General features: G+C 46.1%; 2 protein-coding genes across 2 annotated transcripts; both read right to left on the reverse strand.

Moving 5' to 3' along the window:
• Positions 1–4,208: 4,208 nt before the first annotated feature.
• LOC101551633 (patr class I histocompatibility antigen, A-126 alpha chain-like) lies at positions 4,209–6,961 on the reverse strand. Its single transcript, XM_055124353.1, has 7 exons — positions 6,895–6,961; positions 6,446–6,715; positions 5,994–6,272; positions 5,164–5,439; positions 4,928–5,044; positions 4,458–4,490; positions 4,209–4,324 (listed from the first exon to the last, which is right to left on the reverse strand). Exons 1-7 carry the CDS (start codon positions 6,959–6,961, stop codon positions 4,209–4,211), a joined length of 1,158 nt encoding a protein of 385 aa, XP_054980328.1.
• A 1,518-nt stretch (positions 6,962–8,479) lies between these two features.
• On the reverse strand, positions 8,480–55,184 carry LOC129401628 (patr class I histocompatibility antigen, A-126 alpha chain-like). The gene is made up of 9 exons (XM_055124355.1): positions 55,121–55,184; positions 54,551–54,817; positions 54,098–54,376; positions 53,283–53,558; positions 53,048–53,164; positions 52,585–52,617; positions 52,410–52,457; positions 35,932–36,020; positions 8,480–8,518 (listed from the first exon to the last, which is right to left on the reverse strand). The coding sequence occupies exons 1-9, from the start codon at positions 55,182–55,184 to the stop codon at positions 8,480–8,482; spliced, it is 1,212 nt and encodes a 403-aa protein (XP_054980330.1).
• Between the last annotated feature and the right edge of the window lie 5,764 nt (positions 55,185–60,948).

Below are 60,948 nucleotides of genomic sequence, written 5' to 3' on the forward strand. Positions count from 1 at the left end.
TTTAAAGTAAACTATTCAAAAGACATAAAGAGAGGAGAAAGGCAGTATTTCACTCATACATATAAAATCATAGGTTTCTGAGGAATTTGATCTTACAAGTTAACAGAGTCTGATTAGGGGCAAAAGGTGATAGATACTTTGTACCTATATCTCACAGTGATTCAAATATATATATCACTTCACTTGTATCACTTGTAGTCCCGTTGATCTTCGATTTGCTTGAGCGGGCGCCAGTGACGTCTCCATTTGTCCCTGTCTCGAGCTAGTGCAGCCCAGTGATACCTGCTCGCTCCAGGAACAGGAAGAGCCTCAAATCGTTCATTCAGAGATTTGATGAAGAAATCTGACCATCTAGTTGGTGGGCGGCCACGAGGTCTTCTGACGTCCCGTGGAATCCAGTCGGTAACAGCTCTATTCCAGCGGTCATCTCTCAATCGCATTACATGACCGGCCCACCTGATTTTTGATGCCTTGGCAAATGAGACAGCATCCCTGATTTTTGACCATCGACCGAGGTCAAAACTCCGGATTCCTTCTCTCAATTGAGTGAGACACGATGTTCCCAGCATAGTTCTTTCGATTCCTCTTCGGGATACCCTAATAGCATTCTCATCCTGTTTGTGTAAGGCCCAGGTCTCTGAGGCATATGTTAGTGCAGGAAGAATGGTGGAATCGAAAAGATGTGCCTGGAGTTGGAGGTTCTTTGTTCTCTTAGCCACCTCTTCGATGCTCTTGAAGGCATTCCACGCTGCTCTCTTCCTCCTGTGCAGTTCTGCCACCAAGTCGTTCTTCATGTTGATTTCTCGACCCAGGTACACATAGCTGCTGCATTTGGAGATGTTTGTTCCATTGAGAGCAAATGGAGCTTCAGGGACCAGTTTGTTTTTCATGAACATCGTCTTGTTGAGATTCAGCTGCAATCCGACCTTTCGACACTCGTGGTCAAAGTCGGTCAGCATATATGTATACATATATACATATATATCACTGTATCACTGTCACCATCATCCCATTGCTCCTTGATTTGCTCGAGCGGGCATCAGTAACATCTCCATCATGAGATTTGTTGTTACTGTTTTTTGCATATCGAATATGTCACAGGTAGCTTGCCAGGTTCTGCTGTGAGGGCGAGATACTCTGTAGCTTGCCGGGCTCTCCGAGAGGGACAAAGGAATCGAACCCAGGTCGACCATGTGCAAGGCAAATGCCCTACCCGCTGTGCTATCACTCCAGCCAGATAGATAGATAGATAGATAGATAGATAAAAAGAAAAAATATTTGCCACCCATTTTTTAACTAATAAGAAATTCAGCTAGGAAATGGATTCAACCATTTTACTGATGCTGAGCTCAGAACTGCCTCCTAATTCCAATAACCAGACCCCACAAAGAGAAGCAAATAAGATCTTTCGGCACAGGGGTCTCATGCCTATTTCTTCCCAGAAGAAAATAATTAAACATGCATTTTATGGATCACACCACCCGAGGTACCCTCTAGTGACCGACTCAGTAATTCCCCATCTAGCTGAACCCCAGGACTGCTTTCGGATTTTTGCTTACTAAGACCTCTCCCAAGTCTCTGGCAGCATGTGGGGCCTGGAGCGCAGGTGTCACTTATTTACCAGGGCCCACCTGGGGGCAGGGGAGGTGAGCACAGTCACTGGTGTTCGGGTCTCTGTTCTTCCTCCTATAATGGGTCTGAAACTAGCAACCTCACTTCTAACCATGTTATAAACCCAGACTCTCCTCCAGCCGGACTCTCTGAGATTTAAGAAACCATCTAGTTGACTCCTCAGCTCACTGGCATTTGAGACTCCCTTTTTCTCTGTCACCCACATGGTGTCTTATCTGTGAGGTCTGATCAGATCGCCCAGCTCTGGAGGTTCAGGGTGTGGTCCTAGTCATTTTTCTTCAGTCATCAGTGTTGGAGTGTCCACGTAAGTTCTCCAGCACTTCAAATATCATTTTTGCAGTCAGTTACTTTAGCCCAGACATTTCACCTGAATCCAGACTTTGTCTGTCCAGGTGCCAACATCATCTGCCTTTCTGACAGGTCTCAGTTATCACCCTCCTGACCTGAATCCTCTGGTGTCATTGCCTTAGTGAGCTTCTTCCAGAATCTTGGGCCCAGTGAAAGCACCCATACTTCCACTTGCACATCCTGACATTTGGGGTTTTCCCCGACTCCTGTCTCCTAACCCAGATTCCATACATTAGGAAATGCTGTAAAGTCCAACTTCAAATGCCCGCAGAATCCAGTCGCTTCCATTATTTCACCTGTTCACACTCAACATCTCTACCCTGGAATCTGAACCAGTTCCCCAGTTCCCTGCAGCTCACTGTCCTCTCACCTGTCCATCTGCACAGCAGCCAGACTGATGACCCAAAGACAATCACACCAAACTAAACTTTCATTCAAACCTGCCTGTAACTGCCCCTCTTAGATAGAAGTCAAATATCACAGAGTCATGGCAGCCTCGTGACCTGGGGGCACCAGGACCTCATCTCAGTGACTGCTCAAGCCATACTGCTGCCTCCTCTTCCCTGACACAGATTCATACCTGCCTTGGTGCATTTACACTGACATGTCCTGCCACCAGACACCCACACAGACAGTCCCTCACATCCTCCCATATTTCCTCAAAGAACACCTTCCTATGGAGCCACACTGACCGGGCAAGGAAAACAGTCACTGTCCCTGTCCCCACACACTTATAAGTGGGTTCTATTCCCCCCAGAGATTACTAGTTTCAAACCAGAACACTTGCCTTGGTTATTATATTTTCAGTGTAAGTCTGTCCCCTCATACTAAATCTCGAAGGCTGGTTAGTTTTGCTTGATTTTTGTTCTCTGTTGTTCGATAGACCCCAAAATATCATCCCTATATCTGGCACAGTGGGTAGAGGATCAGTGTAGACCATGATAGAGACACTGTTTTATTCATGCAACTCAACCGACTTGCTGTGCTGGGGCAGCTACAATGTCTACTCCAAGTGACATCGATGTCGCCCCCACTTTTCTCACAAGCGCTTTTCATCCTCACTTTACTTCCTTTCCACACTGGCACCCACAGCACACAGCACTTTCTCTCTTAGGAGAACAGTATCTTGGGTTTGCAGATCCCATTTTCTAACCCCTAAGTTCAGAGGTAACTGAAAGTAGTTTATAAATGCATGAACTCAGATCACAGACAGCGCTAAGATTCCTAGAGCTTCAGGGTTGGCGGGTGGGAGGGCTGAATTCCAACATGGCAAGTCTGAACACTCATCTCTTGATACCACAGAAACTCCTGTGTGCAGGGGCAATGCAGGACCTTGAGGGGACAGTGAGAGGCAAATGTCTCCTGAGGCCCAGAGATGGGGACACACACTGAGAGAATGAGCTGTGAATGTGTGTACAAAACAACAGTCAGCCTCCTGCACAGAAGCAACAAATAAACACCCAGATGGGGCTGAGGAGCAGACCCAGGCCTGAGCCTAGACTGACCAGCACAGAAGCCCTCACTGCTCTCGATCTTGGAACAGGATGAGGCCAGGTGTTACCTGAGTCCCTGTGAGCAAGGGCCTGTGGAATGAGGTGCTACTGAGGGACCAGAACAAGGAGCAGGAGAAGTGACTCAGGCAGATTAATGACCACATCAAAACCCACAAAGACTGAGAAAGAAACATACTGGGCACAGGTCTGTCCTTGACCATCCACTCACAACCTCTCCTGTCACCTCAGGGACAGACTCAAATCCAAACAGAAAACACATGGAAGGTCTTAGGATTTCCATTTTTTCCTTATCAGATTTCAGACATTTCCTTTATTAACTCCTCAATTCCACAAAACAATAATTATAAAAATGTAAATCAGTTGCTTATTTCAGTAAGGGAGAAACATTATTCAGGAAAACAAAAAGCAAACACAGATGGAGACGACTGAGTCCTGTCCTGCTGACACAACACAGAGCATCAGGGAAGATAATGCAGGCCATGTGGGGGAGAACCCTGTGGGCAGGGATGGCCAGTCTCTCCCCTTATGGTATGTGACAGGAAACAGACACACTCAGGTTCCAGGGCAGAAAGAGAATCAGCAGTTCTTGAGTCACAGCATTGGGAAGTGAGGACGCCCAGAGGTGCAGCTGTCTCACATTGTGAGAGAAAAGAATGAAGAACTCAGGTGAGTCACAGAAGTGGTGACATCCTGAAAAAGTTCCCAGCATCCCGCTCACAGAATCCCCAAACCCAGGCTGTCCCTCAACCTAATTCTGCCCACTACAGCCTCCAGAGTCTCACCTCCAGGGTGCAGGAGAGATTCACCAGAGTCCTTGAAACTGGTGCTGTCTGAGGAGGAACCAACAAGCAAAGGTCAGAGCCCCAGGGGTTAGGACTAGAGGAGGAAATAGGGGTGTGGGAGCTCCCCGTGGGCTCTGGTCTCTATCCAGGATTCCAAGGGCCCAGCCCTGCCCACACTTACTTGCATCCTGAGTTTTCTGTCCTCCTTTCTCACCTGCAGGAAGGAAACAGCCCAGGGAAGGTCGGGGAGAGCACTGGGTCCTGAGCCCACAGAGCAGCTCTCTGGGCCCGGAACCCTGGGAAGTGTCAGAACTCTGAATATGGCGGGCTGAACCAGGAAACACACAGGAACGAGATGTTCCTGGACTGACCAGCCTCTCCTGGCGGTCTGTGCTCAGCACGGACAGTCCCTGTGACCTGGGACCCTGGGATCCAGGTTCATTCCTAGCTTACGGAGGTGAAAGTGTTTTTCCTGAGCAAACCTGAGAGTGGCGCACAAAGGGGGAGTGTGAGCAACAGCACAGGGGCGGGTGGTGCTCCCGCTAATGAGGCAGGGGAAGTAATATGGGGGGGCAGGGGTAAGAGACCACCAAAGTGGGACAAGACTCAAGACTTGCCATGTTGGACAGATTCCCCCTGCCCAGATCTTACCTGAGCGCTTCCTCCTGCTGATCACAGCTGCCACCACAGCTCCAGTGAGCACAGCCCCGAAGAGAGCCAGGCCGACAATGATGCCCACAGTGAGGATGGTGGGCTGAGAAGGGGGCTCTGGGAAGGGAGGAAGGAGAGGGTCTGACCCCCAGCCCCAGCCTGACCCTCAACAGTTCCCCAGAGGGGCCAACCTTGACTCCCTGAGAACAGGCTCTGTGCCCCGTCCCCCTCCTCACCCCATCTCAGGGTGACAGGCTCCGGCAGCCCCTGGTGCTGCACATGGCACGTGTATCTCTGCTCCTCTCCAGAAGGCACCACCACCGCTGCCCACTTCTGGAAGGTTCCATCCCCTGAAGGCCTGGTCTCCACCAGCTCTGTGTGCTGGGTCAGGTCCTCCCCATCACGCTGCCAGGTCAGGGTGATCTCGGCAGGGTAGAAGCCCAGGGCCCAGCACCTCAGGGTGGCGTTACGGTCAGAGAAGGGGTGGTGGGTGATGTGTCTTTTGGGGGGTTCTGAGGAGGAAGAATGAGAAAATTCACACTTTGGGTCATTTCAAGGATGAGGATATATAGGATAATTGGTTTGGAAGAGGAGGCAAACATCTAGACACAAGTCTTCTTGTGTCCTAGACACTCAGGAGACTGGGATAAAATCCTATTCTCGGAAAGTTCTAGACTAGAGTGTGGGTAGGAGGTTTCTAAGGAGACACTGACTCTGGTCCTGCCTTGGGTGGAGGGTGAGTGACAGAGAAGAAGGGGTCAGAGCTAAGTTCTGAGTAAACTCACAGATGACTGTGAAGCGACATTGTTGTTTCAGAGAGGGTCTCCCCCCACACCCCCCCCAGGCACACTGGAGTCCTTCACGGTCCATGGACACAGGGTGGGTCTGAGGGAAGAGTGAGTCTCTCTGATACACAACATGGAAACCAGGCGAGTCTGTCCCTCTCTTTACTGAAGGGGCGCTGTTCTGACACTGGACCCCACTATCTTCCCCCTTGTGGGGAGTCGCCACCCCCCCCCCCAATCCAGGGAAGGTCTGGGGTCCTCACCACTCCGGGACTTGGTACCTGCTCTCTGCAGCGTGTCCTTCCCGTCCTCCAGGTATCTGAGGAGCCACTGCACGCACTCCCCCTCCAGGTAGTTTCTGTAATGATCAGCCGCACCCTCCTGCTCCCACTTGCGCTGGGTTCTCCAAGCCTGCGTGCCCGCCGCCGCCGTCCAGGAGCGCAGGTCCTCGTTCAGGGTGAGGTAGTCGGCGCCGTCGTAGGAGTATTGACTGTACCCGCGCAGGAGGCGCCCGTCGGACCCCACGTCGCAGCCGTACATCCTCTGGAGGGTGTGAGAGTCTGACCAGACCCGCACAGATTAACCCCGAACCGGAAAAAGAAACCCGCGGGCGCTTCCCGAGGCTTCTCCAAGTCAATGGTCCGGGGCGGGTCCCTCAGACTCAAAGACATTCGGAACCGCCTCTGGGCGCCCCGACCCGTCCCCACGTTGTCTCGTCCACGGCCGCGCTCACCCGCCTTGCTCTGGTTGTAGTAGCCGCGCAGGTTGTTCAGGAACACTCGGTAATCCTGTGCATCATTCTTGGCTTTCCGCGTCTCCCGCTCCCAGTGCTCGGGTCCCTCCTGCTCCACCCACGGCGCCCGCGGCTCCACCCTCGGACTCGCCGAGTCGCTGTCGAAGCGCACGAACTGCGTGTCGTCCACGTAGCCGACGGCGATGAAGCGGGGCTTCCCGCGGCCCGGCCGAGACACGAGAGTGTGAAAATACCGCAGGGAGTGGGGACCTGGGGGAGGGGAAGGATTGAGACCCGGCCCGACTGGCTGCCCCGCGCAACCTGTATCCAGGGTGGTAGTGTGGAGGGAAACGGGAAAGGCAGGAGGGACCGAGAAGAGAAGGGGAAGACTTAGAGACACATTCCCCACCCTCCTCCCAGCGACGAACTCCCATCCAACCCGCACTCACCCGCCCGGGTCTGGCTCAGGGCCAGATCCCCCAAGAGCAGCAGAAGGAGCACCCTGGGCTCCCACATACCAAAGCAACCATGGAGTCTGACTGCTTGAAAGGTCCCGTCGACGACTTTATTTATACCCAGGAGTCGCGCGCGGACGGATTGGCTGATTGAGTCGCGCTGATTGGCTTCTCTAAGAAACAGTGTCGCCCAATAAGGAGTGAGGGTCAGTAATTGGGCAGGAAGCACTGACACAGAAAGCAAAAACGAAACTCGGGGAGTACAGGAATCCCAGCCTTCAGTTCCCTCCTCCAATACCTCTTTGGGGACCTAGACACTGGGAGCCACACCTGGGATATGGGACTTCGCCCTCTCCCGCTGCTCCTGTACCTGATCTTTGACACACTGTCTCCTCGTGTCCAGGGCTGAGACTAAATTAGTGGTTTTCCAAGGTTTTCATATCCGGATCTAGCTACAGTCTTACAAGTGAGTGAGGACCCCAGAGATGCTCCTGTGCGTGTGGGTTATGCTTGTCAGCGTTGGAGCAGGAATCTGAGTTAGACACTTTATTGTTGGTTTTGTTTTTGGCTTTTAGCACACCAGAAGGTGCTCAGGAGTTATTCCTGGTTCTGTACTCAGGGATCACTCCTGGCAGGTTCATGGGACCATATATGGTGCCAGGGATCAAACCAGAGTTAGACACATGCAAGGCAAGTACTTTCCTTCTCTACTATATCTCTTGCAGAGTTAAAGACTGAAAATTACTCTAACTGGAATAATAACAATGTGAACAGGAAGTATTTTTTGGGGAAAGGGTCACACCCAGTGATGCTCACTGGCTCTGCACTCAGGAATTACTCCTCACAGTGCTCAGGGGAACATTTGGGATGCAGGCAATAGAACCTGCTTCAGGCACATGCAAGGCAAGCACCTTATCTGCTGTACTATCTCTCTAGCCATTAGAGAGTCTTTTTTTTTTTTTGCCTTTTGGGTCACACCTGGCGATGCACAGGGGTTACTCCTGGCTCTGCACTCAGGAATGATTCCTGGCGGTGCTCAGGGGACCATATGGGATGCTGGGAATTGAACCCGGGTCGGCCGCGTGCAAGGCAAACGCCCTACCCGCTGTGCTATTGCTCCAGCCCCTAGAGAGTCTTTTAAAGAAAAAAAACATAGGATTTTTGCAGGGACCAACCTTGGCTAAGCAGGCCTGACTAGTGGCTCCAGGAGGATTAAGAAAAGAGATAGAAATAGGAGAGAAGCATGGTGTCAGGGAGCTAATAACTTAGTGGACTGTCCTCCATGACTAATATTTATTGCTTAGAATCTGTAATCATCATGAGAACAATGTTTTTTATTTATTTATTTATTTATTTTTTGCTTTTTGAGTCACACCCAGCGATGCTCAGGGGTTACTCCTGGCTTTGCACTCAGGAATTACTCCTGGCGATGCTTGGGGACCATATGGGATGCCGGGGATCGAACCCGGGTCGGCCGCGTACAAGGCAAATGCCCTACCCGCTGTGCTATCGCTCTGGCCCCCAGAACAACGTTTTTTAGGCTAATGCCTAACCACCTTAATCTATGCAAGATAGACTTTTACACATCCAGATGCATCTCTGGGGTCTCACTTAGATTCTGAAATAAAAACCACAGAAAATCACTGATTTAGTCTCAGCCCTGGACTCAAGGAGACAGTGTGACAAAAAGCAGATGCAGCAGCATCGGAAAAGAACATAGTCCCAAGTCCCAAGGGTCTTAGTTTATGGGGACAAACAACTTTGTAATGGGCTTTCTCAAGGAAAATTCTTTCAGAAGAGGAAGCAGAGATAGAGCAGATACCTTGTTCCCCCACCACATACACACAGGGGGGATCAGCATTTTGCCTAGCATTCCTAGTTGACATATCCCATAAAAGACCTATGTGGGGTTCTTTTTGTCTGTGAAAATGTTTATTTCTTTATTAAAAATTTTTATTAGTAATTCACCATGAGGTACTGTTACATACTTACAAACCTTTATGTTTGCATTTCAGTCATACAATGATCAGTTACCCATCCCTCCACCAGTGCCCATTCTCCACCACCAATGATCTCGTATCCCTCCCTGCTCCCTCCCTGCCTCTGTGGCAGGGCATTCTCTTTTGTTCCCTCTCTCCTTTTGGGTATTGTAGTTTGCAATAGAGGTATTGAGTGGCCATCGTGTTCAGTCTATAGTCTATTTTTGGCATCTCTCAACCCGATTGGGTCCTCCCAGCACCTTTCACCTGGTGTTCCCTTCTCTGTCTGAGTTGCGTATAAAAGACCTACATTGTCCATCTCCTTTATGTATTTATATAGTTCTAAATACTTTTTTCCATCATAGAATGTCCCAGTTATTCAAGTAATATTGAAAAGAATTTCAAGCTGATAAATCTTCCGTTCAGAAAAGTCAGGGCTGAGCTCTGAGACCTCCTCAGAATGGGGGTGAGGAGATTTCCCAAACACCCCAGTCACCCTCCCCTGCCCAGCAGCCTCCACCCACACCCCAATTTTTTTTCTTTTTGGGTCACACCTGGTGATGCACAGGGGTTACTCCTAGCTCAATCATTCAGGAATTACTCCTGGAGGTGCTCGGGTGGCCATATGGGATGCTGGGAATTGAACACAGGTCAGCCGCATGCAAGGCAAACACTCTACCCACTGTGCTATCACCCCAGCCCCAACGCCCAAAATTTTCAGGCATAGAAATAACCCAGCCCCACAACTGAACTTTACCAAGCTGCCAAGCCACTAAATGGTCCCAGCTCCTGGAGTTACTCCTCCAAACCTCATAGTACTGACAGCCCAGTAGGAACACAGCAGAATTGGTGGGAAAGTTACACAAAAGCCCCCCAAGCTCAATGGAAAAAAACAATATAACGGAAGTCTCAACTAGCACCAAGCAGCTCAGTAAATCCTCAGATGGTGACTTTAGTAACACCATGGTGTGACAGAATAATGATCATAAATTGACTTCTATTGACCAGTTTTCTGATACTTTCTTGCTTTGACAAGCAATATAAAGCAAATTATTTGTTTCCTGCTATGGAGGCAGACTTAGGGAAGTGGAATGCCAGTGTGAACACTGCAGCCCAGTGTGCTAACACCATGGTTAACATGTGCAACCTCAGAGTGCCAGAGCATGTGTGCAACCTCACAGAGCCAGCATGCCTGTACAACTGCCAAGATTCAGCACGTATGTGCCACACCATCCACCTCAGTAAAAACTGTCACTAAAGAGGGAATTATCAAAGCAGGACAAATTTTATGTTTTGTAAGAAGAAATATAAAATGCACTATTTTGTGCTGCTAAGGGGGCATGCTCAAGGGGTAGGTGGGAAACTGGGGACTTTGGTGGAGGGAAGGTTACATTGGTTGTAGAATTCATGTGGAACATTGTATTGAAACAACTGTATGATGAACAACTTTGTAAAACGTGGTGCTTAAATAAATGGTGCTAAATATTTTTAGTTCCAAAAATAAAAAAAATTATTTCAGGGATTAAGTGGTACATGGAACCAGATTCTGTCTGGCATCACATAGTCCTCAGAGCACCTCCAGGTGTGGCACTGGAGACCCTGAAGCTCTCTCAGAGGCCTCCTGAGCACTGTTCAGGAGTCTCTCCCGCAAATTAGAAGGAAAGGGGGAAAAATGATTCCAAAAATAAATGGTGTTGTAAAAGAGTAGATCCTTTTCCTTTTAAATTTTTCAAGTGTTTATCTTCTCTCTCTCATCAGAAGATAGTTGGATTTTTATATATTTTCCTGCCTTTAATCTGTTGTTTTATTTGATGTATATGGAAAAATTAAACTTCATACACATCATAGGAATGATATTTTTAAAAATTGTGACAGATAATTGTGAACAGTCAGCTTGGATAGCAATGAGGGAGTCATGTAAAAGGAAAACACTGGTTGCCTCAGGAAATGGGGTACGTGAATATTAGGGACCTCAAGAATCATAGAAGTATTAGGTTTTTGAATCTACATGTTTTTGTTCATATGATAAAAAGTCAGTTCACAAAACGAGCTATAAATGCAAAACTGCTGGTGTTGAGGAGAATTGAAGGAGAGACATGGTCAGTGGAGATCCAGGCTCCCATGGGTGAACCCTGGGCTCCATCCTGGCACCCAGTATGGGAGACTTGTGACAGTGGATAGAAGATATAGGACTGACATTGGGGTATCTTCGAAGCTTTTATTTAGACTTATTTACTATCGTTTCCAGGTCCCAATTCTGTGTAAGCAGAGGGAGACTTTAGACAGGACCGGGCCATTATTGTCCTGTCCCTCACTGGAGGAAAGAGCATCCAGGTCCTGATGTGGGAAGTAAGCAGATAATGGAGCTGTTCTCTCCTGAGACCCTGTTTATTCTGGACAAAAGTGCTATAGGGGCAAGACCAAAAAAAAATTTCTATAGGGATAGTGGGTAAGGCATACTATTTACCAGGGTTTTATCCCTGGACACTCTGTTTGGTCACCTGAGCTCTGGCTGGACTAATCCTTGAGCACAACCAGGTGAGAACCAAAACCAAAGAAGTAAATACAAAGTAAAATGAACCCGTAATTGAGTATGGGGATAGGGAAGGAGCTTACCGGTTGGCACAGGGAGGAGGAAGCGGGGCAGCGCTCAGGAGGTGAGAGAGTGACTGACTGGGAAATGGCCTGTGGGAGAGCAGGGCTGGACTCTGCTGGGCTCAGAGACCCACATGGGACAGCAGGAGAGGACATGGAACAGACTAGAGGAAAGTATGGCAAAGTAGCCACAGATGTGGGGTGCAATTACTGTGACTAAGGACTCCATCATAGACCTTTGCCCCATATCTCAGGGTGCCTTTATCTGTGAAGCTGATATAGAATCTCTTCCTTTCTTCCTGTTTATACGTTTGTGGGGCGGGTATTTACAGCCTTCTGTGCTCAGGGGCTGCACCAGGCTCTATGCTTGGGGGGATGCTCCCACGGAGGACCTCAGTCTGGGTGAGCCCAGCTTGCTGCACACACAGCCTGCGCCCCAGCCCTTTGTGTTAAGGTAACTCACTGGCCCCTGGACATGGTTCACTATCTTGTAAGGTCTGATGATTTCAAGAAGGTGGTTTCAAAGGTCTTTTATTGGGGATTTATTTCTGAACCTTTCTTTCCTTTGTTGTCACTGCTGTTGGTACCTTTACTGCTGCTCACACAGTTGGTTGAGGTGCTTGCTGAGATCACACAGTTGCTTGCTGCGCTCACATGCTTTTTAGCTGTGGTTGTTGGGAGATAATATAATTTAGTTATGGAGTTACTGCACACTAGGTATTGTGTCAGAGACAGAACCATGGCTTTTTTGTGGGCTGGGATCACACAAGACAGTATCATCAGAATCACACAAGGCATATGGGATGGTGCCAGGGGTCAAACTCCTGCCCTCAAATCTGCAGAGCAGGTTGTCTGCACTAAACAACATTCCCAGGCCCCAAAATGTCTACACTGAGCAATATTTCAGATATTCAATCTAGCCTCCTCTTCTAGACTGCAAAGCTAAGCTAGTTCTGTGAGGTCGGGGACAAGGCTTATCGGTAGAACATGTGCCTTCTGTTTACTGCAGCAGGGTATATCCTGGCAGTGCAAAACAAATATATAAAAGTTTAGTTCAGTAAAAAGATAATGGTCATAAACTGGAATGGAATATCAGAATTTGAGTATGATCTGATAAGTGTTTTCAAGTGTTTGAATATTTAAAGTAATGTTTAAAAACTATCCACATATGAGAGAATTAAAAATATTCTCAAGGGCTGGGCCAGGGAACAGTACAATGACTTGGGTGTTTACCTTGCCTGGGCTGGCCAAGGTTCAATCCCCATCACCATATATGGCTCCATGAGTCCCAGAGGAGTAACCCCTGAGAATGAGTGGATGTATCCTTAAGATAAACAAACGAAATTGAATGTTCCACAAAAACTTACAGAACAGCCCTTAGTGTGGGCTGTACATTGAAAGAACAGCCCTTATTGTGGGCTATAATCAAAGAAACTCTATGGGAAAGATGACAAGGAAAATGTGTACGCTTTTAGAGTTGGTTCGGGAACAGAGAGAACTGACTCAATTAACATAAAAGTACCATAAGTACATGACAAATTGTATTGTTAGAACGAAACTACAACCATTTTTGGCACGAACCAAAGTGCAGCCATTTTAGTTGTTAGAGGCCATCTTGCTACTCTGTATGATCATGTAGCTGACAGCTGAAATGTGCATGAACCCAAGACCATGTCTTGGGAAAGGAAACAGAACGAACAAAATTTACAATGCTTGCAAGTAATGCCAGCCAATCAGTAATCTAGTAGTTAGTCAGGCATGGAAAGAATAGAACAAAGGGGCACTCACAGGTGGCACTAACCAATCAGCTTACATGTCAGCTAGGGAGAAAGAATAATGTGGCTTTAGGATACTTAAACCCTTTCTCACAGTTGGAGGGGGTCATACCATTTCTCTATGGGGTGTGGCCCTGACTGGTCAGTTTGTAGCACTCTCTCTTTCTCTCGCTTTCTTTCTCTCCGTCTCCTCATCCCTTCTCTCTCAGTATTTAACAACTTCTCTCTCCTTCTCTCTCAGTCTGTAACAGCTCTCTTTAATAAAATCTTTGCACTGAGACCCATATATACTAAATTTTATTTGGCACCTTTTTGCCCAATGATAATTTAACTTATAAATTAAATGTGGTAAGATAATAACAAGAAGTAATAGTAAAGCACAATTGTAATAACTGAAATAAAAGTTAAATGAATATGGTCTCTCTCTTTCTCTAAATATCTTATATAGGTTAAAATTTTAGACCTTGGTTGACTGTGTGAAAACTCACACTTGGAAAGTGAGACCTCAGGGGGTTTCTGGCCATGGTGATGCCAAGTACTGACAGGGTGTGGAACAGCAGAAACCCTCCTTCACTGATGTCAGGATGTAAATGGCTCAGATCCAGGGAAGACACCTGCCAGTTTCTTAGAAAGCTACACACAGACTGACCCACAACCTACTGATCACTCTCCTGTAATTTTACCCAACACTCATTAATAATGGATGTTTCAGAGAGTGGAGAGGTATTACAGCAGGTTTGTCTTGCACATAGCAGAGCCTGATGCCATCCCTGACACCACATCTTGTCCCTGGATTAGAGGCTAGAGCGATCCTTTGGAATAGAACCAGAAGTGAGCTTTGAATTGGCCTGGAGTGGCACAAAAACAAATACCCAGCCCCAATGAATAGTAAGTAGTTGGTCAGGCATGGAAAGAATAGAACAAAGGGGCAAAACTTTTCACAAAAACTGCAAAGCAGTTGACAGGTGGACTGTACATGATGATTCTTTCTAATGATATAGTTTGGGGAAGGACAAGGATCATGTGGGGAAATGGGGAGGGAATGGAGAGAAGTGACATAAGTAACCATTGATGTATAGTGACCTCACATATAAGCTCACCAGGAGAGATGCCTGAGCACAAAGGCAAGAGCAAGTCTTGAGCACAGCTGAGTGACCCCCGACCAAAAAGAAAAGAAAAGAAAATGAAATAAACTCATCCCCTGAATGTGGGGAGTGAGGAAGGACTTCATTAGGTGGTACAAGGAGAAGGAGTGGACCTAGCCCTCAGGAGGTGAGAGAGTAAACTGACTGGGAAATGGCGTGTGGGGGAGCAAAGCTGGACCCTACTGGGCTTAGAGACCCACATGGGGCAGGAGGACAGGACATGTAATAGACTAGAGGAAAGTGTGACAAAGTAGCCACCAATGTTGGGGCACAGTCAGTGTTATTAAGGACACACAGTCCTTTCTCCCATATCTCAGGATGATGTTACCCATGAAGTCTCTATAAAATATTTCCCCTTTTGATGTTTGGTCACTTGGGGGTGGGGTACCACACCCTACCGTCTAGCCAAACTGTCAGTGTCATCAAAACAAGGAACATTTGAGAAACTGCCACAGAGAGATTTGACTGGAACTAAAGAGGATCATATATGGCACCCTAAAACCATAAACGTATGCGAGGAAAAGAAATAGAATCAAAATATGGAGTTTTAATATGGACACTCCTTCAAAAACTAGAAATTGAGCTTCCATATGACCCCACAATACCACTTCTTGGAATATATCCTGAGGATGCAAAAAATCACAGTAGAAATGACATCTGTACCTATATATTCATTGTAGCACTGTTCACAATAGCCAAAATCTGGAAACAACCCAAGTGCCCTAAAACAGATGACTGGGTAAAGAAACTTTGGTATGTCTACACAATGGAATACTATGCAGCTGTTAGAAGAGATGAAGTCATGAAATTTGCTTATAAATGGATAGACATGGAGAGTATCATGCTAAGTGAAACGAGTCAGAAAGACAGGGACAGACATAGAAGGACTGCACTCATTTATGGAGTATAGAAGAACATCACATGAGGCTGACACCCAAGGCCAGTAGATACAAGGGCCAGGAGGATTGCCCCATAGCTGGAAGACTGCTTCACGAGTGGAGGGGAGAAGGCAGATGGAATAGAGAAGGGATCACTAAGAAAATGATGGCTGGAGGAACCAGTTGGGATGGGAGATGCATGCCGAAAGTAGATAATGATGACCTCTCAGTGCCTGTGTTGCAAGCCATAATGCCCCAAAGTAGAGAGAGAGTATGGGGAAAATAGTCTGCCATGGAGGCAGGGAGAAGGTGGAAAGGGCGGGTATACCCGGGATATTGGTGGTGGGGAATGTGCGCTGGTGGAGGGATGGGTGTTTGATTATTGTGATATTGTAACCCAAACATGAAAGCTTGTAACTATCTCATGGTGATTCAATAAAATAAAAAAAATATGGAGTTTAGTAAAAGTGCATCACTGTTGTTTCTTTGGCTACAACATTGTTCTGCAATAATGTGAGATGTAAGGTTAGTGGAAATTGTGAGGGGACTCTTTGCCACCTTTACACATTTTCTGTAAGTGTAGCAATACCTGAAAACATTTTTTAATCACTAAAAAAATAATAGCCTCTGGGGGAGATGCTCAAAGTGCTGGAGCACCAGTTTTGCATGTCCAGACCCAGGTGCCCAATTCCCAGAACTGCAAGTTGTTCCAAGTACCACTGGGTGTCGCTCTCCCCCATTCACCAAATCATGAATTTGGGAGGGGGATGTACTGAGGAATGTGTCTCTTTTGGGAGTGAGGGTGACAATTGTTAGTGATGACCAAGTAGGTGGCCCCTGCACTCCCTGATACGCTGTTGAATGACACTATGTGTCTGTGGGCTTCCCACACTTCTATCTTGACCACCACACCCAAACTGAGGGCCTTTTCCAGTACATAGCAGAGCAGCCTCCTTAAAATGCCACGTCATTGAAGACAAGGAGATTCTGAGACCCGACTCAGCTGGCGGCACTTTTGGGAGGCATGACCGGGATTTCATTCAGGGTGCCTGGTCCTGGGATGGGATCCTAGGAGAGAAAAGAAAACAGTAGCATCCAAATATAGTGTGGGGAGATTTGTGAAACTGCCCTGATAGGGATTTATTAGCTGTAAAAATGTGGTGGCGATAAAAGATGAAAGTTCCTAAGAAAAAGAACAGGGAGAGGAAGGAAAGTTCCCTTGTAGTCTCTAGGTTTGGCATCAAGAGGTCCTGGGTCCATGATGGAACCTCAGACATAGCACAAGGCCCCAGAGGTTTCCCTTTTAAACTCTCCGCTCGGCTCTGGATCCAGACCCCAGGACTGCTCTGAAGGCACCTTCATCCCATGGGTGTCCTCCTCCAGGTCAGCATCTCAGCCTGAGTAAGACCACAGCCCCGCCCCTGCAAAGTAGGAGTGAACAGGGCAGCAGCGCTCTCGTGTGGCCATAGCGCAGAAAGACAGCTTAGTCCGAATTGTGTTTCCTAGCAGGAAGCTCCCTAGGGCTCGCAGCAACAGGACAGGCTGTGCAACTAGGGGGCGCCCTACTCGCTTCAGGTGCTGTGTCTGACTAGTACCCTAAACACCTACTCACTTAGAGGGCTCCTCCTCATTTATAACTGTGAGCACTTGCTTTAAGTGTGATTAAGCAACATATACATGACAAATCTTTGTTTAATAGTATTGTAAACCACAAAATCGTAACCTTTAATATAAAATACTATTAACAATTTTTTACATAAAAAATTAACAATAACGACAACAATTTCAGGCAGTAACCCAGAGCCAGAGTGACCCCCACAAACATACTGGAGAGCTCACTGTGCTGAGATGAGAATATTGATCCTCAGTATCTATCACTTATTCCCGCTGCTGCTGATTCCACTGGTATCAATGCTGAAGTTTCCATCCCTAGGATGAAGTGGAGGATAAAAGGGGTTAAAATCCCCAGGGTCCTAAGCTGGGAATATACAGGGAATGTCTCATGGAAAATTGAAGTAGGGAGGAAATAGTGACTCTAGGGGATGGAGGTCAAATAAAGTGGAGAAGGAAGAAGAAGAGGAAAGGGGCAGGGCAGAGCCTGCTAGTGGACACCTGTGGGGAGGGATGGGTTTTGTGTCCATCTGGCACAGGAAGCAATGGGTGAGGGTGAATTTGTTGCCTGGAGGGTAATTATTAGAGCAGGAGTTAGCTCTGTAATTGGCTGGTAAACGACAGTTAACTTTCGGGCATTTCCCCACACTCCAATTCCCCATACTTTGAGTTATATCTTATAACTTAAATACACAGGGAAGAGTAGAGGATAGAGGAAAAGAGAAGAATGGAAGGAAAGAGAAGAGAAGGGAAGTGAATGGAAGGAATGAGGAAGGGAAAGAAAAGAAGGGAAGGGAGTGGAAGGAAAGGGGAGGGGAGGTCTAAGATTCCTTTCTCCACGATCCCTTTCTAAAGGACACAGGAAAAGTCACCTAAGAAAGAGAGGGATAGGAGCCGGAGCGATAGCACAGCAGGTAGGGCGTTTGCCTTGCACGTGGCCTACCCGGGTTTGATCCCCAGCATCCCATATGGTCTCCCAAGCACCGCCAGGAGTAATTCCTGAGTGTAAAGCCAGGAGTAACCCCTGACCATCGCTGGGTGTGACCCAAAAAGCAAAAAAAAAAAAAAAAAAGAAAGAAAGAGAGGGATAGCCAGATGATTATGGGCCTGTTTTAAAATCGAATTTTAAAATTTAGGATTATAGATAAATATATCTTCATTGGTTTTGGTTCCAAAGGAAAGAAGTGTCTTGTTTCCAAAGAAAGAGAATTATAGCTGACACAGGTGAAGAGATTGGTGTTGATATATTAACTATCAGTAACTTTATAAATCATGGTTCTTTAATAAACAGAAAAAAATTTTAAAGGAGAAGCATCAGAGACGGTTAACTGGTTCCTCTTTGCTAGAGTTGTAGCATCTCCGCAAGAACAGCAAGCCCAGTCTAGGATCTCAATTGCAGTTTGGGCCTTATTTTCTCAAATTTCAGATGATGTTGATTTTCTACTTCCTTCCTTCCTTCCTTCCTTCCTTCCTTCCTTCCTTCCTTCCTTCCTTCCTTCCTTCCTTCCTTCCTTCCTTCCTTCCTTCCTTCCTTCCTTCCTTCCTTTTTTCTTTCTTTCTTTCTCTTTCTCTTTCTTTCATTCATTCTTTCTTTCTGTCTCTCCTTCTTCCTTTTTTTTTAGTTTTTGGGCCACACCCAATAGTGCTCAGGCCTGTCTCCTGGCTCTGTATTCAGGGATTCAGGGATCACTCTTGGTGGGCTTGGGGGACCATATGGGGTGCTGAGAATTGAACTTGGATCAGCTGCGTGCAGAGCAAACACCCTACCTGCTGCTCTTAACCCCAAATGATGTTATACAGTCTATTTCATGCTAATATTAAAAATATATGTAATAATATATTAATATAAATACCTAATCATATATATCTTGTGGTTATTAAAACCATATTGACAGGAGGTGGGACATGAACAAAAACTGTTTTTGGTGAAGCATTCAGGAGCCTCTCCTCCGGTGTTAGAAAATGTTCGTGAAGGCAGAGTTGTTGTGAGAGGGGTTTCAGATCTCTGCCCCCGAGATAGGGTTTGGAGACTGAGATTTGGAGGGGAGAGATGCTCGACCAGCCGTTGTCTTGGGCCCCAGGAGACATGCACACCGGGGAGACTGAGTGATGCTGAGTGAGGGAGCCCCCCTCAAACTCTGGGCTGTCTTAAGACACTGGGTTTGCCCAACCAGCTCGCAGTGCTGAACAGGGACCCTCCAAAGTATTGTGCTGCTCAAACCCAGCAAAGGCAGAGCACTGATCACCCCATGCAAATCCCTGTCCTAGTTGACATTGTCAGTGACTTCTGGCTGTTCTCCCCTGGGGGAAAGTTATTCCATGGGACACTGAACAGAATGCAGACCCTAGGGAGTTTATTCGTTTGGTTTGAACCCCTGAACTTGATTCATTCATTCAGTGAACATTTTTCCTACCTTTGTGGGCTTGGATATAAGGGCTACCTATGTGTCCTGGAGTTCCCAGTTCCATATGTTATTCTAATTTTATTTCTAGCTAAGAGGTTTTGAGGAAAGATTATTAGAGTTGTTGCCAATTTATAGCTTAAATTTGGGATCAATCAACTTATATGCACTGTAGATGGAGCCACCTGTGTGAGACCTGTCGCTCCAGTGCCCGAATCTCCATTTGATCTCTGTGTGTCTGTGATGGAAAGTGTCAGGGAGAGACAACACTCCAGCTGCTTTCCCACACTTTCAGCCTCTGTCTATACTCCTGGAATGCAGGACAGTTCACTTGGCTAGGAGACAGAAGTCCTAGGTTTGCAGCCATGTTTTTGCTACTTACGAACCTTAATGACCTTTAAAATGGATTTTCCTTCATCTGCATAATTAGAATGATTTGTAAAATCTTTGCTAGCTCTTGGGATCACACCTGACGATGCACAGGGGTTACTCCTGGCTCTGCACTCAGGAATTACTCCTGACGGGGCTCAGGGGACCATATGGGATGCTGGGAATCGAACCCATGTCGGCCGCGTGCAAGGCAAACACCCTACCCACTGTGCTATCACTCCAGCCCCCCAATTCCAATATTTTTCTGACAGCCGTGACTTTCTGTCCCTTCACTTTCTTTATTTTGCATTAATTTTTCAGGACTGAACAGGGAAGCAAACTGCCAGGAGTGACAGTGAGACTGTAGCAGTTCCTGCCTGAGCACGAAGAAGCACCCAAAGTGGGCAGAGAAGTAGCTGAAGAAATTTTCATCACTTTTACTGAGAGCAGGAAGGAAACGTTCCTCCTCCTAATGTCAGGTGGAAGCTTATTCTCTACAGGTGTCCCAGCTCTCCAGGGACTGTACTGGTGCTTTCTCCTGGTGCTTAAAGCACTTGCAGGTGTCCCTAGTGGTTGAATTGCTCTGACCTCTGGAAGATACTGAGGATCCAGCACTTTGGACTCAGAGTTCACACTGAAGAGGAAAAAGAGATATGAATCTGCCGTGAGAGGCCCTGGCATTAGGTTCCACCTATTTTGAGCAACATCCTGCTCAGTGAGCCCATAAAGTTGACTAAACATTTTTTTGTTGTTTGTTTTGTCTGTAGTTAAGGTAACATCATTACAATAATGCTAATTCTTATGCTTTTGGTATAAAAATTACTGTACTTCCTCCATCATCAGAGTTCCTAAGAACCCACGTGCACTGCACTTGTTATTTTTTTGTCAAGTTATCTTTTATATTTCATGGCTATAATTTTTAATATCAACCAAAACTATCTGTACAGAAGATCTAAGATCATCCAAGTAGCAAAACATAAAATGCACAGATATCTTTTCAAACGAAATTTATTTAATAATGTTTTAGAGGTAAAATTAAGGAAGAAATTAAGGAATCTACCTTCTCCTAGCTAATTTAATATTTTTCAAGTATTGCCAGTGCAGGTGTACAATGTACAACTTAGTGTTGAGGTTAAAGACACACCCTCAGATTGCTTATTTGAAGATATTAAAATAACAATGTCAAACTTGCATTCTGTTGCTTAAAGAGATATCATTTCAATTCAAAAGATTCAAAAAGCATTGTACTGATACTACATGTGTGGCCAGGAAAAATGGTCTCTGAACTTAAAAGATAAAGACAAGACACTTACTCTTCTATATTTCAAAAATCATATGTATATGTACAGTGACATTAAGTGAACGTTTCCCATACACCAAGGGGAAACTATTCTTTTAAACAAAGTTTCTATTACAGAATTTTGTAATAATTATTTTAAAAGCACACATTCCCCACCTGTTTTGCCCAATCTTGCTACAAAAAGACACAAAATAGATAAATCTCTTCAAGACACAGACCATGCCTAATTTAGAAAACCCTTCCCTTTTCTTGAGATTGGAGTGTGAAAGTATTTAATTAATTATACAAGTCTGCTGCTTTTAAAGTAACTATCAAATTATACACAGAGAAAAACATCAACTTTTCATATCAATTCTTTTAGAGACTTGACTAGAACACAATTTTTGTCTTTAGTCCAATTAAAGCACTCTTTACTATTTTATTAGCCATCCTTGAGAGTAAAGATGCTATTATTAAATTTTTATAACACATTGAACAAATTTTTCATTGAATGATAAGAAAACATATTAAAAATATGAAATATGGCCTATGTTATTTTAGTAAGAAAGGAGAAAAATTTGCAAAGATTACCACTTATTTCTCTTTTTACTGGGAAATTTACATTTCTGACACTCATGTATCACTCATATCCTCAAAATATATTCCCTTTATATCACATATGTTAACAGGAACTTCTAATAGGCAATAGAAAAAAAATATAAAACAAAGGAACCACTGAAGTCAGAGTTCTATTCCCCTATGGTAAAGAGTTTTACTGTGAATATTCTGAATGTTACCCAAGAATAGCTACATAAAAGAACACATGTGCTAAAGGTTTTCCTTCTTATCTTTGTCTATCTTTCTTGACCAAAATCTTCTATAAACTTCTTAAACTCCAACAAGCCATGCTCATGGCTGGTTTTTGTGCCAAAGAGTGACTAACATATCCAAAATGCTAACAACTGGCTCCAAAAGCTTATCCCAGGGATATCTAACTTTGCAATTTCAATGACTTTAGCGTCACCAGGAGAACGGGGCATCAACAGACCATCTGCTGTTTGGTTAGGATCAGCTCCAGAAGGTCATGGTGCCTTTTAAAGTGAGCAGCTGCTGCGTCTTGAGAAAAGGCTGCATAAGTGCATCACACACAATGATACTGATGTCTGCCCCTGAATAGCCCAAATTCTGTCAAGTTCAAGTCTCTTTCTAAAGATTTTCTGAAGGTTCCCAAGCATGTATAAACATTTCTGCTTGGGCATGGGTCACAGGAATATAAATTCATTTCTCAAATCTTACCTAAATGCAGAGTACAGGACCCAAGTGACATTGGTAGCTCCAAGAAAGAAAATTCCACCAATGTCCACAACAACCCCTTGTATTTGAAGCAAAAATTCTGTCTTATTTCTATTGAAGTTTCACTTTTATTTTTAGTTCTTGAACCAGAGAGGGAATCCAGTTAAGCAATAAAGATAAGGGAAGTTATCTGACCAGTTGGAATAGCTCTTATCTAGTTTTTCAGTCTCACCTCGCCACTTAGAAATGTTGGAAGATATTGAAAGAACATTGAGGGGGGTCAGGTCTCCAGTGTTTGGCATGGATTCCCAGAGTTTTGGGAGCCCATTCCCCCTAAAAATAGTTCATGCAGAGATGGCCCTGGACTTTGCAATAGGCCATTTCCGCTGGGCTACTCTAGACGAAAGCAGGTACTGTCCCTCCTCCTGCTCTGTAGGAGCCCGGGTGTCCGCCTTCTTCTAGAAGTCAGCAACAAGTTCCATGTACGAGTGGCGTTGGCTGCAAATGCCAGGCCTCACGGGACAGAGGAGGAATTGGCCCTTCTCCTTCCCCCTGCCCCGATGGTATTCTGAGATGACACCCACATATGGCCACCCTCTATTTAAACTCCCACACAGCTGTGATCCAGAGTCACACAAACAAATCTCAGACCCAAGCAACTTCCTGCAGCGATCTCTTCAGACCCGAATTATTAAAATTTTAGAATTCCTAGAGTGCACAGCCACTCTCATGGATTATACTGTATCCATAACAAGCAATACAAAACACACTGTCTAGCATTGCCTTTTCGTCAGGTGTGAGTGGTGGTGGATCTGGTCTCAAAATATTGAAGGTAACCAAAGTAGAGAAAGAGAATATTGTGCAGAGTTTCTTCCACACAGGTAGGAGGAGGTGTGGAATGGGGCGGGGAGTGGGGGGGTGGTTACTGGGGATTTGGGTCATGGAAAACGTGCACTGGTGAAGGGATGGGAATTTGATGACTGTATGATCGTAGCTCAAGCATGAAAGCTTTGTTACTATACCTCACAGTGAATCAATAAAAAGGGGGAAAACAAAAAAAATTAAAAATAAAGAGTTCATGTGTTTCTTCTGAAAAAAATTTAAATTCAGCCAAGGGTAGGAAAGAAGAGTCATTAGTCCACCTATGAAGGTTGCAAAATCACTAGAATTTACCTTTGGCCATGAATTATTTTCACTCCCTTTTATTCATATTTTTATTTATTTATTTTATTTTTTAATTAAATTTTTTAAAAAATTTTATCACCATGTGAAAAGTTACAAAGTTCTCAGGTTTATGTCTCAGTTATACTGTATTCAAACACCATCCCTTCACCAGTGCCCATATTCCACCACCAAAATACCCAGTATAACCCCCCGCCCCCCACCCCAACTGTATAACTGATGAATTTCACTTCATTTTCTCTTTACCTTGATTACGTTCCATATTTCAACACAAAACTCACTATTGTTGTGGGAGTTATACCCCCAAACAAGATAACCCTACTAAGGAAGCATTTGATAATTATTTTTCCATTAAAAGATTGCATGTTTTCAGGTTTTAGAAAAGGTCGCACGTTTTGTGTTGAAATATGGAACGTAATCAAGGTGAAGAGAAAACGAAGTGAAATTCATCAGTTATACAGTTGGGGTGGGGGGCAGGGGGCATACCGGGGATTTTGGTGGTGGAATATGGGCACTGGTGAAGGGATGGTGTTTGAATACGGTATAACTGAGACATAAACCTGAGAACTCTGTAACTTTCCACATGGTGATAAAATTAAAAATATATAAATAAATTTAAAAAAGAAATTAAAAAAAAAAAGAAAAGGTCGCGCGGCTGCGATAGCCGCCGAGTGGCTCGGATGTGTCCCAGTCCCGAATCCCGGAGCCGTGTTAGTTGCTGCTCAGTGTCGCCAGGGCTCCATCTGGAGAAGGTGTGCAGGCTGCACCTCCTCTGTCCGGCTCCCCAGTGTTGCTGGCCCCAATTCGGGTCCGGAGCATTTTCCGGGCCGTGTTGCTCACCAGAATGCCTGGCCGCTTCTCTGTTGAATGTGGCAAGATGGCGCTGAGGGTGGGTCGAGGGCGTGACTTCCGGCGGCCGGGACCACTTGGAGGCTGGGCTGGCGCCGCTCCACTCCAGTGCCCCCCCCCCCCGGCTCGGATGTGTCCCAGTCCCGAATCCCGGAGCCGTGTTAGTTGCTGCTCAGTGTTGCCAGGGCTCCATCTGGAGAAGGTGTGCTGGCTGCACCTCCTCTGTCCGGCTCCCCGGTGCTGATGGCCCCAATTCGGGTCTGGAGCATTTTCCGGGCTGCGTTGCTCACCAGAATGCCTGGCCGCTTCTCTGTTGAATGTGGCAAGATCCACTCCCTTTTACTCAAGGTTGATGTTCTACCATTTTCTGCTTTTTAGTCTTTAAACCCAGATAATGCTTCCTGTTAGCATAAATACACAGCATTGTACTTTATAATTATTTTTTACTTTATGTTTGAAAAAATAAGGGTAAAGGAAGGATAAGAGAAAGACAGAAGCATAATGGGGAATAAAAATGTATTGAGTGAAGGGGGTTTGATTCTGTGGCATAGAGCACCTGTTGTGCAGGGATGAGGTCACAAGTTATGGGATAATCACCTTAGACCTGGGATCTCTGCTGTTGGGACCCCTGTGCCACAGGGTCTCTGTCAGGGTCTGCCCGTATCACAACTGAAGATGTGCAAGAGAAGTGGTTGGGAGTGAAACCCTCATAAGTATGTTTGTGAACATCTAGAGAACCCACAAGTACGTTTGTGAAAGTTGTAACCCAAGATACAAATACACATGCACATACACACACACACCTACAAACACACACTTCTCACCCCTGTCATTATAATGTCAATGAAGGGAAAAGGGAAAAATACATTTAAAAAAGTAAATGGAATAAGTAGGAGAGGAATCTGAAACTAATATGAATAACAGTTACAAGTCTCAGGAAACAAAGTCAATGTAAGTAATACCTATAGAAGAGAAGAAACAGGAAAACCTTATTAACATTTACTACTTTGTGTGTTAGGGCTCGGATCGAGATCTCCCTTTAACAACAAAGGGACTTCAGAGGCTGCAAACAGCAAGCAGCATTTATTGTAAGACTGGCTGGCCAGGATCGAGCGCCTATGCAGACACGAAGGTCCAGCAGGTTGGGCAAGACCCCGAGCTTCTCTAATCATCATCATCATCATCATCATCATCATCATCATCATCATCATCATCATCATCATCATCACCCTGTTGTTTGTCAAATTTCTTGAACGGACTCAGCAATGTCTCCATTCATCCTAGCCCTGAGATTCTAGAAGCCTCTATCCACTCGTCCTTCCCAACGATGCTGCATTGGAGACTCTTTCAGGATCAGGGGAATGAGACCCAGCTTGTTACTGGTTTTGGCAAATGAATACACCATTGGGAGTTTGCCAGGCTCTCCCATGTGGTTAAGATACTCTCAGTAGCTTGCCAGTTCTCCCAGAGGGAGAAGTAGTCTATAAGATATATAAGCTTCTCCAAAGGAGATCTTATATAGAACTTCACTGGCCATTACAGCAGAGCCCGTGCATTTCATAGCCAGTAGATTTGTAATAATACATACTTTCCTAACTAATCCGTTTAAAAGGACATCACTCCTTAGTCTATAGTTTTAGAGATCAGCATTTGTGTCAGTGCTTAGGAATGGCCTGGTTTTTCGGGCAGTCATGGTTCTTGTGACATCTGGTTTGACCACCACCTTTCTTGTGACTTGAAACTCGGGGTGCCTGTATCCGAGTTCCTTGCTCAGGGGCAGAAAAACCAGTTATTTTGTGAAGCGGGTTCCTGTAAAAAGAGTCTTGTGACAAGACAACAGACACACTCAGGTTCCAGGGCAGAAAGAGAATAGTAGTTCTTTTTTTTTTTTTTTTTTGAGAATCAGTAGTTCTTGAGTCACAACATTGGAATGTGAGGAAACCCAGCAGGGAAGCTGTCTGAGACTGCTAAAGAAAAAAATTAAGAGACTCAGGTGAGTGACAGAGTGGTGACATCCTGATCGAGCTCCCAGCATTTCACTCAAGAATCCCCAAACCCAGTCCTGTCTCCACTGCCCAATTCCGCCCACTCCAGCCTCCAGAGTCTCACCTCTAGGGATCGAGAGAGACTCATCAGAGCCCTGGGAACTGTCACTGTCTGGGGAGGAACAAACCACATGGGGGATGGTGGGCTGAGAAGGGGGCTCTAGGAAGGGAGGAAGGAGAGGGTCCCAGCCTGACCCTCCACAGTTCCCCAGAAGGAGAGGAATCTGAAACTAATCAAGAAGGGCCAACCTTGATTCCCTGAGAACAGGCTCTGTGCCCCGTCCCCCTCCTCACCCCATCTCAGGGTGACAGGCTCCGGCAGCCCCTGGTGCTGCACACGGCACGTGTATCTCTGCTCCTCTCCAGAAGGCACCACCACAGCCGCCCACTTCTGGAAGGTTCCATCCCCTGAAGGCCTGGTCTCCACCAGCTCTGTGTCCTGGGTCAGGTCCTCCCCATCACGCTGCCAGGTCAGGGTGATCTCGGCTGGGTAGAAGCTTAGGGCCCAGCACCTCAGGGTGACATCCCGGTCAGAGAAGGAGTGGCGGGTGATGTATCTACTGGGGGCTTCTGAGGAGGGAAAATGAGAAAATTCACACGTTGGATCACTTCCAGAATGAGGATTAGCAGGATAATTGGTTTTGAATAGGAGGCAAAATTTCAGAAACAAGTCTGGCTGGGGAGACTTTCCTATTCCTTGGAAAGTTGTAGAACAGGGTTTGGGTAGGAGATTAGGGTTTTTCAGGAGACACTGACTTTGGTCCAGCCCTGGGTGAAGGGTGAGTGACTGAGAGAGGCAGGAGTCAGAGCTAAGATCTGAGAAGTTCGTAGATGGCTGCTGGATCCCAGGGAACCCCCATTTGTTATTTCAAAGAAGGTCGCCCCTACCCCAGTGACACCATGGTCATTGTTCTATCTCACCTAAATGGTCCCAACTCCTGCAATGACTCCTCCAAAGTTCATAGTGCTGACAACTCAGAAGGAGTTGTCAACTCAGTAGCCCACCAAGCTCAATAGGAAAAAAACAATATAACAGAATGCTGACGTAGCACCAAGCACCTCAGTAAATCTTTAGTTACTTTAGTAACACCAAGGTGAGATAGAACAATGATCATAAATGGACTTCTATTGACCAGTTTTCTGTTACTTTCTTGATTTAACAAGCAATATAAAGCCAACTGTTTGTTTCCTGCTAAGAGGGCAGACTTGGGGAAGTGGGAATGCCAGTGTGTGCAACCAAAATAATGAGCAGTGCAGCCAAGTTTGCTACACGATAGTTAACATATGCAGCCTCAGAGTGCCAGAGCATGAATGCAACCGCAGAGAGCCAGCATGCTTGTGCAACGGTCCAGAGCTAGCACGTATGTCCCACACTATTCACCCCAGTAAAAACTGTCACTACAAAGGTAACTTTTTTTTTTTCAATTTTTGGGTCACACCTGGCAATGCACAGGGGTCATTCCTGGCTCTGCAATCAGGAATTACCCCTGGCCGTGCTCAGGGGACCACGTGGGATGCTGGGAATCGAACCGGGTTGGCAGCGTGCAAGGCAAACGCACTACCCGCTGTGCTATCTCTCTTGCCCCATAAAGGGAATTCTTAATGCAGGAAAAACTTTATGTCTTAGGTGTGTTGCAACGAGAAATATAAAATAAACTACTTTGTGCTGCCAAGGGGGCATGCTTAAGATGTGGGTGGGAAACTGGGGACCTTGATGGAGGGAAGGTTACACTGGTGGTAGAATATGTGTGGAGCATTGTATTGAAACAACTGCATGATGAACAACTTTGTAAATCCTGGTGCTTAAATAAGCTTCAAAATATAAAAACTATATAAGGGATTAAGTGGTACATGGAACCAGATTCTGTCTGGCACCACATGATCCTCAGCGCACCTCCAGGTGTGGCACTGGAGACCCTGGTGCTCGCTCAGAGGCCTCCTGAGCACTGCCTGAGAGTCTCCCCTGCCAAGTTAGTAGGAAAAGGGAAAAATTGATTCACAAGTTAAATGGTGTGAAAGAGTAGACCCTTTGCCTTTTACAAGTAATTAGAAAAATCTAAAAGTTAAAGTATTTTTCTGCCTCATCATATATATATTCTCTTGCCTTTAATCTGTTGTTTTTTTGATGTATATGAAAAACTAAAGCTTCATAAAAATACATAGGAATGATATTTTTAACAATTCTGACAGATAATTGTGAACAGTCAGCTTGGATAATGAGAGAGTCACTTCAAGGAAAACACTGGTTGCCTCAGGAAATGGGGTACATGAATATTGGGGACCTCAAACCTTGTAGAAGTATTAGACTTCAGAATTTACATTTTTTTCATTTGGTATAAATAAAACATCAGTTTGGAAAATGAGATATGAACTCAAAACTACTGGTGTTGAGGAGATTTAAAGGGTGGATATGGTCAGTGGAGATCCAGCCTCCCAAGGGTGAACCCTGGGCTTCATCCAGGAACCCAGTATGAGAAACTTGTGACAGCAGGTGGAAGACATGGGACTGACATTGGGGTATCTTGGAAGCTTTAATTTAGACTTATTTAGTAACTTTTCCGGGCCACAATCCTGTGCTAGCAGAGGGGGACTTTAGACAGGGCAGGACCATTGTCCTGTCCCTCACTGGGGGAAAGAGCATTCAAGTCCTGATGAGGGGGGTGGGGACATTATGGGGTTTTTCTCTCCTGAAACCCTGTTTATTCTGGGAAAAGTGCAATAGGGACCAGACCAAAAAAGTACTATAGGGATAGTGGGTAAGGCACTTACCTTGCATACTACTTTCCAGGATTTTATCCCTGACACTCTATGTGGTGAGGCAAGGGTCCACCCTGGCAGTACAAAACAAATAAACAAAAGTTTAGTTCAGTGAAAAGATAATGGTCATAAACTGGAATGAAATATCAGAATTTTAGTATGATCTGATGATTTTTTGCAAGTGTTCAAATGTTTAAAGTAATGTTTAAAAACTATTCACATACAAGAGAATTAAAAGTATTCTCAAGGGCTGGGCCAGAGGACAGTACAGTGACTAGGGTGTTTACCTTGCTTGGACTGACCAGAGTTCAATCACCATCATGACATATGGTTCCATGAGTTCCACTCGGAATAACCACTGAGAATGAGTGTGTATAACCCTGAAATAAACAAATGAAATGGAATGCTTCACAAAAACTTATAGAACAGCCCTTAGTGTGGACTGTACATAGATTCCTTCAAAGAAACAGTGTGGGAAAGAGAACAAGGAAAATGTGTATGCTTTTAGAGTTGTCTAGGGAATGGAGAGAATTGACTTAACATAAAAATAACATAAGGACATGGTGAATAGAATTGTTAGAACTGAAGTGCAGTCATTTTAGTAGCTACCCTGCTATTCTGTATGATCATATAACTGACAGCTGACTGGGCATGAACCTGAGACCACATCTTGGGAAAGGAAATAGAACAAACAAAATTTACAATGCTTGCAGATAGTGCCAGCCAATCAGGCACGGAAAGAATAGAGCAAAGGGGCACCCACAGGTGGCACTAACCGATCAGCTTACATTTCAGTTAGGGAGAAAGAATCTGGCAGTAGGGTACTTGACCCCTTTCCCACAGTTGGTGGGGGTTGTAGCACAACTGTTTCTCTATGCGGTGTGGCCCTGGCTGGTCAGTCTGTAACTTTCTCTCTCTCTCTCTCCCTCTCTCTCTCTCTCTCTCTCTCTCTCTCTCTCTCTCTATCCTCTTTCTCTCTCCCCCCACCATCTCTCTCTCAGTCTTTAACAACTTCTCTCTTTCTCTCACAGTCTGTAACAGCTCTCTTTAATAAAATCTTTGAACTCCTTACGGGTGTCTTGTGTTAAAATCTTAGACATTTGGGAACTTGTCCGGGATCGAATAACAGCCCAATAGTGGAGGGATAGTGGGTGTTTTTTTTTAAAAATTTTTACATTAAAAAATTTTTTTTATTAGAGAATCATTGTGATGTACAGTTACAGACTTATGAACTTTTGTGTTTGCATTTCACTCATACAGTGATCGTTTACTCATCCCTCCACCAGTGCCCATTCACCTCCACCAATGATCCCAATATCCCTCTCACCACCCCTACCCCATCCCCACCCACCACACCCTGCCTCTTTGGCAGGGCATTTCCTTTTGTTCTGTGGAGAGAGAGTGTTTTGGAAAGCCTCCGGAGGTGAGTTTGTCAGTCTGTTTGGGACCCATCGGTCAGTTTAATAGTTCAAGAATCTGGACGCCTTACAGCTCGTAGATCCTGGACTTTCGGGGGACACCTCCACAGTCCCTTGTCTTCTCCTGCACAGGGTACTTGTTCTTCTTTTCTCTGTACACTCTTGAATTGTCTTTTGTGACCTCTCTTCTCCCACCAGGGGATGTTTTACGGTGTCTAGTGTTGTGGTTTTGGTGTCTGTGTTAGTCTGTGTCATTTTAATTATGCATCAGGAAAATTTGATAGGGGCTCCTAAGCCACTGAATTTGGCTCTAAAATCTTTTAAAGATTATCAGTGTGATGCTACAAAATCTGGTGATTTTGTTCAGATATTTGCCAGGATAGTCTCTGTTGGCAAGTGTTGGACTACCTTAGGCTTACAAAAACTTCGCCAGAATTTAGTTTGCTGGCTTTATATTAACAAAAACACTTCATTGGCCCATTTTCAACATGCAGGAAACAGATGGTGAGGCTGGAAAATGGGAACAAGGCTCCCAATCGGCCAACAGGGCTAATTTTGCCCTGGGATCTACCCCTTCCATGTTCAGTCCATCAGTTTTATCCTTGACATTTTTGAAGGGTCAGATTGATTAGTCAACTGTATATGTGCATATACGTGTATGTAATGTTTGTAATCAGTTTTTCTGTCTCTTTATGGAGCACTTGAATGTTATAGCCCAAATCAGAGAAATAACAGCTTTGTGAGACAGTGCAGAGCTTTCCCTTCTAAGCTTGGTTGGATTGTTTTACAAATAACAGAGGTACAAAAGTCATCAAAATTAAATCAAAGAAAGTTTTCTCATGTTTTCATAAACATTGGCAATACAGGTGCTTTTTATGCTGCTGCATCAAAATGTACATCTTTGTTTTGTTTCTGCATTGGATTATTAGAACATCCAAGCAGAAAATCTTGTGAATTGAAATAATTGTGGTATATAAAAAGCAGTTTCAAAGAATAATGGTTTAGTTTAAAATGTGAGTTTCTAGAGTGCCTGAGAACAGATGACTGGTTAAAGAAACTTTGTTACATCTATACAATGGAATATTATGCAGCTGTTAGAAAAGATGAAGTCATAAACTTTGCATATAAGTGGATCAACATGGAAAGTATCATGCTAAGTGAAATGAGTAAGAAAGAGAGGGACAGACATAGAAAGATTGCACTCATCTGTGGAATATAAAATGGCAGAGTAGGAGACTAACACCCAAGAATAGTAGTATATAATACCAGGAGGTTGGATCCATAGCTTGGAAGCTGGCCTCACATGCTGGGGGAAAGGCATCCCAGATAGAGAATGAGACACCAAGTAAAATGTGATTGGAGATCCCGCTCGGGAAGGGAGATGCGTGCTGAATGTAGACTAGAGACTGAACATGGTGGCCACTCAATACCCCTATTACAAACCACAACACCCAAAAGGAGAGAGAGAGACAAATTGAAATGCCCTGCCACAGAGGTGTGGTGGGGTGGGGGGATGGGAACCAATACTGGTTTATTTGTGGTGGAGAATGGACACTGGTGGAGGGATGGGCTCTTGAACATTGTATGAGGGAAACACAAGCTCGAAAATGTGTAAATCTGTAACTGTACCCTCACAATGACTCACTAATTAAAAAATTAATAATTTTTTTTGCTTTTTGGGTCACACCCAGTGATGCACAGGGGTTACTCCTGGCTCATGTACTCAGAAATTACCCCTGGCGGTGCACAGGGGACCATATGGGATGCTGGGAATCGAACCCGAGTTGGCCGCGTGTAAGGCAAACGCCCTACCCGCTGTGCTATCGCTCCAGCCCCAAAATTAATAAATTTTTAAAAATAAATAAATAAGTGCACCAGGGCAGGTGTGAGTCTGTTTCAGGGAAGAGGAGGCAGCAGTGTGGCTGGAGCAGTCACTGAGGTGAGGTCCCAGTGCCCTCAGGTCACAAGGCTGCCATGACTCTGGAAGATTTGACATCTATTTAAGAGGGGCAGCTATAGGCAGGTTTGAAAGAAAGTTCAGGCTATTGTGATTGTCTTTGGGTCATCAGTCTGGCTGCTGTGCAGATGGACAGGTGAGGGGACAGTGAGCTGCAGGGAACTGGGAAACTGGTGCAGATTCCAGAGTAGAGATGTTGGGCGCTTTGGTGTGTGAACAGGTGAAATAATGGAAATGACTGGATTCTGAAGGCATTTGAATTTGGACTTTACAGCATTTCCTGTCACTGTCACTGTCATCCTGTTGCTCATCAATTTGTTTGAGCGGGCACCAGTAACATCTCTCAATGAGAGACTTATTGTTACAGTTTTTTGGAATATCCAATACGCCACGGGTAGCTTGCCAGGCTCTGCCGCGCGGGCTCGATACTCTCGGTAGCTTGCCGGGCTCTCTGAGAGGGACGGAGGAATCAAACTTGGGTCGGCCGGGTGAAAGGCGAATGCCCAACCACTGTGCTATCGCTCCAGCTCACAGCATTTCCTAATGTATGGAATCTGGGTTAGGAGACAGGAGTCAAGGAGAAACACCAAATTTCAGTATTTGCAAGTGGAAGTATGCGTGCTTGCACTGGGCTCAAGTAAGATTTTGGAAGAAGCTCACTAAAGCAATGACACCAGATGATCCAGGTCACCCTCCTGGATGTCAGAAAAGCAGGTGATAACAGCAGCAGAACAGACAAGTTTGGATTCTAGTGGGGTGTCTGGGCTGGGATAACGAGCTCCAACAATGATATTTAAACCTTGGAGAACATATGAGCACAACCCAAGAATGATGACTAAAGAGAAACAACGAAGATGAAATCCTGAATCCCCAGAGCTAGGCGACCTGACCAGACCTCACAGATATGACACCGTGTGGAAGGCACAGCGATACGGAGCCACAAATGCCAGTGAGCTGATAGATTCTTAAATCTTAGAGAATCTGACATGGAGGAAGTCTGGATTTTAATATGGTTACAGACTCAGAAATGAATCTCAGAACCAAGCAGCTCAATGCAGAGATGTCTGCAGACAGCCAGGCGGATTTCAGATGTGAGCAGGCGTCGTCCCTCCACCTGCCCCCTATTAACCCAGTCGCTGCAAATCTGGAGAACTAAAAAGCAAACAAAACAAGAGAAAACAAAACAAACAAACAGAAAACAGGTACGAGGGACCAGTGACTGAAAAGTCCAGGCCTCAAGTGATCAGAACAAGCGGCCCCTTCCCATCTCCATGTCTACTTGGAGTCCTGGCTGTCACGCCCACAAACAGTCTTGGTGACATTTAAGCGCATTAATGGCCATGAAACAGAGAATCACAAATGAATCTTAGAACCGAGCAGCTCACTGCAGATTTCTCTTGACACTGTCACTGTCATCCCATTGCTATTGATTTGTTCGAGCGGGCACCAGTAATGTCTCTCATTGAGCGACTTTTTGTTACTGTTTTTGGCATATCCAATATGCCACGGGCAGCTTGCCAGCCTCTGCTGCGCGGGCTTGATACTCTCGGTAGCTTGCCGGGCTCTCCAAGAGGGGCGGAGGAATTGAACTCGGGTCAGCCGAGTGAAAGGCAAATGCCCAACCGCTGTGCTATCGCTCCAGCCCTTCTCAAGACTAATTGTTAAAAATTTTAGAATTTCAGAAGACATTTCATGATATTCATAACAAGTAATGCAAAATAAATTATCTAGCATCTGCCTGTGGGGTAGGCTTGAGTTGTGGTGAGAAAACTCAAAATAATGGTGGTGGGAAGTTGTGATGGTGGTGGGATTGGTTTTGAAATATTGAATGTAATCAGTTATTGTAAACAACTTTATGAAAATAATATTTAAAAATAATAATATGGTTGAAGGTGAGGCTGATGGTTTCAGACCCATTTATCAGGAAGAATGTAAACCAGAACACACATGACTGTGTCTCACTGCCCCTGTCCCCAGGTGGGCCCCAGTAAATAAGTGACTCCTGCGCTGCAAGCCCCATATGATGACAGAGACCTGGGAGAGGCCTGAGTATGCAACAAGCCCAAAACAGACCAGGGGCTCAGCTAGATGGGGAAGCCCCGAGTCATTCACCAGAGAGCACTGTGGGTGGGTGATGCTTAACCTACACATTTAATTATTTTCTTCTGGGAAGAAAAAAACAAGAGACCCTGTGCTGGAGGATCCTGTTTGCTTCTCTGAGGGGTTTGGCCATTGGAATGAGGCGGTGGGTGTGAGCTCAGCAGCAGGAAAATGTCTGAATCTATTTCTTAGTTGGATTTCCTATTAGTGCAAACAATAGGCTCCAAATTTTCCTAATATTTGTAAAGGACAAGAGAGACCTGAGATGTATCTATGTATCATGTTACACACAGTACTACTACATGTACTATAGAAGACACACATACACAGAGCAGACATGGATGTACGTGCAGATGTCAGTGTGGGCATGTGGGCGTGACCATCATGGTGACTCCACAGAGCAGGCTGGAGGCCACATAGGAACGGAACCCACCATCCTCTGTCGGTCACCCCCTCACAGGACACACTGTCCCTGCAGCATGTCACAGAGTCACTGTCCACACCCCCAGACTCCCTGATGCTGGACACTGGACTCTGAGTGAGGACAGCTGTCATAGCTGCTTCTGGACACTGAAGACACTGCTGCAACTCACCACTGAGACAAATGCAACCCCCAGTGTCTCAGCCTCTGTGTCACCATGTCCTGAGTCAGAGTTCAGCATGTGGCCCCCTGCCAGTGGGGCTCAAGTTGTGTCCAGTGCAAGAATGAGGGGCACAGTGGAGTTTCCTGTCTCAGGGAGAGAGGGTCTCTTCTCCCATCCATGTAGACCCCCCCCATGTTGGTAAGGGGTACCGGGTCTGGGGGTGATATTGGAGGGTGAGGGAATTGGGGGAAATAACAAATTTCAGTTTGCTGAGTTGTCTGTGAACATTTTCCCTCATCAAATTGTCTAGAAGCCTGTCGCACATCATAGACTAGGGCTGTGGGGAGGTGACAGTCCTCACTTCATAGCCCCCAGTCAGGCGGCTGTGGACCAGGAACAGATGTCAGTCACACATGTACTTGTTAAGTGGCCACAAGCCTGAGCTCAGCCAATTAAGACACACAGAGACAGGACAGATATTTCAAGGTTTTATTCACACTAGAACACACACATAAAAGGGACTCAGAGCTGAGGACATTCATTCAAGGGATTTCACAATGAGAGTTAACAAGCTAGGACCCCTCCCTGGTTTGGAACTCTGAGCTCTAGTGTCTAAGAGACTTGGAACTAGGTCACCTTCAGGGAGAGGTTTCTAAGCCCTGTGCCCTCCTGCCTGGGGGCATGCCTGCCTGTCTGGGTGCCCCCTGCCAGGTGCTTTCTCATGGCCTTGCACAAGCAAGTGGAGGTTCAGAAGCACAACAGAGGAGCAGGAAGCACAACAGAGGAGCAGTTAACACATCTTGTTACATTTACTTGAATCATCCTTGTTATCTGATCAGATATCTGGGCATTTACATCCATGCCCTTGAGGTCTGGAAAGTTTTTCTGGTAGACAAATGACCCTGGGGCACAAAATGGAGTGTGGCTTTCCAAAATGGAGTCTCAGGGGTTCTTTTACACTCTGCTCACAGGTGTGATATCACTGGGTGATACTGCCTATACAACTAAAATAAGAAAATATCCCAAATACCGAGATTTTTAAAAAAAGAAAAAAAAAAGGTCTGAGCAATAGTACAGCACATAGGGTGTTTGCCTTACACACTGGGGCTTGATCCTGGCACCCCATATGGTCCCCCGAGCAATGTCATTACTGATTCCTGGATGCAGAGCCAGGAGTAAGTCCTAAGCACCACGCAAAACCAGGAATATAATAAGGAAATAACAACTGTCAAATTCTCAGAACTGAATATTTTGTCTATAATACAGAGCTTACTTGGGGTCTTTGGGACACTGGTCAAGGGAAGTGGGCTCTCTGGTGGTGGGTGTGGGGTTGGAGTGATGTTATGCATGGAAAGTGTGAGTAATGATATTGTAAACCCATGCACCTAAATTAAAATGCAAAAAAAAAAAGGGTGGTAGGGTAAAAATGTTTAAAATATTCTTTAAAAACATAATATAGGGGCCAGAGAGATAGTAGAGGAGGTTGGATTTTTTTTTTTTGCACACAACTAATCCAGGTTTGATTCCTGGCATCCCATATGGTTCCCTTGTGGGATCCCATATGGAGCCCACCAAGGAGTGATTTCTGATTATAGAGCCAAAATAACCTCTGAGCACTGCCAGTTGTGGCCACAAAACAGCAACAACAACAACAAAAACACCCCACAGTATATGAGGAACAGCTGTGCAACTGCTATTGTATATTAAGGGGCAGGGGCCAGGGAGTCTCTTAACTGTGGTCAGGGGCTAAGAGGCCCCTCCCAGAGATAACAGTTTAATCTAGCAGATGACTCAACTCTGGGTCCAACAACTCAGTGTTTCTGGGGCCTTGAGGTGCCTCAGACCACCAGGATCACCTTGGGGGCTTCCAAGGCTACACCCTGGGCTCAGGGAGCCAAGAAGTGCTTGGATCTAACACAGTCCCAGAGAGCAGAACATGCACCTCTAACTCCTTTGTTGCTTTGCAGGGGGGGTGAGGTGAGAAGGCGCAATCCTGGCTGTGCACTCACGGATCACTCCTCGCAGGCCCAGGGAAGCATATAGTGATCAAATCCAGGTTGGCCATGTGCAAGGTAAGCACTTCCTCTGGTACTGTGTCTCCAGCTTCCTCTAACTCCTGTGTTATCTCTCCCAATCCCAGTGTGTTGTTCTATTTTTAAAATTATCTGCATTCTGTATCCCAGAGATTGTGTGACCCACATACATATCCCAACACGTGGGAAAATAATTTCTTTTTCTTTAATTGAATCATTGTGAGACACAGTTACAAAGCTTTTATGTTCAAGATTCATCCATACAATAATCAAACACCCATCCCTCCATCAGTGCACATTTCCACAATCAGTGTCCCCAGTATATCCGCCCAACCACATACACACCATCCCAGTCCTCACCCTGCCTTCATGGCAGGCAATTTCCCCAATACTCTTTCTCTCTACTTTTGGGCATTATGTTTTGCTGGAATCTTCCCACCACCATTCAAGTCTTCCTGCCAGGGGCAGTGCTAGATAATTTATTGTCCATTGCTCATTTTGAATATCTTGGGTGTAGTGACTGTGCACTTCTGAAATCCTAGATTGTAAATAATTGGGTTCCAGACACATTTCTGTAGGGCACTAATCCATTTTGGGATTCAATTGGCCGTCTCTGGACCAGGGTTGTTAGTGTGCTAAGATGGCGCCCAAGGGCACATTCTGGGCATGACAGCCAGACCACCAAGCCTGGTGCCTCTATTTCCATGCAGCATCGAAATTTAATCCTGGAACTCACTGGGCCTTACTTGTGGAAGCTCTTGGTCACCGGGATTCCAAATGGAGTAGGCAGGGAACATAATTTCTTATTGTAAATTTTAATTTGAGTTTACAGAGAACCATCAATAGCCTCAAGATGCAAGTGTTTGATGCAGTCAAAATGCCCTTTCCACTACTCATGCATGGCCTTATTTCTGAACTGAATGTTTTAGTTATTTTTATCTTATTAAGTTTGTTTCCTATACTCTTCATTGCTGTTCTTAGTGAGACTGTGATGACTGTAGGCTGTGCACATGCCTGACTGGTGCGTGCACATTTCTAGCTGTGACGCTCACCACGAGGTTGGTGGGACTTCCCCAGGATGCTTGAGAGGCAACAATTATGCTTGTTGTGTCACTGGAGTCATTGTGGTGTCCACACATATGCCCACCAATGACCACAGCTCCTGGTCCTGGTATCCTACTCAATATGCCTCAACCCTGACACCATCTGCTGGGGATTAAAGACACCATCTATGAGACTCTGCCACTCTGCTTTAGATGTCAATCTCAAGTCAGATTGTTATTGGAACTTACACCAATCAGGGATAAATCTGAGGCTGCTACAGTTACCTCCTCAGGCTCAATTTTCTAGAGTGACTCACAGAACTCAGGGAAACTTCTATGTTCACCAGTTTAGTGACATGATAGAGTACAGATGAGAATCCTGATAAAGAGATAGAAGTGGTAAACTGCAGAAGCAAAGGAGCTTCTGTTACCATAGAATTGGGGTTTATCACCATCCAGTGTGTGGATCACTAACTGGGAGCACTCTGAACTTGATGCTAATGGAATGGAGTCTTCATCACATAGGCATTTGCTCTATTTTCAGTTCTTCTCCATTTTCCAGAGGTAGAGTGGGGAACAGTGGACAATATTCTGTGGCTTTGATTTTCAGTGACCATCTCTATTCAGGAGTCCATCCAGTGTTGCCTCATTAGAATAAAGATGCGCCTATTCCCCTCTCCACCCCCCCAAATTCATGAAATTTCAGGAGCCCTGTGTCAGGAACCACAGGAAAAGACCAAATATTAAAACTAAATATGTGTTTAAGGCTCTGACCATGGAGGAAATTTCGAGGGTTTTAAGGGCTCTCTGCCAGAAATAAGAATGAAACAAAAATGTGTTTCATACTATAAGACTCAAAATCACAACCTCAGTTGAAATCATTGTGCAGAATCTCAAGCTTACTCACCACATTCCTCACTTTCACATAAAATTTATGCTTGGCTAAGTCTACATATTTCTGGAGTGACCCTCTCAATTGTATTTGCAAATCACCTTCAATTCTCTCTCCATCCTCTAAATGCTACTTTTAGAATGTACTAAAAAAAAGTTCTTATATTTAGCCATTATCTGCTGAATAGTAATTCTGAGACACTCATACTTCTATAGTGCATCTATACTAAAATTCCATTTTAGGGCTTTCCCTAATAAATTTTCTCTGAGTGTAACCTCATGTTGACTTCTACTTAGAGAATGTAGACTAGACTACCAAAGTCATATCTGTTGCTACACTAACATCAATGGTTGATTCCATCCTGTTAATTCCTTAGATTCCTCTAGATTCTCCCATCACCATATGATTTTACCTGGTTTTATCTCTTTGAGCTAATAGACAATTGTTTTCCCAAGACACCAATTTTAGGATTATTTGTTACAAAGTAATAAGTGTTAGTAAGGTTTTCCTGTTTCTTCTGTTCTTTAGGTATTACTCACATTGACATTGCTTCCTGAGACTTGTAACTGTTATACATATTAGTTTCAGATTCTGCTCCTATTTATTCCATTTACTTTTTAAAATGTATTTTCCCCTTTTCCATTCATTGACATTATAATGACAGGGGTTAAAGTGTGTGTCTCTGTGTGTGTATATGTGTATGTGTATCTTGGGGTAAAACTCTCACAAACATATCTATGGGTTCTCTAGGTGCTCACAAACACACTCTTGAGGGTTTCACTCCCAGTCACTGATCTTGCACATCTTCAGTTGTGATTCTGGCAGATCCTGTCAGAGACCCTGTGGCACAGGGTCCCAACAGCAGAGATCCCAGGTCTAAGGTGATTATCCCATAACTTGTGACCTCATCCCTGCACAACAGGTTCTCTATGCCACAAAATCAAATCCCTTCACTCAATACACTTTTTTTTTTAAAAAAATCTCTATCAATTTTATTTTATTTATTTATTTATTTATTTTGCTTTTTGGGTCACACCCAGCAATGCACAGGGGTCACTCCTGGCTCATGCACTCAGGAATCACCCCTGGCGGTGCTCAGAGGACCATATGGGATGCTGGGATTTGAACCCGGGTTGGCCGTGTGCAAGGCAAACGCCCTACCCGCTGTGCTATCACTCCAGCCCCTCAATACACTTTTATTCCCCATGAAGCTTCTGACTTTCTCTTATTCTTCCTTTATCTTAATTTTTTCAAACATAAAGTAAAAAATAATTATAAAATACAATCCTGGGTATTTATGCCAACAGGAAGCATTATATGGGTTTAAATACTAAAAAAGCAGAAAAAGGTAGAACATCAACTTTGAATAAAAGGGAGTGAAAGTCATCAATGGCCAAAAGTAAATTCTAGTTATTTTGCAACCTATGAATTGACTAATGACTCTTCTTTCCTACCCTTTGGCTGACTTTAAATTTTTTTTCAGAAGGAACACATGAACTTTTAAAAAAAATTATTTATTTTTTAATTTGTGAGTCACAGTGAGCGTACAGTTACAGATTCACACATTTTCGTGCTTGTTTTTCTCTCATGCAATGTTCAAGAGTCCATCCCTCCACCAGTGTCCATTCTCCACCACCAATGAACCCAGTATCCCTCCCACCCTCCAATCCTGTGGAAGTCGATGTGGAGGTCTCGTTCTGTTCAGCAGGGCGAACCCTTCGTAGGGCGCAGCCGAAAGAACAGACGCAGAGCCCGGAGGAGAGAGAAAAGGCATTTATTCTATGGCAGTTACAGTATTTTATACCTCCCTGTTGGGAGGAGGTGGTGCCAGGACCCCCAACAGAAATGCAGGGTGTGGCACGGGATTTAGCTAGTAATAAACAAATACTGATAGGATAAGATCAGTAAGATTAGGAGTGGCAACCTTTGCTAGGTGTGGCATGGGGTTAGCTAGTGATTAAACAAATAGTGACAGGATAAGATCAGTAAGGTAAAATGGCTCCCTACATCTCCCCCTGTTTTGTTTTAAATTAAATGTGGTCAGGGGAGGCATTGTCCGGTATCCCTTGTGACATAAAGACTCCATTTTTGCAGGGAGAGGAAGGAAAGGATGATCGGGTCTATGCAGGGGGTTCCTCATAGGCCCCATCAATCCTTGGTTTTGGAGTAACCTCTAAGCTATACCGGAATACCTTGCAGGGAGCCGGGCCAGGGTATCAGCCCTCCCTTGCAGTGCTTTGCCTGGCAACCTGATCCACAAGAATAAATCCTTGGGAGCCCGGCATCCTCAAGGTAAAGAACTGGGGGAAGATGAGGTCCTACAAATCAAGCCAAAGATCCTTAAACACTCGAAAATCTCATTTGTTACTCTAAGATATTAACCCAGCCCTGGACCCAAAGTAGCACTTGCTGTAGAGTGTCCAATTGTTGCTCAGCATCATGGTTGACAGTAGCCTGCATTGTCCAAAGATGGTAAGAGTCATATTGTCATGTTTAGACGAAGTTGTGTGTCTGGACCGAGGCTTGAAGAACTATTCCTGCAACAGCATCAGTGGTGGTTACAGCAATGAGTCCAGGATAGCTGCGATCAGGGGCCCAAGGAATTGTCAGGAGTGCCGGAGCAGTTGTGTCAGGTCTTCAGTCAGGAGCCCTTTATCGGGGGAGCGTTGCCATTCTCTGGTCAGGTTCACTGGTAACCATATGCGATCCGGCCCTTAATAAAATTATACTGTGGGGAGAATCTTGGATTGAGAGGGAAGAATTGAGACAGGTAGATAATGCACAATCACCAGAAAAGAAAAATCTTTTTGTGAGTGATCAGAGGTAGTATGAATTTGGGACTTGGTATGAATCCAAGTCTGAAAGTGAAGAGGGAGACAGGGAGGCACTCCAATGCAGACAGGATCAAGTGAGTATCCTAGAGAAAAAATTAAAAGGTGTTTCTTCTTTATTCGGCAGCTGAGGCATCTGTGAATCCCATGGAGGGGGTAAAAGAAAGGAATTGTTAGCCCAGATACTGGGTCCTGGCATGGTCCAATCTACAACCTGTAAAAGTGGAGGGTGAGGAATGTAAGTCCAATAGATATGTTTAGCTTACTAGAATTCAAGAGGATTTCAACTGTTAATAACTATTAATGTTCTCCCAATATGAAATCTGGATTGAAAATTTCAATTTCTTTGTAGGCGCCACATTCTGATTAGAAATCTTTGTTTAGACCTGATCTAGCAAGCTCCAAAGATACTTAGATCTTTTAAATTGCTGGGCTCCATATCACTCTGACCTCCCTTGATTTTGTTTGCCCAGATCTAAGAGTTATTGACTTTAAACTAGCTCTAATACTCGAGTGTTCCACAGACAGAGAGACAGACAGTCAGACAATAAACATCACACATGTGCACAAATATATACTTGATCGATCAATCTGACCCTTCAAGAATGGCAGGAAAAAACTGATAGACTGAGAAAGGAAAGAGCAGTCCCCAGGGCAAAGTGAGCCCTGTCGGCCGATTGGGAACATTGCTCCCCGTTTCTCTGCCTGAGCAGCCAGTTTCCTGCTTGTTGAAAAAACGGGTCAAGAAAGCACTTTTGTTGATATAAGCTGGCAAAACCTTCTCAAAGTTGTTGAAAACTAAGCAGAACTAAGAAAGATAATGAGACAATTGCACACACACTAGGAGCACACGCACAAATCTTACTCCTGCACACGCTCGGACCGGTCCTTCTTTCACGCGGGTGCGCACCCACTCACCACATTCAGACTGAGACTCCCGATCCTGCCCTACGGGCATCATCTTCGGTCTTGAAGTAATGCTGGTTCCTGCTCCAGCCAGGCCAAGTCTGAATAACTGTTCTGTGAGCGAGACCACTAGTTGGTCACTCCCGACGCGGCTGACTGAGCAGAAGCAAGTTCCTGGGCAGTGGCAGAAGGGACACTGTCCTCAGAGGATTCATTTATTCTCTGGGTAGAAATCGGTTCAGCCAGAGCAGGTGTGTCGACCTGCCTTATCAGTCGTTCGGGGAGCCAGCGGGCTACACTATCAGCAGCATCAAATATGCAGGCTGATCCTCGGCCCCATATAAGGACTGGATCAGGGCCCTTCCATAGACCACTCAGAGGGTCTTTCCACCTTACTTTTGCATAAGTGTGGCTGGTGGAAGTATGCCAGAAACGGTCCGCTGCGCTGCGACCTTCTTTGTCCAGTATAAGAAAGTTCATGACAAACAAAGCATGAGATAGTAACGTCTTAGGGGAAAGTGAGGCTGGGTACAGTTCCTTTTCTGTCCGGAGCTTTTGAATATATGTTTTAAGAGTGAGATGGGCTCGCTCCACTATCCCCTGCCCTTGAGGGTTATAGAGGATCCCTGTATGATGGGAAATCTGCAGCTTCTTACAAAAATGCTCAAACTTTTTTCCAGTGTATCCTGGACCATTGTCTGTTTTTATTAGCTGTGGTTTGCCCAGTACAGAAAAGCAGTGCAAGACATGAGCAATGACATTTTTTGAGGCCTCTCCAGTCTGGGGTGAGGCGCAAATAAACCCACTAAAGGTATCAATAGTCACATGCACATATTTAAACTGCCCAAAGGAAGGAATATGAGTGACATCCATTTGCCAGATGGCATTAGGGACTAGTCCTCGGGGATTGACCCCTAAGTGAGGCACGGGTAGAAGGGATACACAGGAAGGGCACTGGCGCACAATCTGCCGTGCCTGCTCACGCGTGATTTTAAACATAAGGCGGAGAGTTTGAGCATTCAGATGGTGAAGGGCATGTGCAGTTGTGGCCTCCTGCAGCGGATCTGCTTGTAGAGTTAGCGCTGTGAAAGATCGGGTGGCCAAATCTGCCAAGTGATTACCTGTTGCCAGTGGCCCAGGGAGGTTAGTGTGGGCACGAAGATGACCTATGAAAAATGGAGCTCGCCGGGAGCGAATATACTGTTGGATTTGCAAAAACAATGACGTTGCGGGGGAGGAGGGTTTTATGTAACTAATAGTCTCCAGTAATGGTATAGAGAAGGCCACATAGGCACTATCAGTGTATAAATTGAAAGGAAGAAGGGAAAAATTTTTAAAAACCATTAGAACAGCTGTGAGTTCAACCAGCTGAGCAGAGGACTCCTTTGTGGAAAAAGAAACAGTCTCACCCTTACAGGCATAGGCGGCCTGGCCATTAGAGGATCCATCAGTGAAAATCACTTTAGCCCCAGGGATAGGGCTGGTCTTAGTGACAACAGGAAAAACCCATTGATGTAAAGCCATAAATTGTATCAACTTATTGGGGGGATAATGATTATCTAAAATTCCTGAAAAGGAAGCGCAGGCGATGGGCCAATCATCAGTATTTTGAAGAAGCCAATCTATCTGTTCCTTATTGTAGGGTTGAATAACAGAAGCCGGTTCAAGACCAAAGTGTCTGCGAGAGAAACTCCTTCCTTCAATAATTAAGGATGCCACTAAGAGATAGTAGGGTACAAGAACTTTCTTTGGTGTGGCAGGAAGGTGAATCCAAGAAACAGGATTTTCCTGCCAAATTAAGCCCGTGGGAGAATGAGGAGTAGCGAAGATAAGGAGGTGAAAAGGGCGCTGATAATCTAGAGAGCAAACAAAGTGATCTTCAATCGCTTTTTCTATGAGAACTAGGGATTCTCGGGCTGCTGGTGTCAGACTCCTAGGGGAAGAAGGGTCAGCATCACCGCGCAAAAGGTCATAAAGGGGCATAAGGTCTCCTTTGGTAAGTTTCAGATAGGGACTGAGCCATGTAATATGCCCAAGCAGTTGTTGAAAATCATGTAGTGTCTTTAATGAAGTAAGCTTCAGCTGTGTTTTTTGCAAAAGTACACGGGACCCCTGAAGACGAAATCCAAGAAAGGTATAAGGGTCAGCGATCTGAATTTTTTCGGGGGCAATTTGAAAGCCAGACTGAGTAAACGCACGGATCACCTGATTGCAACAGACCATAGTGGCCTGTGGGTCAGATCCAGCAAGCAGTATATCATCCATATAATGGATCATATAGATGTCGGGCCATTGTGCCCTAATGGGAGCAAGAATTTGAGCCACAAATTTTTGACACAGTGTGGGGCTATTTGCCATTCCCTGAGGTAAAACCTTCCATTGAAAACGTTGCATGGGCTCTTTATAATTAATAGCTGGCAAACTAAAGGCAAAACGGGGGCGATCATCAGGATGCAAGGGAATTGAGAAGAAGCAGTCTTTTAAATCGAGTACTATCTTATACATTTCTGAAGGGATGGCTGCTGGGGACGGCAGTCCAGGTTGAAGCGCCCCGAAAATGACCATGGTTTTATTTACTGCTCGTAGATCCTGCAGCAGTCGCCAACTGCCATTTTTCTTTTTTATAACAAAAATGGGTGTGTTCCAGGGGGAAGAGGTGGGTTCTATGTGTCCCGCCTCGAGTTGTTCCTGCACTAACAACCTGGCGGCCTGTAATTTTTCAGTGGGAAGCGGCCACTGGTCCACCCATACAGGCTCATTGGACTTCCATATGATCTTATCCGTATGGGGTGCAGGAGGAGCCGTGGCAGTTACTGAGAATAAACCTAAGCCTGCTCGGTCATTTTTCACTGGTTCGAGGGCTAGCGGCGCAGGCGTGCCCTGGAGGTATTTTCCTAGAACCTTTCCGGGAGAATAACCTGCTGCAAAGAGCATGTCTAGGCCCTTGGCATCAATTAGTATATGGTCCATTTGTGAAAGAATATCCCTGCCCCAGAGATTGAGTGGGAGCCCGGGCAGAACATAGGGGCGTACCATCCCGGATTTTCCCTCCTTGGTGCGCCAATCAAGCGTAAATGAGCTTAACATAGGGTTTTGGGATTGACCTATACCCTGAAGGTGAGTCAATGAGGGGGTGAGGGGCCACCTTTTCTGCCAGTCTTTTTCAGCAATGACTGTTACATCCGCACCAGTGTCAATCAGACCTAAAAACTCCTTCCCGTTGATCTCTAAAGTCATCAGGCCCTTGTGATTAAGAATGCGTTGGGCAAAAAATGCAAAAGTCTCTGACATTGGGGGTGGTTTTTGTACTGTTGTTATTGGAATGAGTATTAGCTGTGCTAGCCGCACGCCAGCGTCCAAGACTGAAAATGGGGAGAGTGATTCAACTACTACTCCAATCTGCCCTTGAAAATCAGCATCTATAATCCCGGGGAGTACTTGCACGCCCTGAGGGAGCATATTGCCTCGCCCAATAATTAGGCCAAAAGTTCCAGATGGCAAAGGGCCACAGGCGTTGACATACACTATCTGGGGTCCCTGTTCTTTAACTAATATTGTGCGGGAGGTGGCACAGAGATCCAATCCGGCTGAGTATGGGATGGCTCTGCAGAGGGGTTGGGTGCCGATGGGTTGAACAGCCCATGATTTTGAGGTGCCCCGGTCATGGGAGAGGGAGCGAATTGGGGGCTGGACGCCGATGGGTTGAACGGCCCATGATTCTGAGGTGCCCCAGACACGGGAGAGGGAGTGGACTGGGGGCCCTGGGGCTGGCCCTGTGCCCAGTTTCCCGGGCTGGCCTTCTGGCGGCACTCTGACGCCCAGTGGAAACCCTGTTTTCACTTAGGGCAAGGACTTCTAGGTCTGGGCCGCGATTTTTTATTGGGACAGTTTAAGAAATGTCCAGGCTGCCGACAGCCAAAGCACAGCTTGTTCTGACTACTCGATGGTTGAATAGAGAACTGTTTGAAGGCAGCCCCTATAGCATGCCCTATTTTTTGGGTGGTGGGATCAACCTCGGAGCATAGCCGAATGTATTCTGAGAGGGTCTTCCCACGCTTATAGGGGCGGAGTGTGGCCTGGCAGATGGGATTAGCATTCTCATAGGCCAAATGGCGGATCAGCTCATTATCCGTCTCTTCGTTTCCCATGAGTTTTTCAGCCGCCTCCGTGAGGCGCCTTATGAAATCACTATAGGGCTCGTTAGCTCCCTGACGAACCTTGGCTAAGGATGTTATCATCGACCCTTTAGAGGGAAGTGCCTTCCAGGCCCGGAGGGCAGCCACATGTATTTGGGCAAGTAGCCCTGGGGGAAATTGAGCCTGCACCTCATTAGAATCAAAGGGTGCCTGACCCTGAAATTTAGCAAAGATCCAGGATGAGGAAGAGCCTCCTGCCTCGACGTTGCGGCGCGCCATTTCTTGGCATCGTTCTAAATAATCTGCTTTCCACAAGAGATAGTCTCCCCTACTCAGGACAGCCTTAGCGACTGAGAACCAGTCGTTCGGCGTGAGCCATCCCTCACAAAAGGAGTCCAAAAGGCCAAGCGTAAAAGGAGCAGTGGGGCTGCAAGAAGAGACAGCAGCCTTTAAATCTTTCAGGTCTTCGAATTTCAATCTACGGTAGTTTTGGCGGATTGGTGCCTGCGGAGCTACGTCCTGAGGGGAATTTTCCTCTTGGGAATGTGCCCCTTCCTCAGGCTGATCGGCCTCCTCAACTTCTCTGTCTGAGGGATCATCATCAGGTGGAGCCGTGGCAGAGGTGGGGTATTTGGGGGCCCGAGAATGGGACCTGGTAACTGGGAAGGCAGCCATAGGTTTTGAAGCTAGAGTGTGGCAGGGCGGAGGAGAGACCGAATTTGCACTAGATTCTTGGGAGAGGGTAGAAGGCTGCAGGGCACTCACTAGTTCCTGAACCACCTGCCTTATTAAGGCAGCGGTGTCCTGGGCAAGCTGGCGGGGTGCCTCACTGGCGTATGGGGGATTAAAAAAGGCAGTGTCATGGGACAGATAATGGAGTGGTGGAGCTGACGGCTGACACCTCTCCTCCTCATCTACCTGGGTAGCCTTGTCCTCCAGGGGCAAGGATTTAAGTTCCGGAGGAGAGGGATCGGGGATATCAGAAGTCACAGGATAAAGTCTCAGAGGTGCCTCTGCGCGGGAGGAGTCAGTCCCCTGCATGGGGGGTGCCTCATCCCCAAAGACTGAGGAAGCCTCTGAACTCTCATACTTTTTCCTCAAAAAAATCTCAATTTCGGAAACACGGTGCTGAATCTCTGAAAATGGCTGACTTTTTCTCGCCTTAAAAATCTCATTTAAGATCCAAATAAAATTAGCGAGACAAAGGATGCAAATAACACAAAGGATGCAAATAACTGGGGATTCCCAGGAGTAGGTAGGGATGGAGGAATCAGAGGGTAAGTAGGCCATTCCCACACCACGGTGTGTGCCAAGAGAAAGGCGACCCTCAGAAATACTCACTTTTTCCGTGAATTCGACAGCCACGTTGGGCGCCAGGTGTGGAAGTCGATGTGGAGGTCTCGTTCTGTTCAGCAGGGCGAACCCTTCGTAGGGCGCAGCCGAAAGAACAGACGCAGAGCCCGGAGGAGAGAGAAAAGGCATTTATTCTATGGCAGTTACAGTATTTTATACCTCCCTGTTGGGAGGAGGTGGTGCCAGGACCCCCAACAGAAATGCAGGGTGTGGCACGGGATTTAGCTAGTAATAAACAGATACTGATAGGATAAGATCAGTAAGATTAGGAGTGGCAACCTTTGCTAGGTGTGGCATGGGGCTAGCTAGTGATTAAACAAATAGTGACAGGATAAGATCAGTAAGGTAAAATGGCTCCCTACACAATCCCATCCCCCCACCCCACCCTGCCACTGTGGCAGGGCCTTCCAGTTTGTTCTCTCTCTCTCCGTTTGGGTGTTGTGGTTTGCAGTAGGGGTATTGAGTGGCCATCATGTTCAGTCTCTAGTCTACTTTCAACACGCATCTCCCTCCCCGCGCGGGATTTCAAATCATATTTTACTTGGTGTTCCCTTCTCTACCTGGGATGACTTTCCCCCAGCGTGTGAGGCCATCCTCCAAGCTATGGAGCCAACCCCCTGGCACTATATACTATTATTCTTGGGTGTTAGTCTCCTACTCTGTTATTTTATATTCCACAGATGAGTGCAATCTTTCTATGTCTGTTCTCTCTTTCTGGCTCATTTCTCTTAGCATGATACTTTCCACGTTGATCCACTTATATGCAAAGTTCATGACTTCATCTTTTAAACAGCGGAGTAGTATTCCATTATGTAGATGTACCAAGGTTTCTTTAACCTGTCATCTGTTCTTGGGCACTCGGGTTTTTTTCCAATTCTGGCTATTATAAACAGTGCTGCGATGAACATATAAGTGCAGATGTCATTTGGACTATACTTTCTGTTTCTCTGAGATATATTCCCAGAAGTGCTATTGCTGATTCAAATGGAAGCTCAATTTCTAATTTTTTGAGAAGTGTCCATATTGTTTTCCAAAGAGGCTGGACCATTCGGCATTCCCACCAGCAGTGCAGAAAGGTCCCTTACTCCCCACATCCCCTCCAACAGCGGTTGCTTTTGTTCTTTTGCATGTGTGCCATTCTCTGTGGTGTGAGGTGGTATCTCATGGTTGTTTTGATCTGCATCTCCCTGATGATTAGTGATGAAGAGCATTTTTTCATGTGCCTTTTAGCCACTCGTATCTCTTTCTTGGAAAAGTTTCTGTTCATTTCTTTGCCCCATTTTCTGATGGGGTTGGATGTTTTCTTCTTGTAGAACTCAACCAGTGCTTTATATACCCTTGAGATCAACCCTTCATCAGATGGGTATTGGGTGAATATCCTTTCACATTCTGTAGATTGCCTTTGTATTCTGGTCACTGTATCTTTTGCGGTGCAGAAGCTTCTTAGTTTAATGTAGTTCCATTTGTTTATCTCTGTTTCCATTTGGTTGATCAGTTGCGTGTCATCTTTGAAAATACCTTTAGCTTCAATATAGTGAAGGGTTTTGCTGACCTTGTCTTCGATGTACCTTATGGATTATGGTCTGATGTTGAGGTCTTTAATCCATTTTGATCTGATTTTTGTGCATGGTGTCAGGTCAAGGTCAAAGTCCATTCTTTTGCATGTGGTTGTCCAGTTATGCCAGTACCATTTGTTGAAGAGACTTTCCTTGCTCCACTTCACATTTCTTGCCCTCTTACCAAAGATTAGATGATCATACATTTGTAGTTGTATGTAAGGATATTCCACTCTGTTCCATTGATCTGGGGCTCTGCCTTTATTCCAGTACCATGCTGTTTTAATTGTTACCGTTTTATAGTAAAGTTTAAGGTTGGGAGAGTGATGCCTCCCATCATCTTTTTCCCAAGAATTGTTTTAGTTATCTGTGGGCCTTTATTGTCCCATATGAATTTCAGGATTGCTTGACCCATTTCTTTGAAGAATGTCATGGGTATCCTTATAGGGATTGCGTTGAATCTGTATAATGCTTTGGGGAGTATTGTCATTTTGACAATTTTGATTCTCCCTATCCATGAGCAGGGGATATGTTTCCATTTCATCATGTCCTCTTTTATTTCATGGAGTAGCATTTTATAGTTTTCTTTGAAGAGGTCTTTTACTTCCTTGGTTAAGCTGATTCTGAGGTACTTGATTTTCTGGGGCACGATTGTGAATGGGATTGCTTTTTTCATGTCCCTTTCCTCTGTCTCATTGTTTGCATATAGGAAGGCCATGACTTTACTGTACAGGTCAATTGTTTCTAAGAGTTCTTAGTAGAGCTTTTAGGTTTCTCTAGATATAGTATCATATTGTCTGAGAATAGTGAGAGTTAGATTTCTTCCTTTCCTATCTAAATACCCTTTATATCTTTTTCTTGCCTAATGGGTATTGCTAGTACTTCCAGTATTATATTGAAGAGAAGTGGTGAGAGTGGGCATCCTTGTCTTGTCCCGATCTTAGAGGAAAGGCCCACAGCATACAGTACTTTCTCTCTTCAGAAAACAGTATCTTGGGTTTGCAGATCCTGTTTTTTCTAATCCCTAAATTTGAAGGTAACTGAGAGTAGTTTATAAATCCATGAACTTAGATCAGAGACAGTGCTAAGATTACTAGAGCTTCAGGGTTGATGGGTGGGAGGACTGAATTCCAACATGGAAGTCTGAACACTCATCTCTCAATACCACAGAGACTCCTGTGTGCAAGGACCATTCTGAACAGTGAGTGACAGGCAAGTGTGTCCTGAGGCTCAGAGATGGTGAAACACACTGAGAGAATGAGCTGTGAATGTGTGTACAAGAGAACTGGCAGCCTCTTGTACAGAAGCAACAAAAAACACCCAGATGGGGCTGAGGATCTGACCCAGGCCTGAGCCTAGACTGACCAGCACAGAAGTCCTCACTGCTCAAGGTCCTGGGACAGGATGAGTTCAGATGTTACCTGAGTTCCTGTGATCAAGGGTCTGTGGGATGGGATGCATTGAGGGACCAGGACAAGAATCAGCAGAAAGGACTCAGACAGATTAGAGACTACATCAAAGCCCACAATGACTGAGAAAGAGACAGACTGGGCACAGGTCTGTCCTCACTCATCCACTCACAGCCTCTCCTGTCACCTCAGGGACAGATTAAAAAAAAACACACACATGAAATATCTCAGGATTTCCATTTGTTCCTTATCAAATTTCAGGGATTTCCTTTATTAACCCCTCAATCCCACAAAACAGGAATTAAAAAAATGCAAATCAGATCCTGATTTCAGTAAGGGAGAAACATTATTCAGGAAAACAAGAAGCTAACACAGATGGAGACAGCTGAGTCCTGTCTCTGCTGACACAGCCCAGAGCATCAGGGAGAGAATGCAGGTCAGTGTGGGGAGGGTCTGGTGGGCAGGGAAGAGCCAGTCTCCCCCACCTCACGGTATGTGACAGGACAAGAGACACACTCAGGTCCCAGGGCAGAAAGAGAATCACTAGTTCTTGAATTACAACATTGGAATATGAGGAAACCTAGCAGGGACGCTGTCTCAAATTGCTAAAGAAAAAAATTAAGAGACTCAGGTGAGTGATTCACAAACTTTAGGAATTTCCTTTATTAACCCCACAACCCTACAAAACAGGAATTAGAAAAATGCAAATCAGATGCTGATTTCAGTAAGGGAGAAACATTCAGGAAAACAAAAAGCTAACACAGATGGAGACGGATGAGTCCTGTCTCTGCTGGCACAGCCCAGAGCATCAGGGAAGAGAACACAGGTCAGTATGGAGGGCCCAGGGGCAGGAGTAGGCCAGTCACACCCTCATAGTATGTGACTGGACACAGACATGCTCAAATCCCAGGGCAGAAAGAGAATCAGCAGTTCTTGAATCACAACATTGGGATGTGGGGAAACACAGCAGGGCAGCTGTCTCACACTGTGAGAGAAAAGAATGAAGAGACTCAGGTGAGTGACAGAAGTGGTGACATCCTGAGCAAGCTGACAGCATCCTTCTCAAAGAATCCCCAAACCCAGTCCTGTCCCCTCTGCCCAATCCCGCCCACTCCAGCATCCAGAGTCTCACCTCTAGGGTTTGAGAGAGACTCATCAGAACCCTGGGAACTGTCGCCATCTGGGGAGGAACAAACAGGACAAGGTCATGCCTGGGTGCTAGAGGAGGAACCAGGCATGCGGGAGCTCGCCATGGGCCACGGTCTCTGTCCCCAGGATTCCAGGGCCCCAGCCCTGCCCACACTTACTTGCAGCCTGAATGTACAGTCCTCCTTTCCCACCTGCGGGAAGGAAACAGCCCAGGGAAGGTCAGGGAGAGCACTGGGTCCTGAGGCCACAGAGCAGCTCTCTAGGCCCGGACCCCTGGAGCGTCAGAACTCTGAAGACTGAGGGCAGGACCAGGAAACAGAAAGGAAGGAGACGCTCCTGGACTGATCAGCCTCTCCTGGCCATCTGTGCTCACAGGGACAGTCCCTGTGACCCGGGACCCTGGGAACCAGGTTCATCCTCAGCTTAAGGAGGTGAAAGTGTCTTTCATGAGCAAACCTGAGAGCGGCACACACAGGGGAGTGTGAGCAACAGCACAGGGGCGGGTGGTGCTCCCGCTAATGAGGCAGGAGAGCTAATACAGGAGGGAGACCCCCAAAGTGGGACAAGACTCAAGACGTGCCTATGTTAGACAGATATCCCCCTCTTCAATCCTCATCTTACCTGAGCGCTTCCTCCTGCTGATCACAGCTGCCACCACAGCGCCAGTGACCACCGCCCCGAGGAGAGCCAGGCCGACAATGATGCCCATAGTGAGAATGGTGGGCTGAGAAGGGGGCTCTGGGAAGGGAGGAAGGAGAGGGTCTGTTCCCCGCCTCAGCCTGACCCTCAACAGTTCCCCAGAGGAGACAACCCTGATTCCCTGAGAACAGGCTCTGTGCCCCGTCCCCCTCCTCACCCCATCTCAGGGTGACAGGCTCCGGCAGCCCCTGGTGCTGCACACGGCACGTGTATCTCTGCTCCTCTCCAGAAGGCACCACCACAGCCGCCCACTTCTGGAAGGTTCCATCCCCTGAAGGCCTGGTCTCCACCAGCTCTGTGTCCTGGGTCAGGTCCTCCCCATCACGCTGCCAGGTCAGGGTGATCTCGGCAGGGTAGAAGCCCAGGGCCCAGCACCTCAGGGTGACCTCCCGGTCAGAGAAGGAGTGGCGAGTTATGTGTCTTCTGGGGGCTTCTGAGGAGAAAGAATAAGAAAATTCACACTTTGTGTCACTTCCATGATGAGGATGAACAGGATCATTGGTTTGAAATAGGAGGCAAAAATCCAGACACAAGCTTGGCTGGGGAGACTGGATAAATCCTATTCCTTGGAAAGTTCTAGAACAGAGTGTGGGCAGGAGATTAGGATTTCTCAGGAGACACTGACTCTGTCCTGCCTGGGTGGAGGGTGAGTGACTGAGAGAGGCAGGAATCAGAGCTAAGATCTGAGAAAGTTCGCAGATGTCTGCTGGATCCCAGGGAACCCACATTTGTTATTTCAGAGAAGGCAGCCCCTCCCCCAGTGACACCCTGGTCGTTTATAGTCCTGAGGTCACAGGGTGGGCCTGAGGGCGAGTCTCTCTGGTACAGAACATGGAAACCAGGCGGGTCTGTCCCTCTCCTGACTGAAGAAAGGGCGCTGTTCTGACACTGAACTCCACTCTGTCCCACCTTGTGGGGAGTCCGGCCCGCCCAATGGAGGTCAAGGGTCCTCACCATCCCGAAACCAGGTACCTGCGCGCAGCAGCGTGTCATTCCCGACCTCCAGGTATCTGAGGAGCCACTTCACGCAGTCCCCTTCCATGTAGTTCCTCTTTTCCAGCGCCGCTCCGGACTCCTCCCACTTGCGCTGGGTTCTCCAAGCCTTCGTGCCCGCCGCCGCCGTCCAGGAGCGCAGGTCCTCGTTCAGGGCGATGTAGTCGGCGCCGTCATAGGCGGATTGGTCGTACCCGCGCAGGAGGCGCCCGTCGGACCCCACCTCACACCCGGACAGCAGCTGGACTGTGTGAGAGTCTGACCCACCCCGCACAGATTAACCCCGAGCCGGAAACAAAATCGGGGCGGTTCCCGCGGCTCCTCCGGGTCAAGGGTCCGGGGCGGGTCCCTCAGCCTCGGGGACGTTCGGACCCGCCTCGGGGCGACCCGGCCCGTCCCCGTGTTGGCTCGTCCCTGCCCGGCCGCGCTCACCCGCCTCGCTCTGGTTGTAGTACTCGCGCAGGTTGTTCAGGCTCACTCGGTAATTCCTTAAATTGTCCTTGGCTTTCCGCGTCTCCCGCTCCCAGTACTCGGGTCCCTCCTGCTCCACCCACGGCGCCCGCGGCTCCATTCTTGGACTCGCCGAGTCGCTGTCGAAGCGCACGAACTGCGTGTCGTCCACGTAACCAACGGCAATGAAATGGGGCGCCCCGCCGGGCCGGGACACGATGGTGTAGAAATACCGCAGGGAGTGGGGGCCTGGGGGAGGGGAAGGGGTGAGACCCGGCCCGCCCCGCCGCCCCGCTGGCCATGAGTCCAGGGTGATAGTGGGGAGGGGGTCTCGGGAGACGGGAAAGGGGGGAGTGACCGAGAAGGGCGAGACTTAGGGGCGCGGGCGGAGTTGAAGGTTGGAGAGACAAGGAGGAACATTTGTGGAGGCATCCGTGCAGGGGACTGAAGAAACTCCTTCTCGGGGGTCCTGAACATCAATATCTGGCAGTTTCCATCCTCCGCCCCCCCCCACCCCCCCGCAACCAACTCCTCTTCCGACAGCACACTCACCAGCCTGGGTCTGGATCAGGACCAGGGCACCTGGGAGCAGAAGGAAGGTTAGCCGCTCAGACATCCTGAAGGAATCAGACTCCCTCAAGATTCCCATCAGTTTATAACCAGGACCCGCGCGGACGCTGATTGGCTGCTCTGGTCAGCTGATCGCCCAGCTGGTAGTGTGGACTGGGGATGATGCGTCACGAGGGTGAATTGGCTGACACAGGTTACAGAGAAGTGAAACTGGAAAGATCAGGAATCCCAGACCTCATCACCTGCCCCTGACACCCTCTGGGGACCAAGACACTGGGACCCACACCTGGGACCTGGGTCTTCGCCCTCACACCTGCTCCCTTACCTGATCTTTGTCACACGGTCTCCCCGTGTCCAGGGCTGAGATAGAGTCAGCGATTTTCCATGGTTTTCATTTCAGGATCTTGCTACATATCTTACAAGTTCCAGAGGACCCCAGAGATACTTCTGTGCATGTGGGTTATGCCTGTCAGTGTTGGTGCCAGATATCTGAATTAAAGACTTTATTGTTGTTTTTGTTTTGGACTTTTAGGGACACCGGGGGTGCTCAGGAGTTATTCCGGGCTCTGTTTTTAGGGATCACTCCTGGCAGGTTCATAAGACCATATATGGTGCCAGGGATCAAACCGGAGTTGACCACATGCAAGGCAAGCACCTTACCTTCCCTACTGTATCTCTTGCAGAGTTAAAGACTCTGAAAATTTCTCCAACTGGAATAATAACAACAAATTAATGTGAATAGGAAGTCTTCTTTTGGAGGGAAAGGGGTTACACCCACTGATGCTCACTGGCTTTGCACTCAGAAATTACCCCTGTCATTGCTCAGGGGAATATATGGGAAGCAGGCAATAGAACCTCTTTTGGGCACATTCAAGGAAAGCTCCTAATCTGCTATACTATCTCTCTTGCCATCAGAAAGTCTTTTTAAGAAAAAAAGATTGGATTTTTGCAAGGACCAACCCTGGATAAACAGGCCAAAACTATTAACTCCTGGGGATTAAGAGAAGAGATAGAAATAGAGATAAAGCATGGTGGCATGGAATCGAATAACCTAGTGGATTTAGAGCCCCAACTGTTTATCGCCCATGACTAATATTTATTGCTTAGAATCTGTAATCAAGAGAACAACATTCTTTGGGCAAATGCCTAACCACCTTAATCTATGCAAGATAGACTTTTACACATCCAGAAGCATCTCTGGGGTCTCACTCACTTGTAAGTACTGTAGCTAGATCCTGAAATGAAAATCACAAAAAATCACTCATTTAGTCTCAACCCTGGACAAGGTGAGATAGTGTGAAAAAGGAGCAGTGGGACAGGGCAAAGTCCCAAGTCCTAAGGGTCTTAGTTATGGGGACAAACATCTTTGTAATGGGCATTCTCAAAGGAAGATTCTTTCAGAAGAGGAAGCAGAGATAGAGCAGATGCAAGTAGCCTGCCTCCCCGTCTAGCACCGGCATTCCTGGTTGAAATGTCCCATAAAGGACCTATCTTGTCCATCTCCTTTATTTAGTTATCTAGTCCCCAACAATTTTGTTTTTTTTTTCTAGCATGGAAATGTCCAATTCTTCGAGTAATCTTGAATAGAATTCCAAGCTGCTTAATCTTCCATGCAGAAAAGTCAGGGCTGAGTTTTGGGTGCCTCCTCAGAAGGATGTGAACAGATTCCCCAAGCACCCCAGTCACCCTCTCCTGCCCAGCAGCCCCCACCAACACCCAAAACTTTCAGGCATAGAAATGACCCAGGTCCACAACTGAGCTTTACAAAGCTGCCAAGCCATTAAATGGTCCCAACTCCTAAAATGACTCCTCCAAAGTTCATAGTACTGACAGCCCAGAAGGAACACAGCAGAATTAGTGGGAAAGTTGCACAGTAGCCCACCAACCTCAATAGGGGGAAAAAATATAACAGAGGGCTCAAGTATCAACAAGCAGCTCAGTAAATCTTCAGTGACTTTAGTAGCACCATGGTGAGATAGAACAATGATCACAAATGGACTTCTATTGACCTGACCAGTTTTCTGTTACTTTCTTGTTTTAACAAGCAATATAAAGCCTACTCTTTGTTTCCTGCTAAGGGGGCAGATTTGGGGAAGTGGGAATGCCAGTGTGTGCAACCAAATTAATGAGCAGTGCAGCCAAGTTTGCCACACCATAGTTAACAAGTGCAGCCTCAGAGTGCCAGAGTATGTGTGCAACCTCAGAAAGCCAGCATGCTTGTGCAACCACTGAGAGCTAGGATGTATGAGCCACACCACTCACCCAGTAAAAATTGTCACTACAAAGGGAATTCTTTTTTTTGTTTGTTTTTTGGGTCACTCCTGGTGATTCACAGGGGTCACTCCTGGCTCTGCAATCAGGAATTACCCCTGGCCGTGCTCAGGGGACCATATGGAATGCTGGGAATTGAACTCAGGTCAGCTGCATGCAAAGCAAATGCCCTACCCGCTGTGCTATCTCTTCCAGCCCCATAAAGGGAATTCTTTTGTTTTTTTTCAAATGTTTTTTGATATTTTTATTTTACTTAATAGATTCATTTGTTTTTAATGTTTTTGGAAAAGCAGTGTATAATTTTTTTAAATTTTTATTTATTTTTTTTTAATTTAATAGTTTATTTTTAATTAGTGAGTCAACGTGAGGGTACAGTTACAGATTTATACATTTTTGTGCTCATGTTTCTCCCTTACAAAGTTTGATAACCCATCCTTCACCAGTGCCCATTCTCTACCAAAAGTAAACCCAACATCCCTCTCCCCCCTCCCCAGTCCTGTCTCCCCCCACCCCACACTGCCACTATGGCAGGGTATTCCCTTTTGTTCTCTCTTTCTGATTAGGTGTTGTGGTTTGCAATAAAGGTGTTGAGGGGATACAGAGCCAGCCCTAGTCGGGCCCGTGCTCGGCTCCGGCCGGCCGGGTTTTCGGCCCGGGCGCCCATGCCCCTGCAGAACCGGTGGATGTGGAACAAGCGGGAACCAGAGACAGCTTTAGGAATTGGGGTTCCAGCAAGTGCCTGCACCCATGTATGGAGACTGTGAATTAAGCCTTTGCCCCACGCCGGCTAACGGAGGAAAGAACCTTCCTTCTTGGTCTCTCTCCCCTCCGGGAGAAGGCGTGGTGTCCGACATTTTGTGGGTCCGTTGAGAAGGTACGAACTTGGTGGCGCGGAAAAAAAAAAAAATGTGTGCTTTGAACTTGAAACAGCCGCGGGATACAGAGCCAGCCCTAGTCGGGCCCGTGCTCGGCTCCGGCCGGCCGGGTTTTCGGCCCGGGCGCCCATGCCCCTGCAGAGCCGGTGGATGTGGAACAAGCGGGAACCAGAGACAGCTTTAGGAATTGGGGTTCCAGCAAGTGCCTGCACCCATGTATGGAGACTGTGAATTAAGCCTTTGCCCCACGCCGGCTAACGGAGGAAATATGTAATTTCTGGCAGAATTTTCCCAGGACTTTATACAGAAATCCAAAACCGCGCGGACGCTGCTGCGTCCGCGCGACTTAACATTTATAATTGTCATCATTGTGAAAGGGTTCCATTTGAACAGGTCAGACTTGGGGGGGAAACTCCAAATAATAATAGTAAGTTTTTGTTGAAATATTGAAGGTTCTTAATGTAACAGCCACCTCTGGACTATGAGCTAAGCAAAAGCCCCACGCTGGCCAACGTGGCGTGGAGTACACCATACTATGAGGCGCAGGAAGGGGGATGAGGGGGAAAAATTTAAAAAAAAAAAATGGAAAAGGAAAAAGAGAAAAAAAAGAGAGAGTTATGTCAACTATAGTGAGTTTTGTGTTGAATTATGGAATGTAATCAAGGTAAAGAAAAAATGAAGTGAAATTCATTAGTTATACAGTAGGGGGTAGGGGGTGGGGGCGGGGGGTAAACTGGGGTTTCTGGTGGTGGAATTTGGGCACTGGTGAAGGGATGGGTGTTTGAAAATTGTATAACTGACATATAAACCTGAGAACTTTGTAACTTTCCACATGGTGATTTAATAAAAATTAAAAAAAAAAAAAGGTGTTGAGTGGCCATTGTGTTCAGTCTCTAGTCTATATTGGGCCCGCATCATCTTTCCCCCACATGACCTCCAATCACATTTTACTTGGTGTTCCTAAAGGGAATTCTTAATGTAGTAAAAATCTTATGTCTTAGCTGTGTTGTAACAAGAAATATAAAATAAACTACTTTGTGCTGCTAAGGGGGCATGCTTAAGGTGTGGATGGAAACTGAGGACTTTGATGGAGGGAAGGTTACATTGGTGGCAGAATATGTGTGGAGCATTGTATTGAAACAACTGCATGATAAACAACTTTGTAAATCATGGTGCTCAAATAAGCTTCAAAATATTAAAACTATTTCAGGGATTAAAGATTCTGTCTGTCACCACTTGTCCTCAGAGCACCTCCAGGTGTGTCACTGGAGACCCTGGAGCTCGCTCAGAGGCCTCCTGAGCACTGCTTGAGAGTCTCCCCCGCAAAGTTAGTAGGAAAAGGGAAAAATTGATTCCAAATTAAATGGTGTGAAAAAGTAGACCCTTTACCTATTACAAGCAATTTGGAAAATGTAAAAGGTAAAGGATTTTTCTGTCTCATCAGAAGATAGCTGGATTTTTATATTTTCTCCGGCTTTTAATCTGTTGTTTTGTTTGATGTATATAGAAAAAATAAAGCTTCATACAAATACATCACAAATCATGAAATCCCGTTAATCATCGATTTCTTGAGCGGGCTCAGTAACTTCTCATTTTGTCCTTTCCCTGAGATCTTAGAAGTCTATCTCAACTCGGCCCTCCCAACCATGTTGCACTGGGGGCTCTTTCAGGGTCAGGGGAATGAGATCCAGCTTGTTACTGGATTTAGCAAATGAATACACCATGCGAAGCTTGCAAGGCTGTCCCATGTGGGCAGGAAACTCAGAAACTTGCCAGTTCCTCCCAGAAGGAGAAGTAGGCTACAGGATATTGCGTGGGCACTTTGCGGCCGCATGCTACTGAGAGCTTGCTTTTAAGTCTCTCTCTGGATGTTAGCCGTTGACGGGATTACACATACCTGGGTTCCTCTGCCGGTACCTTCATGCATGTGGCATGTCCGAACATGTGGAGAGGGGCCTCCAGCATGGCTGTAGCTAGGTTCCGGTGGTCTTCGGCCACTGGGGGCTCTGCTCGGGGTGGGGAGGGAAGCTTGAGCCCATCCCCTCCGAGGGGCCCCGGGGAAGACAGCCAGGAGTGCAGGCAAGAGACTCTCTGCAAATACATAGGAATGATATTTTTAACAATTTTTAACAATTCTGACAGATAATTGTGAACAGTCAGCTTGGATAATGAGAAAGTCACTTAAAGGAAAACACTGGTTGCCTCAGGAAATGGGGTACGTGAATATTTGGGACCTCAAACCTTGTAGAAGTATTAGACTTTAGAATCTACATTTTTTTCATTTGGTAAAAATAAAACATCAGTTTGGAAAATGAGATATGAACTCAAAACTGCTGGCGTTGAGGATAATTAAAGGGTGGATATGGTCAGTGGAGATCCAACTTCCCATGGGTGAACCCTGGGCTTCACCCAGGAACCCAGTATGGGAAACTTGTGACAGCAGGTGGAAGACATGGGACTTATGCTGGGATATCTTGGAAGCTTTTATTTAGACTTATTTAATAACTTTTCCAGACCCCAATCCTGTGCTAGCAGGGGGGGACTTTAGACAGGGGCAGGACCATTGCTGTCCTGTTCCTCACTGGGGAAAAACAGCATCCAGGTCCTGATGTGAGGAGTGGGGAAATGATGGAGCTATTCTCTCCTGAAACCCTGTTTATTCTG

This window comes from Sorex araneus, chromosome 2 (genome assembly GCF_027595985.1).
Source record: "Sorex araneus isolate mSorAra2 chromosome 2, mSorAra2.pri, whole genome shotgun sequence".
Lineage (NCBI taxonomy): Eukaryota > Metazoa > Chordata > Mammalia > Eulipotyphla > Soricidae > Sorex > Sorex araneus.

What these genes read in the sequence shown, in the direction of transcription:
- LOC101551633 (XM_055124353.1), bottom strand. Translation starts at nt 6,961, where the DNA reads ATGTGGGAGCCCAGGGTGCTCCTTCTGCTGCTCTTGGGGGATCTGGCC. An exon ending in CTACAACCAGAGCAAGGCGG is followed by an intron (nt 6,273 to 6,445) that starts GTGAGCGCGGCC and finishes GGGTCTGGTCAG; the next exon opens with ACTCTCACACCCTCCAGAGG. An exon ending in GCCTGTCACCCTGAGATGGG is followed by an intron (nt 5,045 to 5,163) that starts GTGAGGAGGGGG and finishes CTCCCTTCCCAG; the next exon opens with AGCCCCCTTCTCAGCCCACC.
- LOC129401628 (XM_055124355.1), bottom strand. Translation starts at nt 55,184, where the DNA reads ATGTCTGAGCGGCTAACCTTCCTTCTGCTCCCAGGTGCCCTGGTCCTG. An exon ending in TGACACGCTGCTGCGCGCAG is followed by an intron (nt 53,559 to 54,097) that starts GTACCTGGTTTC and finishes CTTTCTCCTCAG; the next exon opens with AAGCCCCCAGAAGACACATA. An exon ending in CAGCAGGAGGAAGCGCTCAG is followed by an intron (nt 52,618 to 53,047) that starts GTAAGATGAGGA and finishes TCCTTCCCGCAG; the next exon opens with GTGGGAAAGGAGGACTGTAC.